Source organism: Panicum virgatum, chromosome 8K (genome assembly GCF_016808335.1).
Source record: "Panicum virgatum strain AP13 chromosome 8K, P.virgatum_v5, whole genome shotgun sequence".
Lineage (NCBI taxonomy): Eukaryota > Viridiplantae > Streptophyta > Magnoliopsida > Poales > Poaceae > Panicum > Panicum virgatum.
The window spans coordinates 40,408,038-40,477,980 of NC_053143.1; the positions used below are offsets into that span (position 1 = coordinate 40,408,038).

A 69,943-nucleotide genomic window follows, 5' to 3' on the forward strand; every position below is an offset into this window, starting at 1 on the left:
AGAAATATTGAGCAAAACAAATCAATGTTCTAAATTCCATAGTCAAAGCATTGCAAGAAAAGTTTTCAGTATGTAGTGGCCATGGTATGCTAAGCTCTATTTACTGTAAAACATTAAGCAAACTCATAATTAAACCAAAGTAATTTATTCTTTCAAATAATTTCTTCATGACGTGCATGCTCTAAGCCTGGGAGTAAGGACTCAAAATGGAACAGGGCTATAATACGCAAAAAATGGGATCATATCAACCTAAGTTTGTACTGAAGCAGTGGTACAGACTATTCATCAGTAGACGCAGCAGGCTGCTATCTCCTGTCTGCTAAAACAGTATAGCACACTATTTTGAAATGAGAACAATTAATGAACTTTTAGGCAGCTCAAACCGCTTTCAATCTATTCAAATCCAAACCAGACAACACAATTTACAGAACCATGATACCTTAGTTACAGAAACATCAGGGGCATCAGATTTCCCAGCTCAAACCGCTTTCAATCTATTCAAATCCAAACCAGAGAAGACAATTTACAGAACCATGATACCTTAGCTACAGAAACATCAGAGGCAACAGATTTCCCTGCTTCAGCCATGCCTGCTTCAATGTGTAAATACTTAGCCGATGTTTTTGAAGTTAAATAATACACTAGGAGATAGTAACCACAGAAATTGCGACCTTATTGGAAAGCAAGGTTATAATTACCAGTGTTCTGCTGTCTCGTGTTGAAGTGACCAGGAGTTAATCTAGACAGGTTCTGAACTTCATAACGAATTGAGTCCAGCTGGGTCATCGCATCTTTAAGCTCCTTATGAACCTGAATAGAAGAGAGATATTAATGACGCATAATGACAAATACTATCACATGGGCTTTACACGTATATTGAACATCACGAAGAATAAGCATGTAAAACATCCATAAATCATCTCAGCTGTTGAAATTTTGGTCACAATTACAAAGGAGTGAGCGTTTAACTAACAATATAGGTAACAGCAAGAGCATTATTTATCAAAATAAATAGCACAGAAACATGCAATTGGTTAGCCTCAGGTGTATTAACAGCTAGTTGTGAGTTTCCTTTACCATCCAGAAATATTGAAATTTCTGTACAAATAAAATTATGCGAAAATGAGGAGAGACAATTCAAGGTTCTGAATTTGGCAATGGAGTTTGATCAGCTGTGCACCTAAATTTGGTCATACATCCTAACTGGCCCAATTATGCAACTCTAACTAGTGAAACTAAAGTTACAGACAGGAGCGCCCATTCCTTGTATTGTTCTACACAGGTTTGTCACCTGTCTTGTGGCACTGGGTGACAACAGGCCAATGAGCAAAATGCCTAATTCTATTAGGGTATGGCAAAGGTAACAAGCGATGCATCAACCAAGTTGTTTCAAGAAACCAGAATGCTATGCTCATGAAGGGAGCCCATACTGGATAACCTTCTATTCTTCTATACACCCAGAACCTCAATTCATCATTGAAAAAAGAAATGGAATCAACTGTTAAACAACCTGGATATGAAAGGGCTTTCAACAATGTGGCTGATTGAGCGATCCATCCTTTCTCTGTTAAACAAGCTGGATATGAAAGAGCTTTCAACAATGTGGCTGATTGAGTGTTCCATCCTTTCTTGGACAAAACACAAGTATTTCACCTACTGTATCTTCCATTGCCACTTGCCAGTCACTCGGAAAACTTAAAGAAATGGATATAAAAGCATCACTTTCCAATTTGCCGCTTAAAATTCAGTAGCTTCCCAGAGTGGCAAAGGAACACTTATCCACGAAGGTCAGTTAACCTCGGTGAAATTCACCATCTCCTCAATACGAACTCACAGCCTACTCTTCAATGGGGGTGGGGGGCATGGGGAGTGCAGCCAAAAATTACCTGGGTGGCTGCAGACTGCCCCAGGATCTCGTCCAGCTGCCGGCGCGCCACGATGAGCCGCCCGACCGCCCTCCCGGTCATCCTCCCGGCCGTCCTAGCAATCTTCACCATGTCGCTGGGCTCTGAACAAGAGCGAAGGAATCGGATCAGACAGGAACATCATCAGTTCCCGAAACTTGCCAATCCGCCCCCAAAATGAACCATTTCCTCATCGGTGCCCCCTTCAGCGCCAGTCGCCGCCGGCGACTGGCCGGAGGGAGATCAGGATGCGGTGGCGGGAAGGCGGATCGCTTACTCATCATGACGGAGCAGGCCCCGAGGATGACCAGCAGCTGGCCGGTCGAGAACCCCAGCATCTTCGCGAGAACAGAAGCGGCCTCCGCGCGGGGTTGGAGGGAAGGAGGGGAGGAAGGGAGCGGCGGCGGCTGTGGCGGGAGTTGGCCGGAGGGAGATCCCGATGCGGCTGCGGCGGCGGCGGCCGTGCGAGGCGCGGCGTGCAAGACGGGGAGGCGACGTGGAGACGCGTGGAAATGGGCCGGGCCTTGACGAACCAGTGGGGTTCGGCCCAGTGGCGTTGAGAGGGCTTTTTTCGGATGGCCTGATGGAAAAGCTTCATTTTTTTTGGAAAAAATCCAATTTACCCCTCTGAACTTATGGCCGAGTCCGAGTTTCCTCCTTGGACTCGAAAACCGTCCGAACTGGGTCCTCCGAGTCCTGATACTGGGTAACTTACCTCTCTGGCCGGGTTTGAAGGTTGTTTCGTCCCATCTGGCGCCACGTCGACGCCACGCGGCCTTTATTACGTGGCACGGGCCCACATGTCATGTGCCACCGCACCAACACCCCCACCGCCGTCCGCTGCCTATCCGATTCTCCATTCCCCTTTCTTTCCCAAACCCTAGGAACCCTAGCGAGCCGCATCGTCCCCCAGCGACATCCCGTCGGGTGGTGCGTCTCTCGACGGCGGCGTGCGCGGATCCTCGACGGGTGGATCTGCAGGGACGTGGGTGGTGGGTAAAGGCGTCGCCATCAATGGGGAAAGTAACCGGCGGCAATTGAAACGATGAGTCCTCGATGCATGTTCCCAGCGACGGATTAGGAATAAGAAATGCTCCTATTTTGGATCTACGTAGTGGATCCACTAATGTAGGCACCTTTTCGCTAGATCCGAGGATATTTATTGTAGATGTTTAATGGGAGGCTTCGGTGGAGGTGTATTTTAATTTTGAGTTGGCAATATTAAAATCTTGAGTCGGTCTTGATTAGTGGTGTGTGATATTGAGCATGTCGTTGTTGTTAATTGCATGTAGGTAGTGACTATTCGGTTGGAGTCATGGATCTTCTAGATATGCTGGCAGTGAGGTTCTATTTTGGAGGTCATTTTGTCAACCATGGGAATAAGAGGGAGTATATTGGAGGCAGAGAAGCAATGTCCTATATTGATAGGGACAAGATATCTTTACCAGAGGTAGTAGGGCACATGCGCGACCACTTGAATGTCTCTGAAGGAGTTCTGCTGCATTGGTTGTTTCCTGGAATGGAACTGCATAATGGCCTGTGTGTTTTGGTTGATGACAGGGCTTGTCAATTTATGTCAGACAGCATTGTTGAACTAGGGGTTGCTGATATTTTTGTTGAGGATGCTCTAGTGGAAAATGGTTCTGGTAATGATTCAGATAGGGAGAGGAATGTCAGTGATTTTGAAGATGAGCTTGTGGATATGCAAGAGAAAATGTCCAAAGATGACTGTGTTGAAGTAATGACAGAGGAAAACCCGAGCAGGAGAAGACAGCAAAGTAGGGAAGAAGTTGAGAAGCAAATTAAGCGGCTGCAAGAATTTTATAGGAGTCCCAGCAAGAAAGGAAAGGAAGTCATTGTTGCAATGCCATCCAACAAAAATGATGTGTCTGCTGAGTCAGAAGATAGTGATTATATGCCTGGTGATGATTGTTCCTCAGAAGAAGATGATGAAGCTGCTGATATCTTAAGAAAATTCAGAGCTTTCAAGAAGAAGTTGAGAAATGGTGAAATGGCTACACTTGATGATGTGCTTCTGAGCAGTCAAGCTTCAAAGGGGGCTCAAGAAGAGGTTGAAAGTGAAGGATATGGTACTCCATATTTAGAATCAAATGATGAAGACTCAGTTGATGAGCTAGGCAGTGATGGAGAGTTAAGGCAGAAGAAGGAGCACTATAGGAGGTTCAAGTCAAGTGATGATGTCCCAAAATTTGAGCTGGGGATGAAGTTCAGTGGTAAGAAAGAATTCAAAGAGGCTATCATAAGGTACTGTTTGGATGAAAGAAATGTTGTAAGAGTCAAAGCTAAATGTGACTGGGCTCATTATCCTTGGGTGTGTTTGTGTTTTAGGAACTCAAGGACAACAAGCTGGCAAGTTGCCACATTTAAATATGAGCACACACTATGGTCTTGTGTTTGTGTTTTATATGGCAAACACTATGGTCTTGTGTTTTATATGCCAAAGCGTATGGCACCATGTTATTATGTGCATTGGTTGTGCTTTTCAAAGACATGACATGAACATTTTTTCAACACTGGCTCAACAACATACACAACATCACACAATGACAACTTTGCTTCCAGCACAATCTAGTTGCATTCCACCATTTCAATTCCATCAAAACAGTTCAGAGAGGCCACATGGTACCATTACACGATCCACAAAAGAAGTTACCAAACAACACATACTAACAGGTTCCAGCATAGATCCAACACATACTAACAGATCCAGCACTTGTCAATACTACAACACAGACCTACCATCCAGATGATTGCCATGCCTAACATGAACTTACTAAAACCACTACTTCCTGGTGCATCAGTACCTAAAGACTTCTAAAACTACTGGATCCTAACCTAGGCGCAAGAAAACTGCTGCAGCAGCCGCTGGAACAGCCAATCCAATCAGCAAGACCATTTTCATCAAAGACTTCTGCATCGAAGCCTTGTTCGTAGCTTTCAGAGCTTCATTCTCCACCTTCAAGGCACTGATTTCCTCCTTCTGTTGCTCCATCTTCACCACGGCATCCGCAAGAGCAGCCTTCAGCTCCACCCTTTCACGCTTCAAACCCCAAACGGTGTCACGGAGGTCGACGAGCAAGCCATGTACGAACTCATCAACATGCCCTTCAAACCATCCCATGAAATTGCAACCTCCAGACTGCAGCTCCAACACAGACAGAGGTGCATTTAAGAGCAACTCGACAAAATCATCAAAATCCACTCCAAAACTCCAACTTACCCGCGCATTGTAGCACTTCAAATACCTCCTTCCCGGATTGTCATCGCTCCAGGAGATCCAGAGCGCAGCCTTCCTGTCGGTTCCTCTGGACTACGGTACCCCCTCTTGCTGTGTCAAGACTCGCGTAGTCATCCGTAACTATGCCCTAAGGAGCTGGGCAGCCGGACCCCTGGGGTCCGGCTGCATCTCGCCGGACCAACGGTCCCGGACCCGCTTTCCGCTCAGGGACGGGTCCGGTGACGCCACGTGTCCCGGAGAAGGGAGCGCTCAGCCAAAACAGCCGGGGGCCCCGGACCTCCCACGGGGTCCCGGACCCCTCAGCGGGGAGGAACAAACACCCCGCCTGGGGGGGGGTCCGGAGCCGCCACGTGTCTACAGGCGCAGGCACGCGTACGGCAGCGAAGCTTCCTCGGGAAGACTCGCCCACCTACCGCATTCAATGCGGGAGATGTAAGTGCGCTCTGCCACAGCAGAGCCCGAGGTGACTTTTGCCAGGCTGTACTATTGATCGCACATTACCAAGGCGCACAGTGCAGCCATTGGCGCCGCCCACGCCACGCGCGTCAGTCTGCTACGCCAGTTGGACACGACGGCTCGGCTTGGCCCAACATAACGCTGTCGGTGTCCCGACCCGGGGGCCCGGATCCCAACTAGTAAATATTGCGTGTTTCCTCGTTCCAGATGATGATGCAAGAGGCAACATAGTAACACACGGTTTATCCTGGTTCCGGCCGCGGGGCCGTACGTCCAGCAAAGGGGGTGTGCGAGGGCACTGTATTATCTTGCACCCGGAGTGCTTGTAGCAGGGGATACAAGCGAGGCGAGAGAGGGAGGGAAGCTCCCAAGTCTCTGCTAGAAGTGGAGTCGGTTGAGATGAGTGCTCAGTAGTCCCTGAACGTCCTCTTGGAAGAGAGAAGCCAGAGAGCCAGAGACCAACGAGACCAGAGAGACTCGCCCTTCTCAAGGAAGCCCGCCTCCTCCCTTTATAGTTATAAGGAGAGGCGGTGTACATGAGTGGGGGCATGGAAGTCGTCGTTTTCCCCTGAATCGCGGGGGTACAGTGGTCGGACACTGTAGGAAGTACACTGTGGGAAGGCGGCGCGCGTCGCAGTCGTCCTGGATATCGTCCTTGGTCCTATGAAGATTGCGCCGGTCGCCGAGTCAGTCCCTGCAGTCGGCGTGGTCGTCGCTGATGCATGGTCTTCCATATAAGGCGCGGTGGCGCTCAGTGGGCCCTGCATGCACCAGCGGCAGTGGTGGCGCGCGACGGCCCCGGGCCCCCTGGTTGGAGTGCGGGCATGCACACTAGAGGGTCCGGGGGACACGTGGAAGACCCGGACCCTAAAGGGGGGAAGGTCCGGGACTCTGTCCATTTGTGCTGGGCGCCCCTCCCGGAAGGGCACGTGACGTCGCCGGACCTCTTCCCCAGTGGGAGGTGAGTCTGGATGGTCGGCGTCGGCAGAACAGTAACGGGAGCAGTGACGAGCCTGTCTTGTCCCGCGTCGCAGGTCCCAAAGCGCTGCTACAGCGTCCGGTGATGGCGGAATGGTGACCGAAGTCAGCGGATGGGACCTCGGTCACATCTACTGTGGGAGTGGCGGCCTGACGCCGCCTGTCCTTTGAGCCGTGGTGGAGTGGCTGGCTTTTAATGCCTTCGTACGGCAAGCGGTTGGGCGGCGGGGCTGTTTGTCCCTTGTGCCGAGTGGTGGCCTCGAGCAAGGCGGAGATAAGTCACCTGCTCGAGGGTAGATCTGCTACCCTCGAGCGAGGCGGAGATGAGTCACCTGCTCGAGGGTAGATCCGCTACCCTCGAGCGAGGCGAAGATTGCCCAGCGGGCCTGAGAGGGATCCTCGAGCGAGGTGGAGATCGTTTCGCGGGTTCGAGGGGATGTGAATGGGCCGCACGCTGGGCTTCTTTGAGTCCTTCCCTTTCCTCCGAATGGAAAGCAGGCCATGGGCCTTCGTGGGCTCAGCTGCCTTATCAGGTGTTTGCGTTTTTTTTAAAAGCGGTCTTAGTACCCTGATTAGGGTGTCCCTAATTGTGGTACCCGACAGTAGCCCCCGAGGCTTTGGTCGAGTCAGGGGATTCGCCCAAAGGGTGATTCGGCGATTTCCCCTTTGACGTGATTAGTTGATGCCGCGCACCCGCCAGACGCGCCTGAGCGCCAGCCCGGCGGATGTGACAACACGCTGGTCAGGGTAGTACGCCCGTGGGGGGAGTACTTCGAGGTGCGCACCTCTTTGTTTGTTTGTTTAAAGGACAAGACGTGTCCGCGCGCTGAGGGGGGCCAGGGCGACGGTGGCGCCTGCTGCTTGGCAGCTGGTGCTTTCATCGTGCTATCTCGTATGTAGGGCCTTGGCCCCGGCATTCCTGGTTGCTTCGCGGCGCGCCGTTCGAGGGCAGCCGGCCAGAGCCGATGCTACATCGCTTAGTGTCCAGGGGCTCAGCTCTGCTTTATTTCGTTCAGTCGTGTCTCGGCACAGTGAGCGAGGACATCCTTTGTTCGTGGGGTGCCGCATTGTCACGGGCGATACAAGCCTCCGCTCTTCGACAAGCTTGAAGCTTTGTGCCCGGTGCGGCTATAAATAGAGGTCGTGGGGTTCCCTTTTCTCTCCAAACTCCCAGCTCTTTCTTCCAGCATTGCCCAACTCTTGTAATGTTTCCTTCGCCTTTTTGTGACCGGCCCCCAGATGGGGTGGCCTGGCTTTTTTAGGCTTTTGGCGCTAGAAGAACGCTTGCGAGCGGTGGGGGAAGACCAGAGTGGGCGTGCGCTCCATCCCTCAGGTTAAGTGGGAGCAGCAGAAGAGCATTGAGCCCGTGGGGTCCTGCTCCTGCGATGCCCCCTAGCCTGAAGAGGGATGGAGACGCCTAACCGTGGCGCTGGCGCCAGGTTTGGCGGCTGTTTTTCGCATCGTCCCCCCTGGCGACAAGGTTGCTTTCAGGGAGACGGTGTGGAGGAGACGCTAGAAGAAGGCTTGCGAGGAAAGCATCTCGCTGGACCCGTGCGGTCTGCGGGCTGTTCCGCGCATCCCTAGCAGCCTGGCCGTTGTATCAGCCAGGGGCTCGGTGCCCTTCTTCGTCACTCGTTCCTCCCCAAGATATGGAAAATTGCCACGTAGGTGGCAACGTATTTGTATCTTTCGATGGCTTCGCGCCGGTAACCCTTTGTAATCTTTATTTGCATTCCAGTAATAAAGTCCCCTTTCTCCTCTTACGGGGAGGATTACCGAAGGTATAGGGGCGAACAAAGAGTTACGACCCTCGAATATGTGTGAAGTCTCCTCCGCGGGGGCGCGTCAGTGCACCCGCGGGTGTAGCCCCCGAGGCCTTGGAGGGGAGTTTGTGCTCGTCCAAGGGCTATAAACGTTGTCCCACCGGGTAGCTTTACTGGGGTGGCCGTCCAGCATCTTTTTCAGCTGGCATCGGCACTCTTTCAGTCGGCCTCGGCGTTCTCAGTGCCGGTACAGCGGCCCAGCGTTCAGCTTAACCATCAGGAGGGCGTACGTCTACAGCGGAGGGTTTGTTCAGACACGTGGAGCTTCACAATTGACGGTCGTCGATTTATTCAAGGGTGCGGTTTGAACCGTGGTGTGCGAGGAGCCCCCGAGCCCAGGCCCGTGTGAAGGCGTTTAGGGGAACCCTTGACTTCGATTACGACCCTCGTCGCCCTTCCGCGGGGAGGAGGGGTGAAGCGCACCATGCTACCCATGCCCGGGCCGCGAGCTATGGCTGCTTTAGTGAGCTATTAGCGGGTTGTTCATGCGGACGTCTGTGCCCCGTTCGATAGGGGTCGGCTCGTGGTCCATAGACACGTCACATAAAGCACTTGCGAAGGTTCGCTAGGCGGGGCTCGAACCCATTCGATAGGGTCCGAGGGCTCGATGCTCTCCCTCGATGGGATCCCCCTTCTAGGCACCCTCGGCTGGCCTTGAACACTGCGTAGGATGTCTCGAACTCCGTGTTTCTAGGGTGGCTAGTACGGCTCATCCCTGCAGTCCCTGACTCTGGTGATCTGGGGTTCCTGTCGAACCTCCGAAAGGCCAGGCTTCGAACCCCTGATCAGTAAGGCCTCGAAATGCGATTCCTTCGAGGGTAAAGAGACCCATAAAGGAATATTCCATTTTGATTCGAAAACGACACAGAGTCGCGAGTCACGTGCGCGGGTCTTCCGCTGGTAGTGGGCGACGTGGCCCGATTTGTGCGGTGCGGTGCGGGCGCGCCTTTTCAGGCGACAACCTCGGGTAGATGAAGCGGCTGGGCGGCGGCTGACGGATGGGATAGCACAACAGTCGCGCTGTGCCCGCCGGTTATCATGCCGCAGTTATTGCTGCATGCGCGCGTGGGAGTGTTGACGCTCCTTGGAGCCCTCAATTACGTACCGCAAGCGCACGGATCGTGTGTAGCTTTTCCCTTAGAGTATTCCATCCAAGGTTTATCAATCCACGGATCGGCAATGAACGACCTAGGGTTTTCCATCTAATCTAACAGATCTATCCTAACATGAAGCATGAATTGCATATAAAGAGTAAACCTATATAAGATGTGAGTGATGTGTATAGGTTGATCTCATCCATGAACAAAGACACAACCAGAGCATAACCAAAGGGGTGACTAAGCCTATTATCTTCTAGTTGCAACTCCGGCCAAAGCGATAACCTAATCTAACTCGTACCATGATAAAGAGTCATCCTACTCAACATTACACATTCATCCGGCCTTTTCCCTCCCGCATGCTGTCACCACACGAGGATAATACGACCGGCTTCTCATGCACCACAATGATGAATCCGCAAGACAAAGACTAATCACCACGATTAGATCTATTCCTACTAAGAACATATGCTAGCTATCATATGAACGAGAAAGCATGCATCGAAGTGGATCAAAGTAGAGACAAGATTAGATTAACATCACCATTCAATTTACATATGCCTTGATGGCATGGCTCGGGAACTCCGCCTTGGCACAACCACGCAGAGAGGCCATGGCGGCTAGGGGTGGCCTAAGCCATCTCCTAGGCAACGTCGAGGACTTGCGGCGGCCGTCGTCTCCCTCCGGTCTTTGCCCTAGGTTTTCGTCGAGTTCTGGGTGGATGGATGCCCCGAGATGAATAAGGTGGGAGCTATTTATAAGCCGAGGAAGCCACCGGTCGAAGGGGAGGCCGAACCGCCTCAGAAAAGGTCTGGGCCGGCCGGCCCCATGGGCCTAGGCCGGCCGGCCTACCCCTTTTCTGACTCGCCTCGGTCTCATCTTTGGTGTGTAGACTCCTCGCATCTTCTAGAGTTTCTGTCCTTCACGATTGCATCCCTTTGGACGTTGTTATCTTGGAGATATATTCGAGGAAAGGATAGGATAGGGAATCCTTCCTTAAATCTTCATTTGCTTTGCTTAATCCCGAAGTATCTTGATCTCATCTTTGTGGGCTCGGTCCTTTGGGCTCTCTTGGAGGATGGATGTGCGTGAATGGGCTTCGAATCAACATGGGCTTTGGTCCTCCCTTTGGGCTTTGGCCTTCGTCTTTCTCCGTGTTAGCGCTCGATCACGGGCCTCGTCATTTCATGCTCCAAAATAGGCCAAAAACTTGCAAAAACGAAGTTCCTCCAAAATATATGTGCAAGTGTGAAAATGACCAATAATTAGGCCGGGGTTAGGACGGTTAGTGATTTTGATATTAAATTCATGCCATTATCAAGGATAAACAAGGGATAAAAGGGGTACTTAAGGAGCGCCAATAGGGAGACTCCGCGGTCATGGGGCCCAGCTGTCAGCGATAGCAAAATCTACCGCATTCAATGTGGTAGATTTGGGCCGCGGCTGCGGCTGCGCCCGTCGCGGTGAAATAAAACGAAGAGGAATGGGTTGTTTGGGCTCACCTGGCCATTTGCCTTCATCCCACTTCGCCTTCTCCGCCTCCCATGCATCCTGAGCCCATAGCCAAGAGCGAAAGGAGGAAGAGGAAGGAGGGAGAGAAAGCGCACCTTAGCCATCCCAGAGCCTTGGCTCCCGCATTCCCCCTCGGATCGAAGACAAGTCGGATATCCAGGAGTCTTTGCCGTGGGGGAAGTCCTCCGCCACCGTGGCGGTCCTGGAGCAGTTGGTTGCCGAACGGCTGCTGCCGCGGATCACCGACTCGGGGGCGCCGGCGTGGATTTCCCCGCGTCCGGACGAGACCGAGCCAAAGCCCCCGCAAGGCTACGTCGTGAGCTTCGTGCGCCTCCACGAGCGAGGCTTCGGCGTCCCCGTCAGCAGGTTCATGAGGGCCTTGTGCGAGTACTACGGAGTGGAGCTGCACAACTTCAGCCCCAACTCCATCTCGCAGGCGGCGGTCTTCGTCGCCATCTGCGAGGGGTACCTCGGCATCGAAGCCCACTGGGACCTCTGGATCCATCTGTTCTGCGGCGAACTCTTCGTCGAGAACACGCGGGGCCAACCGAGGCAGTTCGCGTGCGCCGGCGGCCTGACGCTCCACGTCCGCCCGACCCAGAGGAACCTCTACATCATGAGCAAGTGACAACGAACAACGCCGGGTGGAGTCGAGGGTGGTTCTGCCTTCGGAACTACAGGGCCGCGATCCCGGCGTTCACCAACAAGGTGCTCCGGGAGCGACCGGTGAAGTGGGATTAGGGGGTGTCGCCCCCATCGCAACAAGCCAAGCTCGAGGGCCTCATCGACGCGCTAGTGCGTCTGGCGAAGAAGGGGCTGACGGCAGTGGCCGTCATCGTGAACTTCCACCGGCAAAGGGTTATTCCTCTCGTGGAAAGGGCCCTGCCGATTTTCGAGCTCACCCCCGGGAGCCAGGTGGAGGGCTCGAGGATGTCGAACAAGCTGCTCCCCTACACCACCACCGCCCGGAGGGAAAAGTACGTGGTGGCGGAGTTCCCCCAAAATCCCGAGGATCTTTGGAGGATCAAGATGCGCACCGAGCCGGGGTACATTTCTCTGGTAAGTTTTGGCTTCGAATCCGATGCGCGTCGTGTAGCCCTCTTTTCCTAATTCTATCTCGGGCGTGCGTTGTAGGGGTTGAGGAGCGGTATCTCGAAGCCCTCGGTCCCGGAACAACGTCTGATCAATCGCCTCCACACGGAGAAGATGAAAAGGCGGAAGGACGCGGCGGAGGCAAAGGTCGAGAGGAAGAGGGAGAGAAAGGCGTGGCACGACAAGGCGTGCAAGCTCGCTCGCGCGGAGGGGAAGCCGCAGCCCGCCACACCCGAGTCCTCGGAGGAGAACGAGAAGGAGGCCTCGGATGCCGAGGACCACGCTCTTAGGGGCGACGGGGAAGGTACGGGCGCGAGCCCCCCACCGTTCTACCTGTGGGATGAGGACGAGGGGGAGTCGGCGGTGGCGGAAGAGATAAGGGCCGCGGCCTTGGTGCGCCCATCCCTCGAGGGGCGGAGCGGGAGTCATCCCCGCCGGCGGTCGGTGAGGAGACGCCCGCGCCCCAGGTGCTGATCCGCGGCGACGAGGCTGCGGCGGGCGAGGAGTCGTCCGTGCTGGTAGCCTCGAGCCACCATGCTGACACGAGAGGGGCACCCTCGGGGCAGTCTTCGAGGGGCGGTATGGTGCCTCAGGCTCCAAGAAGCACCACAAGGAAGCGGAGCATGAGTGCTCGATCTGGGTAAGTAATTTGGATTTCGTTTTTGTTGCGTGTTTGGTGGGTTTCTCGATCCTGTTGTCCTCAACTCGTGTCTCTTGATTTCCAGCCCTGGGGCAGTTCCCAAAGATGCGGTGCAGCTTGCCCCGGCCAAGGCTCTCAAGACCGGGGCACGCAGCACGCCGCACACGGCGCCATGGCCCCTGCCTGCTGTGGATCTCGAGGTGGCGGCCGCGAGGCTACGAGAGGCCGTGGCTCGAGGGGCCCAGGCGGCGCAGCAAGCTCGGGCACAGGAGGAGGACGGCGCCAGCCAGAGTGGTGCTGAGGCGGTCACTCAGGCTGCCGATGCCGAGGAGGCCGGCCAGGGCAGTGCCGGTGGCGCCGCCCAGGCAGTTATTGAAGTTGAGGCCGGTCAGGGCGACGCCGCCAGCGCCGCCCAACCGGAGACAGAAGGAGAAACTGGCGGAGGCGCGCAAGAGCGCCCTGCCGGCCAAGCAGAGGAGGACACCCTCGTCCACGAGCCCCGAGGGCCGTGGGCGAGGGTGTCGCAGAGGAGGAGACGGTGCAGGAGGCGCCAGTTGTGGAAGGAGCCCCCATCTCGGAGCCCACCGAGGCCCGGGACGAGGGTACCGTGCCGGTAGTGCCCGTGCCAACGGCGCAAGGGAGCGTGGCGGCGGTGGTGGAGCTACCGGACAGCAGCGAGGAGTACGGGGACTCGATGGACATCGACCCCGCTGCTGCGGCAAGTGCCGCCGCGCACATCACTGAGTTCGCGTCGGCCGGCGCGGGCATGCTCGAGGCGGGGACGTCCGAGCGGGGCCATCTCGGGGCGATCGTCCCGTCCGGGGTCCCCTCGGAGTTCCTCCGCAAGGAGCAAGAGGGGGAGGAGGCCTGGAATAAGCAGATGGGCGTCGGTCGTGAGATCTTGCAAGCCCTCGACCGCGCCTTCCAGCTCCACCAGAATGCGGATTACCAGGTCAGCCAGGTAAATATTTCCCCCCAAAATTTGCTCGGATTCGGTTTAGTTTTAACATGTCTTGACCCATGCCCTCCCCTTTGCAGCAGCTGAGGGAAATCTCGCGCGAAAAGAGCGCCGCGATGACCCGGCTGTACTCCCAGATGAGCCAGCTCGGGCAGCACAACGCCGAACTGGTGCTCAAGAACATCGACGCCAATACGAAAATGGCGGATCTGGGAGCACGTCAGCAGGCGCTGGAGGATGAGCTGGTGCGGGTCACCGATGAGCGGAACGCCCAGAGGGCGGCAGCGGAGCAGAAGGCCCGGGAGGCCGAGGCACAGGCTGCCGAGCTGCAGCGCCTTCGGACGGCGCTCGAGGAAAGAGCTCGGGAGGCTGAAGCACAGAGTGCCGAGCTGCAGCGCCTCAGCACCACGCTCGAGCAGCAGAAGGCTGAGCTCCTCCACAAGGAGGTGGCCGTGGTTGCGCTCACCGGGACCCTCCGGGAACAGGGCGACGCCCTCGAAGAGAAGGAGGTGGTCCTCCAGAACATGGGGGCTACCCTTAAGGAGATGGAAGCCTCCTCGTCCTCGCTCGAAGAGGCCGCTCGAGCCCCGAGGGAGGAGGCGCAAAGGAACATCACGGGTGAGTACCTTCGAGTTTTTCGTCGATTTGTTTCTTTTCGTAGCTGACATTGATCTCCTTTGCCCAGAGCTAAGGCAGAAGGTGGCGGACGAGACCGCGGCAAAGGAAGCGGTCCACACCATGCTCATGGCGGCACAGATGGAGTTTGCTGAGCTGGAGCAGACCGCCGTGAGCGTGTGTCAAGAGCTCGAGGGGGAGGGTGCTGTCTCGGGCAGTTCGGTGATCAGCCGCCTGCGCGCGCTAGGTGGCCGGATTGCCGAGCACACCAAGAGCACCTTCCGTCTCGGCGTTCTGCGGGCTCTCGCCGTGGCCTTGACGCATTACCTCATGGACCTCCAGAGGGTGTCGTCGGGGTACGTCGTTCCTGATGATGCTGATGCGGACGCCGCGTCGGCCATCATGGATGAAGCCGACGCAGCCGCGGAGGAGTTCGCCACCGTCCTCGCCGAGAAGCTCGAGGCAGACATCCCTCCCATCGCTGAATTCGACGCCACGGAAGACCCGCAAGGGGGGGATGGTAGCCTGTAGGAAAACTGGGCCTCGAAGCCCATGTAAATAGATTAGTGATTATTGTAGTCGCACTTTGTAATCGTGCCTTATGAATATAAGAGGTTTATCTTCGTTGAATCGACTGTGTGGCCCATCGAGGCCTTGTGCGTTCGAGCCTACATTTCTTTACTTTATTTCCGTGTTCTTCGTATGCGACTTAGATAAACATCTGTGAGGAAGCTCGCGTTCATAAGCAATGTAGGCGTAGGGTGGTGAGGGGGTGCCGTATCCCGGAGGCGTAGGCGGCCCCACGACTCGGCCAGCCCCGTACCGTAGTTACTTACGCCTCGCGTCCATTTTTTTCCAAGGATACGAGAAGCTTAGGGTCAAAACAGAAATATTTCGAAAAAACAATGGCAACTTTTTGGGGACGTTCGGGGGATCCCCCCGTAGTAGTCCCCGAGGGAGGCTTGGCTTTGCCGAGGGTAAAGCCAAACGTACCTCAGTGTTTGTGCGCATCCGAGCCCTCGAGGGTCCGGAAGGTTCCCAAACATCAATAAGTAAAGCGTACTTCCTTATTATTTCGGGAAACTGAAAATGTGAGTACGAACAATACACAAATAGCTTGAAATGCTAAGGATAGAAGCGACGTAGCTGTTGTATGTTCCAAGCATTGGTGAGGACTTCGCCGTTCTCGTTTGCCAGCTTGTACGTGCCGGGTTTGAGCACCTCGGCGATTATGTACGGCCCTTCCCATGGAGGTGAGAGCTTGTGGCAGCCCCTTTTGTCCTGTCGAAGCCTCAGCACCAAGTCCCCTTCGTTGAGGTCTCGGCGCCAGACCCTCTGCGCTTGATACCTTCGTAAGGACTGCTGGTAGCGCGCAGAGTGGAGGAGCGCCACATCTCGAGCCTCGTCCACTTGGTCCAGTGAGTCTTCGCGAGCTCGCTGGTTTTGCTACTCTTGGTATGCCTTGAGCCTTGGCGACCCGTACTCCAAGTCAGTGGGGAGAACAGCCTCGGCGCCATAGATGAGGAAGAACGGGGAAAAACCCGTGGCTCTGCTTGGGATCGTCCTCAGGCTCCAAATGACCGAGGGTAGCTCCGTGAGCCATCTCCGGCCAAACTTGTTCAACTTGTTGAAGATTCTCGGCTTCAGTCCTTGGAGGATCATGCCGTTGGCACGTTCCACTTGCCCGTTCGTCTGTGGTGTGCCACAGCCGACCAGTCCACACGTATGTGGAAGCTGTCGCAGAACGCCAAGAACTTCTTGCTTGTGAACTAGGTGCCGTTGTCGGTGATGATCGAGTTCGGGACCCCGAACCTGAAGACGATGTCGGTGAAGAATAGAACTGCTTGCTCGGATTTGATCTTGCCGATGGGTCGAGCCTCGATCCACTTGAAGAATTTGTCGACCGCCACCAGCAAGTGGGTGAAGCCCCCGGGCGCCTTCTTCAGCGGACCGACGAGGTCTAGTCCCCACACGGCAAACGACCACGTGATGGGGATGGTCTGCAGAGCATGGACCGGGAGGTGTATCTTTCGAGCATAGAACTGGCAACCCTCGCAAGTCCGCACGACGTCGGTGGCGTCGGCGACCGCGGTGGGCCAGTAAAAACCTTGCCAAAACGCGTTACCCACGAGGGTGCGTGGCGTGGCGTGATGGCCTCAGATGCCGGCATGGATGTCGTGGATCAGCTCCTTGCCCTCGAGAACGGGGATGCATCACTGCATAACTCCCGAGGGACTGCGCTTGTATAGCGCGTCGTCGATTAGGACGAAGGACTTGGCCCGCCTAGCGAGGCGCCGCGCCTGAGCACGGTTCGAGGTAAGACCCCTCGAATCATCCAGTCAAGGTACTGGGCGTGCCAGTCTCGCGAAGCGGGGGCCTCGTTGACTTCCATTGCTTTGGCCTCGTCTGCGGAGGTTGTCCCGAAGTCAGTGTCCATGGCCTCGGCCTCGTCCGCCGGTGGGTTCTCGCCGGGGGACCCGGTGGACGAGGGGCCCGGCTCTGCCTGATCCTTGAATTCAGCGGAGGGCTTGGTGATGTCGCAAGCGAAGATGTTCGGGGGGACGGTGGTCCGCCCCAACGCAATCTTGGCTAACTCGTTGGCATCCTCGTTGTACTTGCGCGGGACATGATTGAGCTCAAGGCCATCGAATTTGTCTTCGAGGCGGCGCACTGCATTGCAGTATGCCTCCATTTTTGGGTCATGACAGCTAGACTCCTTCATGACTTGATCGACGATGAGTTGAGAGTCCCCGCGTACGTCGAGGCGCTTGATGACGAGTTCGATGGCGATGCGGAGGCCACCAAGGAGGGCCTCATACTCCGCCATGTTGTTCGAAGCAGGGAAATGCAAGCGTATCACGTACCGCATGTGTTCTCCGAGGGGTGAGATGAAGAGGAGGCCGGCACCGGCGCCGGTTTTCATCACCGACCCGTTGAAGTACATAGTCCAGCATTCGCCCTGGATTTGCGATGGGGGTAGCTGAGTGTCCGTCCACTCAGCCACGAAGTCAGCCAAGACTTGGGACTTGATCGCCTTGCGGGGGGGCGTAGGTGAGTGTCTCTCCCATCAGCTCCACAGACCATTTGGCAATTCTACCCTCGGCTTCCCGGTTGCGGGCTATCTCTCCCAAAGGGAAAGACGAGACCACAGTGACGGGGTGGGCCTCGAAGTAGTGGCGCAGCTTGCGCCGAGCCAGAACTACTGCGTAGAGCAGCTTTTGAATCTGCGGATAGCGTGTCTTAGTTTCAGACAACACCTCGCTGATGTAGTACACCGGCCGTTGGACGGGCAGAGCATGGCCCTCCTCTTGTCTTTCGACCACGATCACCGCGCTGACCACTTGGGTCGTTGTAGCTACGTACAGATAGAGGGGCTCGCCGTCCGTGGGTGGTGTAAGAATGGGAGCGCGAGTGAGCGATGCCTTCAGCCTTTCGAGGGCTTCTTGGGCTTCGGGGGTCCACGTGAAGCGCTCGGTTTTCCTCAGGAGTCGATACAGGGGCAGGCCTTTCTCGCCGAGACGCGAGATGAACCGACTATGGGACACTAGGCATCCCATGACCCTCTGTACCCCCTTTAGGTCTCGGATCGGTCCCATGTGAGTGATGGCCGAGACTTTTTCAGGGTTGGGTTCGATGCCCCGCTGGGAGACAATGAAGCCCAATAGCATGCCTCGAGGCACCCCAAACACGCACTTCTTAGGGTTGAGTTTCACCCCTTTGGCCCGTAGGCAATCGAACACGATTCTGAGATCGGCAACCAGGTCGTCCGCCTTCCTAGATTTTACAACGATATCATCGACATATGCCTCTACGCTCCGCCCGAGATGGTCTCCGAAAACGTGGAGCATACACTGTTGATAGGTAGCTCCGGCGTTTCTGAGGCCAAAGGGCATCGTAACGTAGCAGTACATGCCGAAAGGTGTGATAAAAGAAGTCGCGAGCTGGTCGGACTCTTTCATCTTGATTTGGTGGTAACCGGAGTAAGCATCAAGAAAGGATAAAAGCTCACACCCCGCAGTAGAATCTACAATCTGATCGATTCGTGGCAAAGGAAAGGGAACCTTCGGACATGTCTTATTTAAACTAGTGTAATCTACACACATCCTCCAGTTTCCACTCTTTTTCTTCACTAATACTGGATTAGCTAGCCACTCGGGATGGAATACCTCTTTGATGAATTCGGCCGCCAGAAGTTTCTGCAGCTCCTCGCCGATCGCCCGGCGCTTGAGCTCGTCGAAGCGTCGCAGGCGTTGCTTCACCGGCTTGGAGTTGGGTCGGACATCAAGGGAGTGCTCGGCGACTTCCCTCGGTATGCCAGGCATGTCCGAGGGACTCCACGCAAAGATATCAGCGTTGGCGCGGAGAAAATCGACGAGCACCACTTCCTATTTGCCGTCGAGGGCGGCGCTGATCTGCAACGCCTTATCGTCGGGGTGGCTTGGGTCGAGGGGCACCTTCTTGATACCCTCGGCGGGTTCGAAGCTCCCGGCGTGTCGGTGCGTGGAGTCCAAGGCCTCGCTTGCCATTTTATTGAGGGTGGCTGCGAGGGCCTCGTCCTCCGCTTGAGCTTACGCGCGCTCGACGCATTCGACGTCGCACTCGTAGGCACGCTCGAACGAAGAGCCGATGGTGATGACGCCCTTTGGACCTGGCATCTTGAGCTTGAGGTAGGTGTAGTTGGGGATGGCCATGAACTTGGCGTAGCAAGGATGACCAAGGATGGTATGGTAGGACCCTCGAAACCCCACCACCTCAAAAGTGAGTACCTCCTTGTGGAAGTTGGCTGCCGTGCCAAAGCAGACAGGTAGATCGATCTGGCCGAGGGGTTGGACTCGCTTTCCCGGCGCGATGCCGTGGAATGGCGACTTGCTGGGGCGAAGCTTGTCCAGCCCGATCCCCATGAGCTCCAGGGTGTGGGCGTACATGATGTTGAGGCTGCTGCCTCCGTCCATGAGCACCTTGGAGAAGCGGGTGTTGCCGATGATGGGGTCGACAACGAGCGGATACCGTCCCGGATGTGGGACGTAGTCGGGGTGGTCCTCGTGGCCAAAGGTGATGGTATCCTTCGACCAGTCGAGGTAGGATGGCGTGGCTTTGGTGACGGAAAAGACTTCGCGGCGCTCACACTTGCGCTGCCGAGAAGTCATATTCGTCGTTGCTCCTCCAAAGATGAAGAAGGCGTTCTCCACTGGGGGGAACTCGTCATCTCCACCTTTGTCGCCAGCGTCCTTCTTCTTGTCTTCATCGCAGTGCGCGACGCGGTTGTAGTATTTCTTGAGCATCTCGCATTGCTCGAGGGTATGATTGACCGGGCCCTTGTGGTAAGGGCACGGCTTCTTAAGCATGTTGTCGAACTGGCCACCACCGCCTCGAGGGGGGCCTTGAGGTCCTCTGCGGTCTGGGGCGGCTGCGAAGGCCTCTTCGGAGTCCTCCGCCTGCCCCGACCCGCGTTGATTCGGTGGGGCCGGCTTCTTTCCCTTCCTCCCCCGCTTCTGTTTCTTGGTGGGGGCGTTGGGCTTGACGTTGCTGCCCTCCGCGGGTGCATCGTCCTTGCGCTTGCTCGATTTGTCGTCGAAGATGGCACCAACAGCCTCCTCGCTGGTGGCGTAGTTGGTGGCAGCGTCAAACAACTCATTGGTGTTGACGGGTCGGCTTCTCGCAAGCTCATGCACCAGGTTCCAGCACGTCGTACCCTCGAGGAAAGCGTTGATGACCTCGACGTGGGTGACGCTGGGGAGCTCGGTGCACTGCTTGGAGAAGCATCGCACGTAGTCTCGCAGGGACTCGCGGGGCTTCTGGCGACACCCTTTGAGGTCCCAGGAGTTCCCAGGGCGCACGTACGTGCCCTGGAAGTTGCCCACAAAGATATGGACCAAGTCGGCCCAGTTGTGGATCTGATCCGCAGGCAGGTGCTCGAGCCACGTTCGTGTGGCGTCAGCAAGATGAAGAGGAAGGTTGCGGATGATGACCGCGTCCTCTGTTGCGCCGCCTAGCTGGCACGCTAGGCGGTAGTCATTGAGCCAGACTGCAGGATCAGTCTCGCCCGAGTATTTGACGAGGGTGTTGGGTTGTCGAAAGCGCGGGGGAAAAGCAGCAGTCTGAATCTCCCGGCTGAATACCCGGGTGCTCGGAGGCTCCGGTGACTCACCCCTGTCGTGCTCGGGGTCGAAGCGTCCACCCCATCGAGGGATGTACCACCTGCCATCGATGACATTGCGGGCGTCGCCGTCGCCAGCGTGCCCGCGAGTGTCACGGATTCGCTCCCTCACGGGAATTCTCCCGATGCGCTCGTGCACCGAGGGTGCCTTCGCACCGGGCGCTACGGCTGCCTTGCCCTTCCCTGGTGGGGGTGTGTGCACAGAAACCTCGCAGTCCTGGTGCACAGTCCCATCAGGCTGCTCCGGGGCTTTCGAGCGCATACGAGACGCAGAACTCTCGGCCTGCTGCACGGCAGCTTGCTCGATGAGCTCCTGTGCCTCGCGGCGCAAGTTGCGGCCCGAAGGTGTCGATGGCTCGGGCATGGCTTGAAGTAGATAGGCCGCAGCGACTAGTTTTTCGCCAGCCGTCTTCAGTTCCGGAGACTTGTCGACGTTGTCATCGGCCAGGATGTGCTCCCGGGCAACACATCCCGCCGCCTGGGCGTGTGCACCACGCGCGGTATGCTGCTGCTTGAGTGCGGCGCGCAGTTCCTGGGTTTGTTGACGCTGCTCGTCGAGCTTGGTTTGAAGCTCATTGAGTTGCGCCAGCTGAGCTTGTCGCGCCGCCGAGCTTGACGAGGAAGGGGCTGCAGGCGGGACCACTAGTTGGTTTGCCTGCGCGTCGGCCCCGCCGTTCCCGTCGTTGCTCGGGGCGTTGTCGTTTTGCTCATCCGCAAGGTCCGCCATGAAGCACTCCCGGGAGGGATCGAAATCCCCCTCGCTGGAGTTTTCGGAGCAGGTGAGGCAGTAAGCCGTCGCCAGCTGGAACGAGCGAAGAGTGTCGGGGTTTCTAACCCCGGAGTAGTCCTCAGCCTCCTCGGCCGTGAAGTTGTTCATGAAGAAGTTGACGTCGTCGGCGATCGAGGTCGCCGCCTCGGGGTAGGATTCGCCAGGAGACAACGCGATGAGGCTGCGGATCGACAGAAGATGATGACCCGGCAGATCCTCATGCTCGATGAAGTTAGCGCTGGTTGACGAGGCGCGGGCGGCAGCATTGCGCATCCCGAAGGGGAAGGGCGACGCCGAAGTCGAACCCCCCCTGGGAGGCACTAGTGCCGCAGCAGGTGACGATGCCGGTGTAGATGACGCCGAGGCACGTGATGACGAGGCGGTGGCCCCGTTGCCGTGATGCTGAGTAGCGACATGCCAGCCTCGACCCACGTGGGGGAGTTGTGGCGTGCCGCGTGACGCCGCTCCGCCCGTGCCTGTTGCGAACATTGGCCCGAGCGCCTGTTGCGCCGGGCTGGTGAAGTCGGGGTGACGGGGTTGCGTCCGGGCGAGAGGTGCTGCATGAGGTAACCGTTGCCGGTTGCTCTAAACTCGAGACTCCCGAACCGGATCCTATGTCCCGCCGGGAGCGGATCCGAAACACCCATAGGGTATGTGTTGGATCTGCTCGCCATCCCTGGAGATCAAATGAGGAAAAGAGAGAAAATGTCACGCAGCGCCACCCTACCTGGCGCGCCAACTGTCGGTGTCCCGACCCGGGGGCCCGGATCCCAACTAGTAAATGCTGCGTGTTTCCTTGTCCCAGATGATGATGCAAGAGGCAACACAGTAACGCACGATTTATCCTGGTTCCGGCCGCGGGGCCGTACGTCCAGCAAAGGGGGTGTGCGAGGGCACTGTATTATCTTGCACCCGGAGTGCTTGTAGCAGGGGATACAAGCGAGGCGAGAGAGGGAGGGAAGCTCCCAAGTCTCTGCTAGAAGTGGAGTCGGTTGAGATGAGTGCTCAGTAGTCCCTGAACGTCCTCTTGGAAGAGAGAAGCCAGAGAGCCAGAGACCAACGAGACCAGAGAGACTCGCCCTTCTCAATGAAGCCCGCCTCCTCCCTTTATAGTTATAAGGAGGGGCGGCGTACATGAGTGGGGGCATGGAAGTCATCGTTTTCCCCTGAATCGCGGGGGTACAGTGGTCGGACACTGTAGGAAATACACTGTGGGAAGGCGGCGCGCGTCACAGTCGTCCTGGATATCGTCCTTGGTCCTGTGAAGATTGCGCCGGTCGCCGAGTCAGTCCCTGCAGTCGGCGTGGTCGTCGCTGATGCATGGTCTTCCATATAAGGCGCGGTGGCGCTCAGTGAGCCCTGCATGCACTAGCGGCAGTGGTGGCGCGCTACGGCCCCGGGCCCCCTGGTCGGAGTGCGGGCATGCACATTAGAGGGTCCGGGGGACACGTGGAAGACCCAGACCCCTAAAGGGGGGAAGGTCCGGGACTCTGTCCATTTGTGCTGGGCGCCCCTCCCGGAAGGGCACGTGACGTCGCCGGACCCCTTCTCCAGTAGGAGGTGAGTCCGGATGGTCGGCGTCGGCAGAACAGTAATGGGAGCAGTGCCGAGCCTGTCCTGTCCCGCGTCGCAGGTCCCAAAGCGCTGCTACAGCGTCCGGTGATGGCGGAATGGTGACCGAAGTCAGCGGATGGGACCCCGGTCACATCTACTGTGGGAGTGGCGGCCTGACGCCGCCTGTCCTTTGAGCCATGGTGGAGTGGCTGGCTTTTAATGCCTTCATACGGCGAGCGGTTGGGCGGCGGGGCTGTTTGTCCCTTGTGCCGAGGAGTGGCCTCGAGCGAGGCGGAGATAAGTCACCTGCTCGAGGGTAGATCTGCTACCCTCGAGCGAGGAGGAGATGAGTCACCTGCTCGAGGGTAGATCCGCTACCCTCGAGCGAGGCAGAGATTGCCCAGCGGGCCTGAGAGGGACCCTCGAGCGAGGCGGAGATCATTTCGCGGGTTCGAGGGGGATGTGAATGGGCCGCACACTAGGCTTCTTTGAGTCCTTTCCTTTCCTCCGAATGGGAAGCAGGCCGTGGGCCTTTGTGGGCTCAGCTGCCTTATCAGGTGTTTGCGTTTTTTTAAAAGCGGTCTTAGTACCCCGATTAGAGTGTCCCTAATTGTGGTACCCGACAAACGCCTACGCGGTAGACCCAATAGTCTACGCCGCAACCTATACTGCCTCAACGGGCACCTCGCCGATGGGACAGGTGAAAACCCCCCTCGGTCAGAGAGTCTACAGGGCGATGAAGCATATCCGGCAAGAGATTCTCCATCACTATAGCACCATTAATGTCTTTTTCATGGTATACTATACATCCTTATTGGGCCCACCTGTCGGGGCCAACGCCTTGTGTAGCTCCCCTGTCTAGAAAAGGAGACCCCAGAAAGGATGTACGTCAAAGGAAGATGGAGTAGAGATAGGAACTCATCAACAGACACCGCAATACACCCCAGTGGAAATTATACGCTCCGGCCGCAGCACTCTAAACCTTGAGTGTATTGTGTTCTTGCTTCAGAGAGATCTGACAAAATCCATCCACTTCCCCGAGTAACACCCGGGATTAGGCACTCACTACTCCACCCGGATTGTCCCTCTCCTAGAGCCAGACACCTTCCTGCCGCACTGGCAGAGGACAGCATTCAGCTCGTAAGCGATACGGGCCCTCTGCGATACGGGAATAGGCGAATAGCGGCGCACGCCGTCAACCGCTCGACGAGCCGTGACCGGGACTGGAGCTCACCGAAAGCGACATCCCACAAGGATTCGAGCCTCGCTAGGGTTTTGGAGGAATGGGGAATGGCGGACGATGCGGCTCGCTAGGGTTCCTAGGGTTTGGGAAAGAAAGGGGAATGGGGAATCGGATAGGCAGCGGACGGCGGCGGGGGGTGTTGGTGCGGTGGCACCTGACATGTGGGCCCATGCCACATCATAAAGGCCACGTGGTGTCGACGTGGCGCCAGATGGGACGAAACAACCTTCAAACCCGGCCAGGGAGGTAAGTTACATGGTATCAGGACTCGGAGAACCCAGTTCGGACGGTTTTCGAGTCCAGGGAGGAAACATGGACTCGGCCATAAGTTCAGGGGGGGTAAATAGGACTTTTTCCTTTTTTTACTATAAAAGAGTCCATGCTGTGCAATTCAGTATCTGATGAAGCTCCATTTTCGGATGGCCTGATAAAGCTTTTTCAGCATCTGAAAAGAACAAACAAAATAGAGAAAGAAAATGAAGCTTTTCAGAAGGCATGTCATAAGGATAGGAAGATGAAAATGGAAATTCTCGGCAAGTGAAAGTGAAACGAGCACAATGAAAATCTGGAGTTCAGCATAGGCCCTGTTTGGGACCGCGGGGGAGAAACGTGCGACTGCGATAAGCCAACGCGGCTCGCGGCCCGCTTTTGCGATTCCACGTCGTGCAGTTCAAATCTCGCTTAAACTGCGGGCGGGCAGGCGAGAAATGCGCGCAGCGGCGTTTGGTGGATTTATTCTGTGTTTTTCGTGGATAAGCCTCACGAACGCGCTCCCAAACAGGGCCATAAGCAGCTGGCGAAATGGTGAGGGACTATTTTTTTCAAAAATGAATTGTGAGCGGCTCAAATTTTTTTTGGCTTTTAGCCTTTCTCCACACGGAGTCCCAAATACAATCCTTCTGAAGCACACACAGTTGCTGGTGCACTCCACACAACTCATATACACCATTACCAAGCTTTCCCAGCTGAGAGAGCTCATGAGTCATGAGCAACCGACCATGTTGAACTTATACTCCCTCCGTCACAAATCATTAGTCGTTTTGACTTTTCAGTATATAAATTTCGCTATACACCTAAACGTAACACATATCTAGATGCAAAATAAAAACTATGTACCTAAAAAAGCTAAACACAACTAATAATTTAGAACCGAGTGAGTAGTTAATTAATTATACCCTCTACACGATTTTACAATAATCTCCCAAATCTTTCTGATGGTATGATACTTGAATTCTTAAGGTCTGATGGTCATATAGCACAAAAAAAAGACCCTAGATCTCGAAAGGCCTGTCGAGTTGTGACGAGATCACTTTGCATTCTTTGGGATGCACACGGCCGGCCCTCCCTATATATCCTGACCGTTAACTTTGGACGGTTCACCTTACGCCGGACCTGACACGCCGGAGTGCGGGAGCCTGATCAATCCAAAAAGGGCGAGACGCCGTGCATGACCATCTGATTGCGGAGTTTCTTTCCGATCGGATGGTCCGTACATCACGTGCACGGTGCACGCGGTCCTTGTCTGCTTGATAAAGTTGTGGCATCGATTTTCTAGTCGCACAATGACTGATACGCACACTAGACTTTGAAGCATGAGAGTCTACGTGCCATTCCACTGTCTTACCCAGCAACTTCGAAGGACGAAGGGATCCTTACCGTTCTATTCCATCTCTGGTGAGGTCAAGCCTCTGCGTTTGGGTTAGGTCATTCTCGGTGCAAGATTTTAATGCGTGGTTTCCAAAAGTATCATGTCATCTATTGATCATTGAAATCATGAAAGAAACTAGATCTCTCAATGCAAAGTTTCCCTTTCACGATTTCGTATGTTAGTATATCATTTAAATGTTTCATCTAATTAAGTGTCCAATAGAAGTCGATGGATGTGTGAAGATGAAACTTAAATCCTCTCAAATGAGTTTTATTCTAGTTTCATAATTCTGGGTAACTGTGTGATCCAAGTTTCATCACCGTAAAACTCTACTATTCTCTTTCCTTATAAATTGCAAGCTACATTATCATTTTTGCCTATATGGCACATTATCTAATGAGAGTAAAACTCATATGACGCTTGAATTGAGAATGGTCTTAGGATGAGAGTCGCCAGGTTAGTGAAGGATGACCGGTAGGGAGGGTTGGTGTGGGAAAAACTCACTTAGACCGGGTTACCATGGCGGGGAGCGGCGACGGATCTTGCAGTAGAAGCTGCCAGAGATAGGAGGAGGCATGGCAAGAGCGTTGCAGCCTACTTTGGCGCCATGGCTCGAGGTAGAAGAACGATGGAGGATTGGAGGAAGAAAAAAGAGGACGGTGTACGAGAGGTTGGTGAAGATCGAATGACAAAAATAAATAAATAAATCAGATGTGAAATAAGAGGTACGGTGAAATATAATAGTCTAGTATACTATGGACAACCCCTTCTGCGCTACATCTTGAAATTTAGCAGTCAACTCGACGAAACCTACGTTGGACAGTCAAATTGAACTGCCTATATATGTGAGTACGTTCATAAAAAAAACATTGGAACAAAGGTCATAATAATAATTAATAACCAAAAGATTCGAGAAAGGGTTGTTGGTTGCTACAAGATCACTGTGTGCAGTCTTAAATGCAGTGCTGCACGCCGGAGCCTTTGATGATGGAGAAAGAGACGCCATGCGCCGGGACGACCGTCTGATCTCACAAGCTTTCCTCCATCGGACGGTCCTCACGCGACGCGAATGGTCCTTGCATTCTCTGCTAGCTTGCAACATCTTCTTCTCGTCGGTCGTCGCAGGCTGACTGATGAAGTGATGATACACCAGACTCGAAACCATGACTCGACTGTGCTAATTAAAGACTACTAGACCATGGAGCAGCCCAGTCTTCACGGCGGCAGGTCCAGACCCCGGCTATAAAGTGAGCTCATCTCATGTCCTGCAGAACACAACACAAAACACCGTATCCATCGGCGGTCCCTGCTTTCTTCCTCCCTGGCTGCAGCGCATCATCCATGGCCATGGAGCGTGCGTCGTTGGCCGCCGGCGCCATGGCCTCCCTGGCGGCGAAGCTCAACTCCATCATCATGCCAAGGTACGAGCTGATGGCCGGCGCGAGGGCCGACGCCCTCTTCCTCCGCGCCGAGCTCGGGAGCATGCACGCCTTCCTGGAGCGGCTCTCCGCGGCGCCCGGCCCGGACGCGCAGGCCAGGGCCTGGGCCAGGGAGGTCAGGGAGCTCGCCCACGACGTCGAGGACGCCGTGGACGAGTTCACGCACCGTGTCGACGCTGCCCCTCCTCCTAACGACAACCATGGGCATGGGCGGCCGGGTACCCTCCAAGGGTTCGTGAGCCGCGTCGCACGGCTCGCGAGCGCGGCGTGGACGCGCCTCCGTCTCGCCAACGAGCTCAAGGGCCTCAAAGCCCGCGCCGCCGAGGTGAGCGAGCGGCGGTCGAGGTACAAGTACGGCGAGGACATCGATGCCCCGTCCGGAGACCGTGCGGCCGCCGCCGATCCCCGGATCAATGCCCTCTACGCCGACGCGCCGGACTTGGTCGGCGTCGGCGGCCCCGTGGGTGACATCGCGGGGTGGGTGATGGGTGGAGCCGCCACGGCCACCACCCTCAAGGTGCTCTCGATCGTCGGGCCTGGCGGCCTCGGCAAGACGACGCTCGCCATGGAGGTGTTCCGGAGGGTTGGGGGGCAGTTCGGTTGCCGCGCCTTCGCGCCGGTGTCGCAGAAGCTGGACATGAAGAAGCTCTTGAAGGACTTGCTCTCGCAGGTCGCGCATGGCGGGGCTGACGGTGTGGACACATGGGAGGAAGGCCAACTCATCCGCAAGCTGAGGGAATGCTTGATTAATAGAAGGTAATTAAGCATGTCAGGTCTTTTTTTATTAATCAATGTCAGGTCTACCTACGTTCTTCTTCTCAGTTTAAGCTCTGATGGAGTAGATACGGACATACGGTGTCAGAGAATATAAGACCTGGCTGTGTACAGTTTGAAAAAAAATAGATGTCGCTCATTTCAAGTCTAAGTCAAAGTCTCATGACTTTGATGTGGCATGACTTTTGAGAATTTGAGAGCATCAAGAAGACTATGTAGCTTAGCACCTAAAGGAGCTGGACTAATGCAAATCTGGGTGCTTCTGAACTAAAAATTTGAACATATCAACATGACCTTTTGTAATAATTCATCAATCGAAAAAATTGAGAACAAAGATAAAATGCTAAGATTTATCTATTATTCTAGAGAAGATCAGAGAACCCTTGTATAGCCGATATTCCTTGTAAACTTGGATTATGAGAAAACCTAGTAAGGCACCATATATATCTCGTTCTTTTTTTAATATTCCAACAACTGTCTTACTAATTAAGTTGATTTTTTATAGCATTATCACTTCTTGTTTTATTATATCATACATATTTGGAACCTCAGGTAATCTTATTATTATTGTTTTTCCAAATATAAATTATATTTGACATATATATTACATATTTTTAATACTAAAATACAATGAAGGATAGCTCCGGGCCTCCAGCAATAGTTCTTCGCTATTACAACTTTTCTGTGACTCTTCCTCAAAGTCACAAAAATAAGTATTTAAAACATTGGTAATAATGGCAAGTACAGTTGTACCTTTAATCATATATATTAGGATTGTAGAACAACTACAATTGCATTAATCCCCAGGATATTTGAAAGATTCAATCTCAATTTCTAAGTCACAATAAATATATTGAACAAAGAAATAACCTGAATTGGTTTAGTTATCGTCTATTCGTCTGCTGGTAATTCACTGCTCTAAAGAAGATAGCTCATCATCTGTTATCTAAATCTTGCTCAATATTTCAAATAGGTACCTCATTATAATAGACGATGTTTGGAGCAAATTAGCATGGGAAAAAGTGAGATGTGCTATACCTCAGAATAACCACGGCAGCAGGCTCCTAATAACAACACGAATTGAGTCGGTAGCAAAGTCATGTTGCTCTGACCCTGATGATCGTATATACAGAATTGAACCACTCAATGAATCTGATTCAAGGGTACTGTTTTTCAAGAGAATATTTGGCGACAAGGAAGGTTGCCCTCCACAATTAAAGGAAGTTTCTAATCAGATCCTGAAGAAATGTTGTGGCTCACCATTAGCAATAATCAGCATCGCTAGTTTGTTAGCCAGCAAGCCTGTCATGTTGAAGGAACAATGGGAGAAATTGCTGATCTCTATAGGTTCTGCTTTAGAAAAGAATCCTGATCTAGAAGGCATGAAGCAAATACTTTCCCTCAGCTACTATGACCTTCCCTACCACCTGAAAATATGTTTGCTGTACCTCAGTCTATATCCTGAGGACTTCAAGATTGAAAGGGATAGCCTGATTCAGCAATGGATCGCAGAAGGATTTGTTGGTGTAGAAAGATGTCTAAGTTTGGAGGATGTTGCAGAAGGCTACTTCAATGAACTCATCAATAGAAGCATGGTCCAACCAATGGATATAAAAAGTGATGGTAGGGCCCATGCTTGCAGGGTTCATGATGTTATGCTTGAGCTTATAGTATCAAAGGCAATTGAAGAGAATTTTGTCACTTTGATTGGTGGTCATCCAGTTCCAACGTCATTTGTACAAGGCAATGTTCGCCGATTATCTATCCAGTGTGATTCAGAAATTCCCAAAATACAAGGGGGGATGAACTTGTATCATGTTAGAACACTAACCTCATTTGCTCAGGCCAGCCTTGTACCTCCTTTATCTGAGTTTAGAGTCCTGCGAGTATTAAATCTTGAGGGATGCCAAGGATTCAGTGAAAATTCTCTGAAAGAGATCAGCAATTTGTTTCAGTTGAAATATCTCAGCCTTCAGGGAACATGGATTTCAAACCTCCTACCGCAAATAGGAGACCTGCAAACTTTGGAAACATTAGACATAAGAGATACAAATATAGAAGAGTTACCTGGAACAATAACTGGGCTTGACCAACTGAAGTATATACTCAGTGGTGGCTACGCGTGGGGAAAAGTAAAGGTCCCAGAAGGTATTGGGAGAATGACATCCCTAAGAGCTATATCAGGTCTTGACATTTGTCGCAGTTCAGCAAGTGCAGTACAGGAACTTGGTAATCTGAAAAGTTTGATGGAACTTGCAATCAATTGGACAGATTTTACTTCTGGAAATGTGAAGCACCAAGAGGCTATGATGACAACTCTAGGAAAACTGGGCACAAACAACCTTCAATCCTTTGCAATCTGCAGTCGAAACTTAAATTCCCTTGAGTTCCTGGATTCTTGGTCACCACCACCCAGTCGCCTTCAGAAGTTCCGACTGTCAGCATATTACTTCCTTCCAAGAGTACCAAGGTGGATGGCACCACTCTACAACCTCATTGATTTAAACATTAACATTGCAGAACTAACAGATGAAGAGATACTGATACTCAGAGAGTTGCCTTCTCTACTTTATCTCGACTTATGGTTGAAGTCGCCCCAGAAAGATGATACAATTGTCATTCATGGAGTAGGATTTCCATACTTGAAAGAGCTCCTCTTCAGTTGTGAAGGAACATGCTTGATGTTTGAACCAGCAGCTATGCCAAAGCTGGAGAGGTTATCCACAACAGTCAATGTAATCAGAGCAAAAGCATACAGTCTGCAATTTGGCATCGAGCACCTGAAATCTCTCAAGCAAATCAACATCCAAGTTTTATGTTATGGCGCAAGTGCATCTGATATCAAGCATGTTGAACAAGCAATTTCTACTACTGTGAGGTATCATCCTAACCATCCTAGGATGAACATCGAAAAACGTGGTGTGGACTTGAACCTAGAGGAGAGAAACAAGAGAGAACATTCTGAAAACAAGAATATGGAAAAACATGCTAGTAAAGAGGATATCAATCATACAAACAAGAAGAGAAGGAAACTACAGATTGAAGAACATCATTCGTCAAGTGCATGATGATTTCTCAGCAACTGTAAATTTGAATGAAAAAAGACACGACTGAGGCAGGCTGATATATTTACACTAGGCCTTCGTTTTAATTTATTAAATGTGTGGCTAGTTATAGTATGCAATTAGCATAATTCTGATGGACAACAACTGGAAGAATAACAAAGAACAAGTCATTAGAATGACATCGGTTACCAAACAGATAAGCACATATCTGTCTTCTGTACAGAAATGAACAGAACAAGTGCAGATTACAAATGGCATGAACACAATCATGCCACCCAAATATTGGAACCTACAGGCGATTGCCGACAGCTATGTACAAAGACATTGACCGCATCTTTCACAATTGACTTCTGATAGCCAAATCATTAATCACTACCAATTCTCTTTAACAATCTTTGCTTTCTCGAATATGAACTTCCCTTCCTTGTATCTCTGCGATTCCTCATAAGCTCTCTCATATTTCCAACCCAGTACTTCGCAGCAATCACGGCAGTAGATATCAGCAACCGTGTGAAGCCCTGTCATGAGTTGCCTATCCTCCTTAGGCCCCACAGCTATGTTCATGGCATGAGAAAACAGAAATGCACGACCATTCCTTCCCTATAACAGTCAGAAGAGCAAGGGAGAGATAGTATCATCCTCCAAAGACAGACCAAAAATCCAGGCTATATCAAACTACAACTTGTTCTGCATCTAAATGGATCGCAGCTGTTTTCTCTACAATCAACTAGACTCATGTCAACACCCATTCAAGGTATGTCAAGCTTTGCTAAGAAATCACCATAACTTAAACTTGCACAAAAAACTTGGATTAACTGAAATCCTATAACACAAATCTCTGCACTTATTTACTCTGCAGGGAGACGAATTGGGGGTGTCCCCAGGAATGCAGCAACCAAAGAATTAAAGAAACTGTGTTCAAACTGTGGATGCTCCCAGGATTAATGCAGCAAATAGACAGGCTTTTAGGTTGCTGCTGAGCTTCTTCAGTTCTGTTGCAGCCAAACAAATAGTGTTCTCATCAAAAGATAAATTAAGGGAACTCTTCACTCATTGACCGATGACAACTACTACTATATAGGATGCCACAAACAATCAGCCCGGCGCTACTGTTACTGAAGAACTAGACCCCCGTGTTAGGAAGAAATCTGAAATCCCCAAGAGCACCCCCTCTTCATTCACCTGAAAGGCCTTGGAGATGATGTCGTCGTGGAGGCAGACGTGGTTCCGGCAATGACAGCAGCTGTAAACCCGCGGCCCCACCAGCTCCGCCATCGGCGCGCCCCTCCCCTTCCCTGTAACCAATCTACAAATTCAGGAATCAAGAAACCGACCAATCAAGAGGAACAAAAGAGTGCCATTTCTTTCTTCTTCTTCTTTTTTTGAGATTAAAACGTGCCATTTCGCCCCCCAGAAACCATGAAAACAAGAGGGATTCGGCCTTCCGGGGCGTACCTGCAATAGAATCGATGAGCGGGATGAAGCAGGAGAGAGGCAGAGAAAGGTACGGATCAACCAATCTAGTTGGGAAGGCGGGTAGGAAGGAAGAACAGCACGCAAACCACGGTGAGAGGGGCCACGAAGAAGGGGGGGAGAAAGAGACGGCGAGCAAAAGCAAAACCAGCACGAAATCAGGCGGCGCCGACGACTGGAATATCCCAGCAGAAACGGCGGGATTTAACCGGATGGATGGAGCGGAGGTAAATTTGACTCTCGTGCCAAGAATCTACGGTGAAAAAAATGTCGAGGCTGGCGCAACCTGGACGAGGACACCCTTGCCAGGAGCAGAGGAGGAGCAGTGATAACTGCAGAGCGTGGTGGGGATGGATGGAATCCGAGTCGGAAAGGGAAGCGGTTGATGGAGAAGTTTGGATAATAATACAATTGGTGCGAATAGATTAGGGGGCTTAGGGGGTGTTTTGGAATAGGGACTTAAAAAAAGTCGACTTTTTAGTATTTAGAAGTATTAAATAAATGTTAATTATAAAACTAACTGCAGAATCCTGGGGCTAAACTGCGAGACGAATCTAATGAGATATCTTAATTCATGATTAGCGAATGGTTACTGTAGCATCACTGTAGCAAATTATGAATTAATTAGGCTCATTAGATTCGTCTTGCGAAAAAACACTCAGCTGTCAAAAAACATTTATAAACATATTTTATTTAATACTATAAAATAGTAAGATTCCTTTTGATGTGATATGGACTTCTAAAAAAAGTTGGGATCCAAACAGGACCTTAGTCATTACGCCCGTGCTCATTTGGTCAGTTGCTGGATTAGACCAGTCCCAACCCGCGGTACTACGGATGATGTCCATAGTGCCATATCAGCAAGACACCCCACCAAGAAACTGCATCACCCAACGCAAGTTTCTTTAACGGGCCCCACCGCTTCTCGTTTTCTTCTATTTTCTCAATCTTGCTCTCTCTCTCTCATCGTCCACCCAACTAGCATGGCAACGGCGGGGCGAAGGCTCACAACGGCGAGCTGGTGGGTGCGGCGAACTCTGCGTAGCGGCCGGCAAGCTGCAGGCCAAGTGCGGGCGCCGGGCGGAGCATGGTCGCGGCAGGGGATGGGAGAGACAGAGGCCCGCTGCTGTGCCCGGCCACGGGGCCGCGCCGCCGCGTGCGTGCGAGCTCCGCGCCGCACCATGGCCGCGGTGCTTGCGTGGATCTGCGGCGCGGCGAGGCAGCACGTCCGGCGGCGGCGCGCAGGGCCCTCCGGCCTCCCTACCCCCTCCCTCGCCAGCGCAGCTCCCTCCCCGCCGGCGGCCCTCCACGGTGGCCGACCACCCCGCGCCCTCTCTCTCCTCGGTGGCCGCGCTGGGAGCTCCGAGCTCGGCGGCGGCGGATATGGCGGCTCGACGGCGGGCCTCCCTCCCCGGCCATGGCGACGGCGAGCTCCCTCCGTGGCCATGGCGGGTCCACGCCGGCGCCCCCCTCCCTCCTCTCCCTCGCGGCCATGGCGGGCCGCCGGATCCGCCCGGGGCTATGTTGGCGGCGGTCGAGACAGAGGCCCGCTGCCCCTCCTGGAGCTCGAGCTCGGCCGCGCCGCCGGTGGTCGGCGAGCACGGGCGAGGCGTGTACCAGGTGGCTCCCACACCATGAAACGACAAAGTCGCCCTATCGCGCATACGCTCGTGTCCTCGGAGAACGCGTAGACACCGTTTCCCTTGTAAGAAACCGTTTCCTCCTCAAGTCTTCTCACTCCTCAATAAATCGGTTGCCATATCAGCAATTTCTTCCGTGGCAGGCAATTTAATGCCATGGAAACGATTCTCGTCAGCGCGTTGGGACTGGCCTTAGGGAGTAGGGATGAAAACGGTCGGGAAAACCCCTCAACCGTTCCCGCAACTGTATTTTTTGGTCGGGAACGGAAACGGGAACGGAAAAATCGGACGGGAAAACGAAATCGGTATTACGGGATATCGGGAACGGAATCAATCGGTCAGGAGCATGCCGATTACAATCGGGAATCGATAACTCAAAACGGGAAAATACATACAACAACTTCAAACATTTAACTCGATAAAATAATTACAACTATGCATAAATAACATGGAAACAAGACTCGTATAACTAAGAAACACAGGTAAAGTGAATCACGAATTCACAATTCACGTTGGAACACATGCAAACAACAATTCATGTTTCCAACACAGGTAACACAGCCGACTACGACAAATACGGGAATTCCCGCGGGAATTTTCCCGGCTGAAAACGGGAACCGTGAAAACGGTCGGGAAAACACCCCAACCGTTCACGTTCCCGTTCCCGCCCGTTTTCCCGTTTTGTTTTCCCATTTTCCCATTTTTTCGCGGAAACGGTTTACGGTCGGTTTAAACGGTAAACGGAGCCGATCGGGACGGGATTTTCCCGTCCCATTTTCAACCCTATTAGGGAGCATCCAGAAGATACTCCGTAGAGGGAATGGAGCAATACAGCAGACTAGGTTGTCTTGACATTAAAAAAGGACATTTAAGCAGGGCTACTCCAATCCTTAGCATAAAAAGACACATAATTAGAGCATCTCCAGCAGTTTGGCAAATCGAGTTGTCATCTTTGATTTTTGGCAAAAACGTTAAAAATACTCCTCCAACAATTTGGCAAAAGACTTGACAATTTTTGGCAACTTAGGAAAAACCAGCCTCCAGCGCGTAAATATACGCGCGCGGCGCGTGGTTGGCATCGTAGTTTCTAGTCAGGTGGGAGAGTGAAAAAAGAAATAAATAACAGAGAAGGGTTTCTGATTTAAGTTTTCAAGAGGTGGAAGGGTATAAATATAATTTTGTTTCTCTCTCAGGGTTCCTGATGTAAGTTAGATCTGGATTTGGCAAGTGAATTATGCCAAACTGTCGAAGATAAGCTCTTTTTTTACTTGGCATATCTTTTTAGAAGTTGGCAAAACACAAGATATGCCAAGTAAAATATGGCAAACTCTTGAAAATGTTCTAAGGTATCGTGGTGTCGCCATCCGTTGTTTGCTTTCAGGTTATTTCGATTTATTCTATTTCACATAGTACTATTGAATCAGTTGAAATCAGATCAGCCGAATAAAGGATGTACAAACATTTCAGTCGTTCAGCGTCACGGACTCACCATCACATAGTTGGGGAGATGAATTTTTATTTGTAAGATATTGGATTTTGTAATTTATGGGTATGTCAGATTTTTAAAGGTAATACTATGGCTCGGATGTGCGATGTCTTTTCATCGTCGGACGCTTGATACATATTGTAAGAGATAGCATCGATAATATCATCATTATTATTTTTATATTCCACAGTAGATGTTGCATTAAATATGGTGTTAATGTTGCGGTGGAAATTTTTCATCCTCAAAATATCAGAGTCATTGCAATAGTTTTTTCTGACATGTCAATTGCTATTTATCAATGTTACAAACGGACTTTTAGCTAAATTGGTTAGAAGGTTCTAGTAGCACTCTTCGGATTCTGGATTCTAACTGAATTGGTTAGATGACTCAGCTCTCTAGTTCCTGGATTGGAATCTCCGTGGGAGCGTATTTTAAGTTCTGGTTAAAAAATCCCTCTCTAGTGCAGCACGGGTTTGGAGAATTTCTTGACCGGAAAGCTGGTTACTTCCTCTCAGTGAAATACAAATACAATGGGGCATCATACCCCTTATTGAGTTTTTTTATTTATCAATGTTGCGATAGACCATTCAATTAAAAAATTCTGATCGGTCCAGGAGCTAGAAGTGCTACTTTTAAAAGACTTATATAGATAATGTCAAATTTTAGTATCTTTGTTCTCCTTCCGTCTATAAAATAAGTTAATCTCGAAATAAGTTATTTATTCTATTTAGTATAGGTCCATGTGCAATTAATTAGTACCGAATATAACTAAAAAATAGAGATAGCAAAGTTATTTTACCTCATTATTAATCTATCACTTAATTTTATAAAGATTTGTTTTTGGGATCGATGGAGTAGACCATCAATTCCCTTGAGAAAGTACCAATTTTTGAAAAACATATTTTTGAGCTAATGTTTAACCTAGGAGGCCAGGACATGAGGATGCTACCTTTACTAGAACATATCTTCGTATTTCCCCTTCTATTTGTTTTACTCATTTGTTTATCAACGTAAGGCATACTTTGGTGCATAGGTCTTAGAGTACATCATGGCTACTATTTTCTTCTACTATATATTGAAAAGTGCAATAGATTAATATTTTTTTACAAAACTCTTTGAATAGAGAGTATATTGACTTAAATTTTAGAGTAAATATGCACATTTTAGTAACATTTTTGGGAAGTACAATATAAATTTAATTAACATTTTGATTAGACGTTACAAATTTTGATTAGTTCAGATAAAAATACGTCCTAAGCTGAGAACGGACGGGTGGAATTGCTCCCGGCCTGATGCCATGTGAGGGTCTGTTCTGTTTGGGACCGCGTTAGCGTCGCTTATGAGCCGAATACGTGGAATAATCCCGCTGAATGGCCTGCGACAAACGTGCGTATGCCAGCCACCGGCAACGCAAAACGCCGAGAAATGAACTACGTGTGCGAGAATCGCAGAAGCGGCGTCGGAGCTGCGTTGGGCTTATACGCATCGCGATTTTTACACCCGCGGTCCCAAACAAACCTTTAAAACACCATGTTTAAGCCTCACTAACTCTACGGCTAGATTCAGCCACAGACAGAAGAAAAGATAAAGAAAATAGCTATTCGTCAACCCTACAGCAGCAGGTCTATCTTTCATCCCGACCGTCAAGGACAAGAGTGACATCAATTTTTGCTTTTAACACAACATCTATTATCTATAGGTCGTTTTAGGATCAGAAACAAAGTTTTTTTTTTAAAAAAAGAACTCATAGCCCTAGTCCCATTCTGTGGTAGGCAAGCTACAATTTTGTTCCGGGCTGTGTTTAGTTCCGCGAAAAGTTCTCAAAATTTTTCACTGACGTACATCACATCGAATCTTACGATACATGCATAGAGTATTAAATATAGTTAAAAAATATAACTAATTGCATAGTTTGGTTGTAAATGACGAGACGAATCTTTTGAGACTGATTACTCCATGGTTGGACAATAGTTGCCAAATAAAGCCGAAACGTGCTACATCAACTTTTTCGCGAACTAAACACACCCCGGGGCGTTTAGTTCCCAAAAATTTTCACCTCGAAATTTGTGTCTTTCCCTTTGGACACATACATGGAGCACTAAATGTAGTTAAACAATAAAATTAATTACACAGTTTGGATGTACACGACGAGACGAATTTTTTGAGGCTAATTTGTGCATAATTAGCCATAAGGTCTACAGTAATCCACATGTGCTAATGATATTGTCAAAGACCTCAAAAAATTTGTCTAGTGGTCGAAAAGTCCTCTCGACGTCTAATCAAAATCTAGTCAAATTGTTGATGTGACACATCTTTTTTATTTGGGAACTAAACGGCCGGCGGCATTCAATTGCCTCCTTCCTCCATTCTCCATTTCCTCTCCCCTGCTCTCCCGAAGCCGCAAGCCAGCCTGGTTCCCCCCAACAGGCCAACACCCACAGCCATCATCTCCTGTCCCCAATCCGGCAATCACCCACTATGAATCTGCTCCCCCAAGAAGCCACCGCTCCCAATCCCTCGTAACCACCCCGCACATCTCCGCCAGCAATGGAAACAAGCCGAGATGGGTTCTTTGGTGCGGCGGAAAGGGCATCGCCGCCGCCGCCGCCGCCTTCTTGCTCGTTTCTTGGATCCGCCGCCGCCGCCGCCGGCTCCGGCGGAGCGCGGATGCTGAGCTTCTCCTCCAGTGGCGCAGCAGGTGAGATGTTGCAAAGAAAAGAGAGATCTTTTTTCCCTTTTCCTTTTTATTTTTTTCCCTGGCGAGATTACTGTTGCATCTGTGGGGCACTGGGCCTGCGCCGTGCTCTCTCTGACCTGAGCCCAGCTTTGATTGATTGCTTGCTCATGGGTCGCGGCCATTGCCATGGCGCCCGCCTGCAAAAGCCCTTGCCTTTGGGGTCTTGTCGCGAGCAAAAGGGAGCGCATGTCCATTATTCCCCTCCCTTTTGCTTTTGCAACCCGAGGCAGGATGTGTCCTGTCCCCAAAGATCCAATCTTTATCCTCCTTGCACATACCTCGCTGCCAAAAAAAGCTAAAGAGGCCACTGATTGGGGCTGCCTCCTTAAATCTTGCATGTGTGGGAACTAGGAAGCCATTGGTCACGGGTACCGGTTCCTGCAGTCGCTACTGTACCTGTGTCCTGTGTCCTCACTGTTTCAGTGTTTGTTCTTGTTACTTGTTACTGATGATGTTCTTGTGAATGAAGGGTTGGGCCTGAGCTCAGGGGCTAGCAAGATGCAGGGGGTGTTGTCGAGGGTGAGGGGGCCATTCACTCCGACGCAGTGGATGGAGCTGGAGCACCAGGCCTTGATCTACAAGCACTTTGCTGTGAATGCTCCGGTGCCATCCAGCTTGCTCCTTCCCATCAAAAGAAGTATCAATCCATGGAGTGGTCTTGGCTCCAGCTCATGTAAATATCCTTCTCCCTCACCTGTACTTTGTCAGTAGCTTAAGGTAGGAGTTGTAAAATGGTCGCTTAAAATTCATGGAAGAAGCAAGTAAAATGGTCATCTGATTGTGTTTTCTCTGTAGTTCAGTCCTCTGTTTTGTCATAGATATGAAAGGTTGTTCCGCCTTATGATTCTGCTATGGTTTAATTATTTTTCCCATTGTCTTTCTTGTGACAAGATGATGTTTTCATCGTTTCTTCTGGCGCAACAAGCTTGCAATACAAGAATAGTTTACTGGTAGCTTAAAATGCATGGAAGTAAAATGGTCATCAATTTTTTTTCCTGTTAGTCCAGTTCTCTGTTATGTCATTTTGATATGAAGATTTGCCTTGCATTGGGATTCTGTCCAGGTTTTAGCTGAACGTTTCGTTGTCTTTCTTGGGATAGGATGGTTGTCATTCTTCAGGCACAAAGAAAAAGGTTGTACATCTAGGCATATAATGATCTCAATGATTACAGTAGTTCTGAAACATGTCATTTCTGTGCTGCTTGTCTGATGCTCATTAGGTAATATTTTCATGTGACTAGTGTGATGCCCTGATGCTACATGATTTTAGATATATAAAAAATAAGTTGGCATTGGGATTCCATTATGCTGCCCAGAAGTTTTATGCGACTACAGCATTCTATATGCAAAATTAGTGACTTGGGTGATATGAAATTCTGAATTTGCTTCAATTTTTGGGTGGTTATGTCATTCTCATATTGGAGCTACATTTTACAGTAGGGTGGACAGTATTTCCTCCTGGTTCTGGTGATGTTGAACCAGGAAGATGCCGTCGTCCATTATGCTGCCCAGAAGTTTTATGCGACTACAGCATTCTATATGCAAAATTAGTGACTTGGGTGATATGAAATTCTGAATTTGCTTCAATTTTTGGGTGGTTATGTCATTCTCATATTGGAGCTACATTTTACAGTAGGGTGGACAGTATTTCCTCCTGGTTCTGGTGATGTTGAACCAGGAAGATGCCGTCGTACTGATGGCAAGAAGTGGCGTTGCTCGAGAGATGCTATTGGTGACCAAAAGTACTGCGAGCGACACATAAAACGCAATTGCCACCGTTCAAGAAAGCATGTGGAAAGCCGAAAGGCGACACCCACCATTGCAGAACCATCCCTGGCTGTTTCTGGTGGACCATCATTGCCAAGTTATGCTGTGCCTTGGCAGCAGCAGGTGAAAAGCTCAGCTGCTAATGTGACTGATCCTTTCTCAAGAGAATCTAACAGGTGAAATTACCTAATCCAACATGATTTATTGACTTGTCTCATATCTTCTTCTTGTAGAATTTGCAAACAAGTGCTTGTGAAAATAAATGACACTTATGGTTGATACATGTTGAAAATATTTGGACTTAACAAAAATTAGATCAGTTTGACCTCAGTTTTTTTTTATTGCAGCAATAATTTCTTCATTTAGTTGCTAAGCTCATCCTTCCTTTGATGAACTTCATTTTTTGTTCCCATGCTCAGTCGAGCAATTATTCTAGGTTGTAAAGTATTTTGAGGATAGCTGCTAAATTCTAGTATTTAGGGCAACAGTACAACTTCAATGAAATTTGCATTCGAGAGTGAAAGAATAGTTGAACAATGTTTGCTTCCATGAACTAAAGATATAGATTCCGCTTTGCAGGAAGTTGCTGGAGAAACAGAATGTACACAGCCAGTTATCAGTATCAACTCCCATGGATTCTTTCAATTTTTCAACCTCAGGTTCTTCCCAGAACCGTGACATAGTAGCATTATCACCAGTGGAGTTTCAGCATGATCATGATCAGGCATACCTTGTGCACGGAGTTGGCAGTTCAGCAGAAAATGATAATGAGTTGCAGGAAAGTCTTTTACTAGTCTCCAAGGAAACTCTTGATGATGGGCCTCTAGGTGAGGTTTTTAAAAGCAAAAGTTGCCAATCAGCATATGCGGACATCTTAACTGACCAATGGACTGCAACCCGTGATATGCATTCCCCAACTGGAATCCTACAACTGTCTAATAGCAACACAATGCCACTAGAGAACCACATAAATAGCAATGACTATCTTATGGCAACAATGGTGAATGCTCAGACTGTCCCAACATTCCTTTAATTGTTCATCAGGCCTGTCTTGTCGGAACCATAAATAACTGAAACTGTGTTCATGGCATCAGTCTGCTGATACTAGGTTTCTAGTCTTGTCATCTACTACTCCTGTTTTAGTTGTTACATGTTCAAGCTATGCCGCCTTTTCCTTTTCAGTTTAGGTGAATTAGTCTTCTTTTGCCCTGTAAAGAATTTGAATTCCAATCTGAGATTGGGATTCATGTTGGTTGCCTAACATGGAGGCATTATGCAATCCTGGTTTCCAATGGAGCAAGATTCCTTTCATCGCACAGGAAACACATTTTTATTGAATTGTTTAAGCGCCACCCTTTGCTCGTGCTTTTCAAGTGCTGCTACTTGTGCTTGGAAGAAATTTATCTTTAGCATGTTTATTAACTGTCAATGTGAACAGAATCTGTCATTCTCGTATAATCCGTCATGTATTCAAGAACAGTGCACCTGCGCACACTGGCGTTACAACAGGAGTTGCAAGAATAGCAAGTGATGACTGAGCAGAAGGATTTGAGCCTGTCAAGGCCATCTTCAAGAGAAGATGGTGCGATTAAATCCTTATCATATCACTTCTTGAACACTTCAAGCTTACCACATCACTTTTGCTTGCTGTGGCGCAAGCAGAAGGATTTGAGCCTGTCAAGGCCATCTTCAAGAGAAGATGGTGCGATTGCGAAGGTGATCCGGAGCCAATTCTTGTATCCCACAGCACATCCTGGAGTTAGTTGTAACTATAAGTTTTGTAATATAACATGCTTGCAATCACAGAAAAAATAAAATGAAAAATATTGCACTATGCAGATGCATTAATGGCCATTCATTTACATGTTCAGTTTCGCATCATGTCTGTGAGAATTGTACCTGGCAAAACCACCACCAATTCTTCCTTGGCAAGCCGGCAGCAGAAATCCATATCATCTTTGATGTCTTTCAGGCAGGACAGATCCAGTTTCACCTGTAACAGGCAAATGAAACTTCACACCCCCATTAGCAGATGCCATTATGCCTTGCCACATTTAACAGAATGTGTAGTACTCACAGACCATTACAAACATGGAACCCTCAGGCCTGCTGGGGCAAGTGATGCAGCTGACTCCCTTCAACTTCTCCCAGCATATATCGGCGGTTTGTCTTAGAACCTCGACAGTTTTATCGAAAAATTCTTGCTTAGTGTTTTTGATGAGTTGCGGAATTGCCCCCTGACAAGCATAATTTATGTCAGATTGGATTTAAACTGTTGCACTTTTCCTATACTCGAGTCCTTTGGTGATTCATTCATTATCCCTGAAGGAAAAGAGAAAGTGGCACGGCAGTTTCAGACACCTGGACAAAAGTTGGAGGATCAGAGGAGATGTCAAGGTAACTCTTGATGCTGTCCACTACCTGAAAGGAGAAAAAAACGATTAAGCATTATTTAAGTACAATTTCCATGGTTCAGGGCTCATACAATTCCAAAAATCTGAAGCATGTCTTTGCTATTTCATCTGAAATGTGCTCTGTTTCAGCTACTGATTGTGATATCATAGATATATCCAAGCATTAAAGTGCAGTGCAATGAACCTTGGTTTTGTGAAATACACCATTAGGATCATTGCATACTATCCAGCCAAGTCTCCATCCAGGCACCACCCATCTCTTTGATATGGATCCCAGAGTGAGCACCGGCGCCACCGAGCCGAACACGCCCATTGGCACAAACTTCTTCTTCCCAAACGTCAAGTGCGCATACACTTCATCCGCAATCACAAAGATACCCAGCTTCCTCGCCATCTCCGCAATCTAGAAACAAAAACCATTGAACACAAAAGCCAAACATCACATTCTCCCCCCCCCCCCCCCCAAATGTCTCCATTTCAATAGACATATGACGGTTCATGCATGATCCATGAACCAAGCACTTGCCTTGCCCAAATGCTCATAGGTGTAGACGTTGCCACAGGGGTTCCCCGGGTTGACGATGACCATGGCGACCGTGTTCCCGTCACCGAGTGCCTTGCAGGCCATCGAGGTCGACCTCCCAGCCTCTCTCCGGTACGAGGTCGAAGTACCGGGCCTCCATCCCGTTGAAGACGGCGCGCGCCTCGTAGAACAGGTAGCCCGGCCTTGGGAGCAGGATGTTGGCGCCATGGCGAGCCAGGGCAGAGCAGACGACCTCGATCGCTTGGGCGCAACCGCTTGTCAGGTAGACGTCGTTGGCTGATAGCTCGTATGGCAGGTCGCGCGACAAATACTGTGATATAGACCTGGTTTTCAACTCGAAATAAACTGTTAAAATGTGAATTTCACAAAAGCACCAATATGTTAGCCTAGTAGTCACACACTTACAACATTGTATATGCCCATTTCAAAAACTTGCTATCATAAAACTACAAAACTTTATGAAACTTGTGACTATTTCACTTTCATGACCAATCGGGCCCACATGTCAATACCAGTTCATCAAATTTTGACATGTGCACATCTGCTCCAAATTGACTCATGAAAGAGGAATAATGATCACAAAGTAGTTGTAGTTTTGTCATAAGGTAGCCCAAGATAGTGGTGATGTTTCTGAAATAGGCAGAGTGAGGAAAAAAGATCGGAGTCTGACCTCCGTGCTGGCTCCAGGCCGACGCAGGCGGCGTAGGAGTTGTACTCCCCGGACCGGAGCGCGCCGGCGACGGCGCCCACGGCCTCCGGCGCCGTCCGGAAGCACGGGAACGCCGACGGGTCGCCGTGGCCCAGCGGGACCACGGGGCGCGCGCCGCCGGCGCCGCTGCCCTCCACCATCCCGGCCTTCACTTTGCCCAGCACGCCGCGCACGGAGAGCGCCGTCAGGCCGAGGAGGGCGTCGTTCGGAGCGAAGTTCCACGCGGCCACGGCGGCGGCGCCGTTCTCCATTGGGGACCGGCGGTTCTGTGCCTTTCGCGGCGTGCGAGGAGTGAGCCGAATAGATGCGATTACGTGCGATTGTGCGATTGTGTGATGAGCGAAGTTCTGGTGGTGTTTTTTATACAATTAATAATTTCTTTTTCAAAAAAGAAATGATTATTGGTGCAAACTTGTTTCCTTGAAAACGACATCATATTGGCGTATATACTGTCCCTTTGGCTGAAAAAAAATCAATTTGGAAAAAGTATGACCGGCTAGGATGCACTCTATTTCAAAAGAGTATATTTTTTTCAAAAAAAAAACTCACCAAGTGGCACATGAATAGCTATTTTCCCATTGCTTTTCTATATAGTTCTTATTAATTTCAGAGTTGTCATAGGCCAGTCTCAGTAGGAGTGGAGTGTCATGAGCATTAAATTTGCTGATATGACATAATTATTATGAAGAGAGAGGAGGAGTGCCCATGGGATATGAATGAGTGTCATCACCATGACACTACTCCAGCTTGATTACCTAGTTTACAGTCTTGACAACTGCACCAATAACACTCCCACTAAGAATAGTCTTAAAGCCTTTGAAGCCACCTTCTCACATGAATCTCGGGGCGGAGCGAAGATCAGATAAAGGGTATTGATAGTTACTAACTTCCCACTTTCCTAGGATAAGGCCGTTGTTGGCGATGTAGAACATACGCAGTATGATACATAAACACACGGTGTGTGGATCTTCTCACCACTAGTTTGTTGTGCGTCGAAAGGGTGGTGGGCTGTTGAGGCTCTTGTTATAGTGGGGCTTTATTGTTTTTCCAAATTCTGATATATGTTACATACTTTATGTAATTTGTTTATTCGGTTATTATATTGTTAGTTTATTATGGAACTACAACCATTCTTCATATATTGTTATGTGCAAACCGCCTATTGTATATCGAGGGTGGCATGACTCTAAATTAAAACGGTGTACCTGCCAATTAGGGTTGGTAATGGCAGTCATTTTGCTCGTTACTTGCCAGCTCTAGTAATACTAACACAGTAGTTCAGCGTGAGCATATTGTTAATGCTGGACAATTTGGTGCTGCTCTCTGAGACAGACAAACACGGATGAAGACGTGGGCCACGCGCGAGATACGAAAGAACGAATCTCACGATCACATGATGGAGTATCCTATTGCCCGTCTTAGTTAATGTGAGCGTTCATGGTTAGTGAGAGGCGCCAAATTTCTTGGCTTGGCGGCTAAGCTAACTCTGAACTTTGGCACCAAGCATACGTCTCTCTTTGGCTTCTCTCCGGCCATTTAGTAGTATATACTCTCTCCATTTTTAAAACTAATCAGCATGTCTGTATGTAGCATCATATATTTGAAAACAGACGAGGGTTTGGAGCAAGAAGCCACTCTCTTCGGTCTTTTACTCTTTTGCCTCCATTATATTTGCTCGATTTAAATGATGGGAAAAGATCAGTGAATCCTCTCGGTTGCATGTAAATTTACCTTCCCCATATTGGCAGAATGCTTTTGGACCTCTACAAAAACAAAATGCTGATTGTGGATATATATAGCCCGCGCTTTTTTTAGATTAAGAAAAATTCTGGCCTTGATCATTCACAGTCGAATGCTATAGCCAAACAAGCAAGAACACAGCACGTAGGCTGTTTTTAGCATAGGAACCCCGTCAAACGAACTTAACTGGTCTACACCAGAGAACAGCAAAAAGAAGAGACATTAGAAAATAGCCCTCGCTATTTAAATCATCGGTTGAAATAATTTACTTTTCAGAAAAGCAATAGTGGTACGCACCAAAGGTTGAGAAAAAGACTTGGACATACAAATCCTCGGTGACCTACCTAAACACTTGACTTGAAGGAGCATGGACGTGAACCACTGATCGTTCCAAACGTCCAAGGGGACCGTTTCTAAACCTCTCTCTTGCCTCCCTGACAGAGCAAATACATGTAGCCGCGCTAGCGTGCATCGTCAGCACTGACGATCGCTTGCCAACTCCACACCGGGCGTCATCCCTTTTAGCTGGTCTAAAGCGTGTAGAGTAGGCCTAAGGGTTCTATATCTCATACGCCTCTTAACTACTCTAAAATATCATTGTGTACGTCCATGGCGTCACTTGAAAACATAGCTAGGCCTTCACTCCGAACTGGTGCATGTCATGTGGGGAGTAACTCTGCTGCTATCAATCTTTCGTCACCGAATGTGCTCAGTCTCCAAGTCTCGTACACAACTGCTAGCTTCCAACCGATGGTAACCACATAAGGAAACTAGTAGTTATGTGAAGTATGAATATATTTTCATTATTTGCATTTTATAATATAGTTATAGGGCCACCATTCATGTTCTGCACCAAAAACTTTGGTATGGCCCTGTGAACCATAAAATTTCGTCATAGTTATGCACGGTTCAATGATGAAATTGTGGAACTAAAACTTCATAGATGTGACCATAATTTTTAAGCAAAAGTTTGTACACAAAATAATACGTAAAATATTTTGAAGCAAAAATTAGTACAGAACGTAAAATATTTTGAATCAATATAATATTTGTACAAACAAATTGTGGAACAAAACTTTCATAATACAACAATTTGTGCAACAGAAATTGTTGAGGTGCAGCATATAATGGTGAACATAATCAAGATGCAGGCGGGCCCGTCTGCTGACGCCTGCAGAGCCTCCCGCATCACTTGCAAACACTAAGGTTTATGCGGCATAAATGAAACAGGTTGGCAGGCGCCGGCAGAGACATGCATCTGGAAGGGCTACGCCATTCAATGGGCTTAATTAGATGGAGCTCCATCTATCATCACTGTATTAATCCATTGTCAAATAACAAGCTGATTCGCACGCAGCAAACAAGATGGGTTTAGATTCGATAGCTCACATCAGTGAATAGGCGTATAGCAAAGCTCGCCCTTACAACAATTCATCCAACGTTGAAAGTGATCGGGTGCTCTAACCTAAAAGGAGGAGGGGGTGAATTAGGCACTTTAAAATCTTAACCTATGGCTCCGACTAGTTTGCACAAAACTTAATCTAAAACATACAGTGGCGGACCTAGGATTGAAACTTAGGGTATGCCATGTCAAAATTTTAACATACAATTTGGTATTCGGTATTAGTAAATCTAAAAAAATTCAGTGCACAACAAAACAATTCCATGAGCAATTCGGTATGCAATAGCAATTAAATTCAATACTTGCATATATTATAATATAAATAGTAAAAGCACATTAAGTCTTAGAAATGCATAAAATAACTTTACACACCTACAATAGTTCAAAGAAATTACCTTATTTTTCTTATCAAAGAAATTAACCAAAGCCTGCAGGTGCTAGCCGGGATGATTTGCTACTTGCGAAAAGGTAAAAAGGCAGTGTTAGATACGTAAAAGGATAAGGCTAGAGCTAGTTGTCGGCGTCTAATTACTTCAGGGGGTTATCGGTGAAAAGCACAAGGCACAGAATCTACATAAACCATTATCGAGTCCTGCAAGGATCTTTTTGCAAAAAGCTTCAAGATCTGAGGCATGGCCGCTGATGGCACTGGCCTGTCTGCTCACCGGCACTATGGTGATCAGGGACCAACGAAAAGAGGAGTAGAGGGAGGAGTGTGAGGGGATTCCACGGAGGGGGCTCATCGGCGGAGGACCATGCAGTCGGCCGGAATTTTGCGGCAACGGGCCGCCAGCGCTGCTGTACGGCAAAACCAGCGAGGGAACAACGATGGCACAGGCGGCGGGGAAGAAGCAGCTTGTCAGGGTGGATGCCGTGGTGCCGTAGGCTTGGAGCGGTGCGCCCTTACCACGGCAAGTCGCGAGGCAGCGTTCCCGTGAGGAGTCGAGGAGCCGAGGGCGTTAGCTATGCCTTCCGCCGTTCCGCGCAGACCGATTCCAAGGTGCGCCAGGTGGTCCGGATCTTAGGGTATGCCATGGCATACCCGGACCACCCCGTAGGTCCGCCTCTAAAAACATACTATCTAAATGCGCAACTACGGTTCACCTTAGTGTGAAACCGTCGTCCCAAAAAAGATTTGCAACCTATAGCCAATCCTAACAAGATACTACACTAAGAAAGTAAAGACACACAAATTACAATATGAAATGCGGAAGCTTAAAAGAAGGGATGAGAGGAAGCGAACTATCGACACGAGGATTTATCCCGTGGTTCAGATTGCCACAAAGGCGCCCCTATGTCCACGTTGTTGAAACACCCACGAAGAGTATCGCTTCCGGCAATCAAGTCTCTTCCGTGAACACAATCACGGTCACCTTGATCCCGATCTTCACTAAGGGAGATTGCCCACAAAGGAGGGGTCTCCGTCCTCCGCACAAAGTTGTCGACGCCGCTTCACACCAAGCCGGTGGGTCGTTGATGTGCCGGCGAGCCACCAATGCTCTAAGGAGGCCGGCACACCGAGATACAAGTTTGGTTCACTCTAGAACCACAGCACAAAGATCCAAACCTTACTTGATCACTCACTCAAGAGCTAATTTAGCACTAACACTCACAAAGCTTGTGCTAAGGACTAAGAATTTTATCTTTATGCTCTTGGATGGTTTGGAGGTATTTTCAGGTGTGTGAGGGATGTCCAGCAACTCTAGTAAACTTAAAATGGCCGGGTTGAGGCATATATATAGGCCACCAAGTCTTGTAGCCGTTGCTCCCAACGGTCAGCAGAAAACAACATACCATCGGATGAACCGATGCCTTTGCATGGGGTAGCGTCGGTTCATCCGGTCACTCTCATACCTGAAGTAGCCGTTGAGCTTCTGACGCACTGTCTGCAGCACCATTGGTTTAACTGATGACTGGATGTCGGTTAAACCGGTCACTCACAACACTCAACGAGCCGTTGGACCTCTTTCTCCTACTGACGTCATTACACCGGTGCTATGCTCCGATGCACCACCGGTTCAACCGGTGCTGAAGGCGTGGCTCCTGCGCGCTTGACATCGTCTCTGGAACATAGTACATTGAATGCACCGATGCCTCTCTTGACACCGTCGGTTCATCCGGTGCTTCACTTCTTTCTTCACTTGATCTCCAGAGGCGCACAGTCTTGTGCCAAAGTCAGGGCGTCGGATCTTCCGACAACCATCGGATGCACCGATGCTAAGGCATCGGTTCTTCCGTTGCTACTGATTTCTGTATAGCTTGTCCAATTCAGCGTTTCTTTGAGTTCTTTCTTCGTGTTTTGCTTTGTATGGCCTTTTTACTCCATCCCTGGGATCTAGAAATGTTCACTTAACAAAACCATTAGTCCCATTGATTGCGTTGCTATACGATCACCAAAATCACTCGAAATGACATAAATAGTGCCATGTTCGTTACAATCTCCCCATTTTTAGTGATTGATGACAACACAATCAAAGCAAGTATAAAATTTGCAAAAACTGACAAATTAAACCACTTATACTTGCTTGGATGCTTACCACCATCCAATATTGGTTTGGACTCCCCCTAAAGCTATGATTCCCCCTATTCTCCTCCCCTATTTACTACTCTTCTCTCACATGTTGACTGGATCCACTCGACATTTCTCCCCCTTTGGAATATACTTCTCCTCCTTGGCAACGTGCCTTGCTTTGATCCACATCTCTCCCCATTTGGAATCAAATCACCTAAAAAGATTTCTTGCAAAGCAATATAGCTCAAGAGAAGATTAGTAGCCTAGGGTGTTAGTTCCATGACTTATGATCCAATTGTATGATATAAATAAAGATACCAATTGAAAAATTTACTACGGTGTATCACAAAATCACGAAACTAGTATGACATGAGATAAGCTTTCCATAAGTATGTGCATAAAATGATAATGTGAAAATCAAATACACAACTAGAAGTTTTAACTAGGCCATATCATGCATGGAGGTAGCTCTAAAATAATAAGGAATTGACAATGATATCAATTGAATGAGTTTAGAAACTTGTATACCTCTGGGGGTTACTTTGTTTACCTTGCATGTACCAATTGAAAGTGACTTGCAACTAATTGAAAGTCTTTAAACAAAGAGCACTTGGTACACCAAGATTAAGCAAATGTATGAGCACATAGCCTTTGAACTTAGATATGAGCATGGCTCAATATGAATGAAAGTACAATTTATCTAATCACTCTTATAGAGTTATTTGTTCACATTGATCGTGATTAACATTCTCTTAGAGTGTTAACTCCACGGGAGACTACAAAAGATAAACTTGCAAACATGTTAGTCTCAAAATCACAAGCCATAGAATGAACTCCCCCTAAATGTGTGCATTTATTGTTTGAATCACCAAGCAAATGTATGCACATTGATTTTGACACAATTAGGAAGTTTACTCTATAGTTTGTGTTCATGGTACACATATGAAGTACATACCTCATGAAGTCCATGTACCATGAAAGGTGACCTTGTGTAGCTTTCTAAACACTTAACAAACCATGTAGGTTGCTCATGGGTTAGAATCATGATACAAACAACCCATCATATATAACACCAGGAGATGCAAGACATGCAAAAAACCTAGCAAGAGCAATGGAGCTACATGGTGCTTGAATTGAAATCTACCTACTATTACCTTATGGGGGACTTGGGCAACAAATGTCCAAATTGTGAGCTTAGCTTGTTTTGGCTTGAATCTTCACTTCAACTTGTAAACTAAGCCTCCAAATCTCCCGAAGCCATTCTTGGGCTTCAAGTCTCCTTTGGAACCCACACCATTTGAGGCCCCTTCATATTGGTGATGATGTCCTTGGGCACCCAAATGGAGTGGTTCCAACTCTTTTCCTTCTTCCCAACCTTGTGAGCAACCACCTTACCATTTGTCTTCTTTTTTATTACATAAGAGGTGCTATTGCTTTTGTTCCTCCGGTTGGGCTTGGTGTAGATGAGAGAACTCTTGATTGTGAGTTTCTTTTTGTTCTTCTCATCCGGAAGCTTCTTCCTTGGTTGAGGACACTTGTTGGACTTGTGGCCTTCTTTGTGGCACTTTGGGCAAGTCACGGTGGACCTCTTCTCAAGCTTTTTCACCATGTCTTCACGGTTGTCTTGAGAAGGTTAGACATTACTCTCTATGCCTTTGCCCTTCAGTCTATACAAGTCTTTCATGAGCCTTTCCACTTCTTGCTTGAGCTCACCATTCTTCTTGGCAATGAGATCATCACATGATTCTACAACAATATTCTCATTGCATTTCTCATTACAAGGGTTAGAGTAAGATTCATCAATTAAATCAATGCAAGAAGTTGAAGCATATATCCTAGAGATTGGAATTGCACAAGGGATAGTTTGCTTCAATTCCAAAAAGTCATTAGTATCATTAATGCTCTCAATTTTTAATTTGAGCTCTTCATGCTCCTTGCTAAGCAATTTGAATTTGCACATCAAATCTTCAAAATTTGTAGCAAGAGAAGCATTTAGATCATTGAGAGCATTAAGGTTTTTAATTTCTTTTGATTGTTTCTTAATGACTTTTTAGTGCTCATGAACAAGGTCAAGAAGTTCATCAATTGAAGGAGAGTCGGAGTCATCATTACTTACATCGCTATCCATACCTTTGGCCATAAAGCAAGTGTTGGATGATGATCCCATGCGGGTGGTGAATTGTTTGTTTGATTCATCACTTGAACTCATGCTTGATTCTTCACCACCGCTTACCCATTCACCAAATATGGCAAATGATTCATGCTTGGACTTCTTCTCCTTCTTTTTCTTGTTCTTCTTGAACTTCTTCTCAACCTTAATGAGTTGATGGTGAGGCCCATTTTTGAGGAAGGCCATATACCTCATTGAATTGATTTCCTTCAAGCATTTATTCATCTTCTTTACTTGCTTGTAGAGGTTGGGGTGCATTGGCTCTTTATCATCACTTGAGGAGTTTCTTGCATCCTCTTCTTTCTCATCACTTGAGCTATCTTTGATGGCCATCTTCAACTTTTGAGTTGATTGCATGCAAGTGCACTATGTGTTGGTGAAGAAGATGGCGCCTTTGTCTTGATGTCATTGCGTAGCTCATGGGCAATCACCTTGTTGAGGACTTGATTTGGTGTCATCGTGTCGAGCTCTTTCTCATATAAAATTGTGGTCACCAAATCATAGTCCGGCCTTCGGAGTGAGTGAAGAATCTTGCGAATGAGTTTCAAGTCTTCAATTTGCTTCACACCTAAAGAATTAATCTCATTCACAAAAATGTTCAAGCGTGAGTACATTGATTCGGCATTCTCATCATCAAGTTGCTTAAAACTATTAAACTTATCAACGAGAACATGATATCTTTCGTTGGCAATATCCTCCGTGCCCTCATGGTTTTCAATGATAGTCTTCTATAGCTATTTAGCATTTTCACAAGAATAAACACGATTGAACACATTGTCACTAAGAGAAGACAAGATTATGCATTTAGCGGTGATATCATGTTGTTTCTCTTGTTGACCATTTTTTTTACACCTTCACTCACCACTCTCCAAACATTTAACCCGGTTGCTTGGAGATGGGCTTGCATTAAAATCTTCCATCGTTGGATGCCCGTGCCGTCGAACCGTGGAGCGGGTTTAAAAGGATCCATACTTTCCCCCTAAGAGCTATCTCACTAGGCGGTGAAGCCCACCGATCTAATGAGCCGGTAAAGACAAATTTGCCAATGGAATTGGTTTTCTTTGTGAGAGAAGTGAGTCCCGGCTCTGATACCAATTGAAAGTGATCGTGTGCTCTAGCCTAAGAAGGGGAGGGATGAATTAGGCAATTTAAAACCTTAACCTATGGCTCTGTCTAGTTTCCACAAAACTTAATTTAAAGCATACTATCTAGATGTGCAACTACGGTTCACCTTAGTGTGAAACCCTCATCCCAAAAAAGTTTTGCAACCTATAGCTAATCCTAGCAAGATACTACACTAAGAAAGTAAAGGCACACAAATTGTAATACGAAATGCGGAAGCTTAAAAGGAGGGATGAGAGGAAGCGAACTTTTGACACGAGGATTTATCCCGTGGTTCGGATTGACACAAAGGCGCCCCTACGTCCACGTTGTTGAAGCACTCACGAAGAGTATCGCTTCCGGTAATCAAGTCTCTTCCGTGAACACAATCACGGTCATATTGATCCCGATCTTCACTAGGGGAGATTGCCCACGAAGGAGGGGTCTCCATCCCCCGCACAAAGTTGTCGACGCCACTCCACACCAAGCCGGAGGGTCGTTGATGTGCCAGCGAGCCATCAATGCTCCAAGACGGCCGGCGCACCGAGATACAAGTTTGGTTCACTCTAGAACCACAGCACAAGGATATAAACCTTGCTTGATCACTCACTCAAGAGCTAACTTAGCACTGACACTCACAAAGCTTGTGCTAAGGACTAAGTATTTGATCTTTATGCTCTTGGATGGCTTGGAGGTGTTTTTGGGTGTGTGAGGGATGTCCAGCAACTCTAGTAAACTCAAAATGGCCGGGTTGAGGCATATATATAGGCCACCAAGTCTTGTAGCCGTTACTCCAACGGTCAGCAGAAAACAGCATACCATCGGATGAACCGATGCCTTTGCATGGGGTGGCGTCGGTTCATCCGGTCACTCTCAGACTTGAAGTAGCCGTTGAGTTTCTGACGCACTATCTGCAACACCATTGGTTTAACCGATGACTGAGTGTCGGTTAAACCGGTCACTCACAACACTCAACTAGCCGTTGGAGCTCTTTCTCTCCTGCTGACGTCATTACACCGGTGCTATGCTCCGATGCACCACCGGTTCAACCGGTGCTGAAGGCGTGGCTCCTACGCGCTTGACATCGTCTCTAGAATATAGTACATTGAATGCACCGATGCCTCTCTTGACACCGTCGGTTCATCCGGTGCTTCACTTCTTTCTTCACTTGATCTCTAGAGGCGCACAGACTTGTGCCAAAGCCAGGACGTCGGATCTTCCGACAACCATCGGATGCACCGATGTTAAGGCATCGGTTCTTCCGGTGCTACTGATTTCTGTAGAGCTCGTCCAATTCAGCGTTTCTTTGAGTTCTTTCTTCGTGTTTTGCTTTGTATGGCATTTTTACTCCATCCCTGGGATTTAAAAATGTTCATTTAACAAAACCATTGGTCCCATTGATTACGTTGTCATACGATCACCAAAATCACTCGAAATGGCATAAATGATGCCATGTTCGTTACAAATGTGGCCTAGAAACTAGTCCAAATTGGATGGATCTCCACTCCACACAGCGGCCGGGAGAGGGGGGTGAAGAGAATCGCGAGAGATGGGTACCTGGCGTGCTTCGTTGCAGCCGTCAGGGAGAGAGGCCGGTGTTGGCGGAGGAGTGCGAGAAGGATCCGCCATGCCAGAGGAGGCCACGGGCTGCCAGCGAGGTCGGCTGCTGCGGGCTACGCAGAGGACTGCCAGCGAGCTGCGTGATGTGGCGAGGTCGGCCGCTGCGGGCTACGCAGAGGACTGCCAACGAGCCGCGTGATGTGGCTAGGAGGGGCGGGTCTAAGGTCGCTAACTCGGTTGGTCGAGTACGTTCGGTGGCACCCTCGCGGCCTGGGTTCGATTCCCGTGTGGAGCGAATTTCCGGTCCGTGGGGTAAAAAAATACACTCGCTGTGCTCGCCGCAAGACTTGACTCTCTCGGATATAGATCAGGGTTCGGAGGTTTTTACGCGACCGGGAAAAGCCGTAGTCGCTTCTTCTTAATGAAAAATGGTGGAGTCCCTTCAAACCCGCCCCCCCCTTTTTTTTTTGTGGCTAGGAGGGGCGGCGCCGTTGTGGGGAGGGCTGGAGCATAGGGGAGATGGCTTCTTGGATGCGCTGACGGCTGACGGGACGAGGAGGTAGGTCGCGTCGGCGGCGAGGACGAGGCGGAGGACACCGAGGCGACGGCGGAGCTCCCGCAGTCACCCGACGGAGAAGGCGAAGCTCGATCCCCTTGGAGAGCGCTCTCGTTGGCTGCAGCTCCCCTTGGAGGCGTTCTCGTGGGCCGTGCAGGTATCGTGGGTGGTTGCGGGCTTCCTGCATTAGCCCAGCAGGTTTTGCATGTTGATCCTACTTGAGCCCGCTTCCAAAATGTGGTCGCCTGCATAGGTCTGCAGTCTTCTTAAACATTTTCGCAGGACGAGTTTAGCAGGCTGGCAGGCCTAGCAGGCTTTACATATATAATAATGGAGAAAGAAATCCTTAGAGAGAGGGAGAGGGAGAGAGAGAGAATGGCCCTACGATTATTTTACGCCATACATTGGGCTAGTTTAATTTGGAAAATATCAAAGGGGCAGATGTTGCTGCTACAATGATTTTGCACCCTAGTATTATTTAGAGGAGAAGATCATGAACTTTCTAATTAAAACCACGCACCACATCACACCATACCCATAACTATGGAAGCATCAATCTATTTTGATTTTGCATATCATCTAGTAGATCTATAAATACCGAACACATCGGGGTTCTCTTGGTATATACATACATCTAGCCATGTCGTTCAAGAGGAAGAACCTGTTGGTCGCCGGCTTCACCTAGGCCCTGCTCGCCGCATCATTCGTTGAGCTCCCAGGAGCCACGGCGTCATGGTATTGTGAGTTCCAGGAGAACATACATTCAGCTCTTGAACGCTAATAGCTAGCTAATTAGTTCTTCCGGATACTAATAATTAACCTGCTTCATTTTCTTGTTGAGTTGCAGCAGGTGGAAGAGGACTCTGCGACGCGAGCAGGGGGATCGAGTGCACGTCCGACGCGATGTGCACGGCCATCTGCAAGATAAGGCCTTAAGGGCCGAAGGCGATTGCTACGTCGGTGCCTACTGCTCCAGGGATCGTCGTCCCGTGCCCGGATGCGTGTGCAAACAGCTGTGCGGCGATGACGGGCCGTCGACGCCGCCGCCGCTCGCCGGGGGAGGACGAGCGTCCGCCGCACGAGAGGCCGGCGACGACGACAACGACTCCGGGATTGCAAGGGATGGGGATGACCAACGGATCGATTTTGGTGCGGGCCTGATTGGATGATTACTACAAGAGGCATCCATAGATGGATGAATAAGAATGATTGTGGCTACTCGTAATTGATTTCAGTATCATTAAATAATGCTAATCGCGCGCATTAAAGGACATGGCAGCCTATGAAAGTGTTGGGATCAAGACTGCGAATCCCAAGTAGAAGGAAGGTAATAAGGCTAGTTTCAGTGGAAGTTTTTATGGACGCAATTATCTAGACTGAGAACTAGATAACTATGCCAGATGGTGTTTTGTAACATCCCGTAAAAATTACGGAATGTTATAAACTCCAAAAATACAAGTTTTCAAAAACTTTTTATGTAAGTGTGATAATAGCTAGAATAATCTAAAAATAACTTCTATCTCCCTCCAAAAATTCCTAGAAATTAAAAGATATTAAATATAAGGACACTAATGCTAGGTGAAATATTTGGAGTTTGGAGTTTATTGGATCTTTTTGGCTCTACCATGTTTAATTTTATTTGGATGAATTTTGTTTGAATTTGAGTGGTGTTTAATTTGAATTAGCCATTCAAATTAAACACAAAATCCAACCAGCCCCCTAACTCCCTTTGGGCCCAAACCATCCAACCCCGCCAGCCCAACGCCTGAACCCACACCAGCCTGGCCCAGCTTCCCACGCCAACCCGCTCGGCCCAGCTCGCGAGAGAACCAGCCCAACCCAGCACCGTGGCCACCTTTCCCTCTTACCTGAGTCACCGCTAGCCTGGACCCACCTGCCAGGGGTCCTTCCCCTTTCCTCCTCCCAGCGCCGCCGCCCCTCACATGCCGCTCTGCTCCGCTTTTCGCCGCACCTCGCGGACGCCGTCCCCGCTGCGTGACCCCGCTCCGCGACAACGGGGCGAAACCACCCGCCGACGTCACAGCCACGCCCCGCGCTCCCTTTTTCCCTGCCTTGACTACCAGCGCCGCGCTCTTGCCTTGGCCGCCCCGCAAACCCCAGTGCCGAGCCGTCGGATGCAAGCCACGCACCCCTAGCGTGGACGCCGAGGATCCCCACCGTCCAGGAGCCTTGGATCCCCCTAGCCCTAGCGCCATACCCCTATAAAACCCAGTGCCGTCGCCCTCAAAACCCTAGAGCCTGGGAGCTCTTTTCCCTGTGCGTCGCCGCCTCCACACCAAGAACAGAGGAGGGCCGAGAAGAGGGAAGGAGAGGGGAAGAAGTAGAAGACGAAGGAGGAGGGGAGAAGAAGGATGAGCCGCGGGGAATGGCTAGAAGAGGAGGACGACGCTGCTCCGGAGCCGAGATCGCCGAGGAGGATGCCACTGCTGCAGCCCCTGCACCACGCCGGCACCCTAATCCCCTGCATCGACATCCCCGCGCAGCACTGCACGGCCTCGACCCGCCTCGGCATCGACTCGCCACCGCCCCAAGCACGACGCCCTCGAGCCGCTCGGTAGTCCACCATCCTTCCTCGCTGTCCACCCTTCCTTGCTTGCCGTTGGTCCGCCTTGTGGCGCCGACAAGCCACCCCTAGAGCAGCCATAGGAACCCCGGACCTATCCTTTTGTGCAGGAGCTGTCGCCGCTTCACCGTGGACCCATAGACCGCCTCCGCCTTCCTAGCGCCGCCATGCCGCAGCCCCGGCTTCCCGGGCGCCCGCTCGCACGCACATGAACCTTAGCCGGCGAGCTCATGGGCAACGCCCTAGCACGCTCGAGCCTTGCCTCCACGACCACGCCGCCAAGTTGTGTCACAGCTTCTCGCGCACGCGCATACCACGTACACCCCGCCACATGCACAGAGCTTGTCTTGCTGCCGGCGCATTTTCCGGCCTTGATCTGTACTGCCTGAGCTGGTTTCGCCGCCGTAGAAGCCCCATCGTTGCCGCAGGCTCGGGATGCCGATGTCTCGCGAGCACTTCCTGACCGTATGCCTACCCCGACTGCTAGGACCTCGCTCGCGATGCCTTTGGCCTCGCCGCGGCCCCGCTCACCGAGCGCACCGCGCGCGCACTGTGCGACGTCGCGGCGTGATGCACCGCGGATGCACACACACCACCGCCTAGGCCACGCCGCCCCGATGCCACCTAGAACCACGTCTTGGCTCCGCCGTCGAGCCCAGACCGTGCTGCCTCTCCTCTGCCTTAGTTCTGCCTCGTCTTTGCCCTGCCTGCACCGCCGCGGTCTGGCCATGCCGGAGCGTCGCGCACGCGTAGTGGCCACGCCATGGTATGTTTTCACCAAGCACCCGTGCGTGTGAGCCCTGCCCGCATCGAACCCGACCGTTGACCTCCTTTTCTCCGCTCGCTGCCGTTCGTGCTCTACTCTGCCTTAGTCTTGTGAGGGCCACCTTTGTCTACCCCAATTGGCCTCACCCTGACCAAGCCGAAGGGGGAGGAAGCTTGTGCCGTCGTCACCGCCCGGAGTGCCGCTCCGCCGCCTGGAACCTCGTCTTCGCCTTGCTCTGCCCTGGACCCGCTCCGCCATCGCCGCCGCTGAAAGCATCCAGGCCCCTAATTCGAGTTTTGGTGATTAATGACAATGGTTTGTGGATTAATGATTTTATTTGAGATGATGAGTATATGTTGATCCACGGATGAAAGGGAATTGATTGTGAATGTATGGAGTTTTGGAGATGATGTGCAAAGCTCGGGCTCAAGGCAAAGGTATAAACTAGGGCTTTTGTATTTTACCGGTCATAAGGTGTTTAGTGGATGAAAAGTGACCGGATTTGTTGGATAGATAGATGTACTATTAAGAGAGTTGTGTACTCATGCTTGACAGGTCTTTAGTGCCATTTTGCTCAAAATGTCTAGATGCATGCATGAGAGCTAACGACGTTTTGAAATAGTTTGAAAAAGATCTAAAGTTTGTGAGCTGACTGCCTAAAGGCGGACAGTCCGCACCTGGTGTGCGGACGGTTCGCACCTGGTGTGCGGACGGTTCGCACCTGTACCAGAGAGCATGTTTGGCTCTGGTGGGAATTAAAATTGACTGGCGGACAGTCCGGCCCAAGTGAGCGGACGGTCCGCCACACTAATCAAAAGTGTACCAGAGATTTGTGTCGTCTCTGGTGGAAAAAAAAGTTCAACGGCGGACGGTCCTCCCATTGGGCGCGGACGGTCCACCAGTCTTTGAGAGTTTTGTACCAGAGACTTTGTTTGTCTCTGGTGGTATGGAACTTTTAACTGCGGATGGTCCGCCCCTGTGGCGCGGACGGTCCGCCAAGGCTCAAACGGTCGTCTCTGACACACATTAAATGCATTTCTAGCCGTTGCATTTGAATGGCGGACGGTCCGGTTTTTGTGAAGCGGACAGTCCGCGATTGCGCAGTTTGGAACATAACAGTTGGATTTCGAGGGAGGGGCTATATATACCCCCATGGCCGGCCGTGGGGGGCCCTCTTGGCTCATTTGAAAGCTTTCTTGACCTTCTAGAGCAAGTCCTCTCCTCTCTCTCACTCACATTGCTTAGTGGTTGCATTCTTTAGAGGGTGAGAGCATCCTAGTGCATTGCATCAAGTGTTTGAGCTTTGGAGCACTAGGGAGTCTTCAAGCAAGCGTCATCAACTTGTTACTCTTGGAGGTTGCCGCCTTCTAGATGGCTTGGAGAAGTGAAATCGACGAGCTCACCAAGAAGATTGTGGTGGAGCCTCTATTTGGTTGTGAGAGGTCCTTGTGCTCACCTCGCCGGAGTGGTGAAGAGCAACTCTAGTGGAATCGAAGTTTGGAGAGGTTTGAAGTTCAAGCCGATTCAAGATCAAGAGGTGTTCTTGATAGAGGAGCGGTTGAAATTTTGAATCCGCCTCAACGTGGATTAGGGGTGACCGGCAAATCATCGACACCACGGAAAAAAAATTCTTGTCTCTTGTGTGGTGATCTTTTTGCTCTCTTACTTATTGCAATTTACTTTGAGCAATTTACTTTACTAGAGCTTGAATTCATACTTGTCATCCTAGGTTGCAAACCCTCACTAGACATAGGATTTGGTAGAAGTAGGAATTTCCTTGTAGTTCTAATTAAATTTGTCTAGTGTTTGTGTTTGAAGTTAAAACCGCCTATTCACCCCCCTCTAGTCGGTGTCCTAGATCCTACAAATGGTATCAGAGCTAAGTACTCTATAATTGCAAGGATTTGACCATCCCGAAGTTAGGAAAATGACTAGTGACAATGGGTTTCGTGTTGGGAAGCCACCTTTCTTTGATGGAAACAATTATGATTATTGGAAGGTTAGGATGACAGCTCATCTCAAGGCAATGAGCAGAAAAATTTGGAGAGTTGTCAATGATGGATATGTTATTCTTGATCCCAAAATGTTGACACCTCTTGATGAAGAAAATGAGCTACTCAATGATCAAGCCATCAATGTTCTTTTTAGTGCTCTTGATGTGAGTGAATTCAACCGAGTGAAGAATCTTGACACTGCTAATGAAATTTGGAAAAAGCTCATGAAAATTCATGAAGGCACATCAACCATTAAGGAAGCAAAATTATATGTGCTCAAAGGAAAATTTAGTGAGTTTGTCATGAAGAAATCACAAGATGAAGTACATGATGTCACAAGTGATGAGAAGAAGAAGAGTGTGGCATTCAAAGCTCAAAGCTCAAATGAAGAGTGTGAAAATAATGGAAATGATGATGAGTCGGATGAGGAGTTTGCTCTATTTGTGAGAAGATTCAAAAGATTCATGAACAAGAAAAAGGTATGGCAAGAAAGGGCAATCTTCAAAGAAGAATCCTTTTGGAGATATAAAGTGCTTTGAGTGTGGAGAACTTGGCCATATTGTCATCAATTGTCCAAATAAGAAGAAGAATAAGAAGGACAAGAATGAAAATGACAACAACAACAACAACAAGAAATTTCTCAAGAAGAAGAAAAATGGTCAAGCCTACTATATGGAGTGGGATTCCGATGCAAGCTCCGATGAAGATGATGATGATGATGACAAGCCTTCCAAGGGAGTTGCCGGAATTGCCATCAAGGGAGCTCCATCACTCTTCACTATACCACATTGTCTTATGGCAAAAGATGGTGCAAAGGTACAACAAGATGGTGAACTTGATGAACTTTCATATGATGATCTTGTTGAAATGCTCAATGATGCCGATAAATTCATGACTAAGGAAAATACTAAGTTGAAGGACTTGAAGTTGAAGTTTACTTCTCTTCAAGATTCCTATGAGGAGTTAATGACTTCTCATGAGAATCTCAAAGAAACTCATGAGAAGCTTGAGGAAGCGCACAATATCTTGCTTAATCATGAAAGAAAAGCAACATTGAGCATTGGTATTAGTTGTGATTTAATTGATGATAAATCTTGTGGCTCTAGCTCTACTAGTTCTTCTTGCACCATAATTGATAACTCATCTTGCAATGAATCTCTCATTACGGAAAATGATTTGTTAAAGAAAGAGATTACTTGCTTGACTAATGATTTGAGAAAGTGCTATGATAGTAGAGCCAAGTTTAAGCATTGTCGGGCTAGCCAAAAGTTCACCTTGAATAGGCAAGGGTTTGGATACATTGCCAAGAAAGGGAAGAAAGCTTTTGTGCAAACCAAAATTATTTTGTGAAGAGTAGTGGCAAACCATATTGTGAAAAATGCAAGAAGGTTGGTCATGATGAGAAGAATTGCACCAACAAGAAAGTCATATCCTTTGATTCTAGTTACATTCTTATGAGAAATTCAAATGACAATGTTAGTGCAAAATTTGTTGGGTTACCTATAAATGGTGCTAAAAAGAATGCCATTTGGGTGCCAAAAGCCTTGGTCACTAACGTTCAAGGACCCAATAAAGTTTGGTTACCTAAAAGAGCTAATATCATTTTGTAGGTGAACTACAAGTCTGGAGGGAGGCATTGGGTGCTTGATAGTGGATGCACCCAACACATGACCGGTGAATCAAAAATGTTTGCTTCTCTTGACGGAGATATTAGTGGCTACAACGACATTATTTTTGGTGATAATAGTCGAGGTGAAGTGAAGGGAATGGGTAATATCAATGTCTCTCAAGATCATTATCTTTCAAATGTGTTGCTAGTTGACTCTCTCAAGTTCAATTTATTGTCAATTACACAACTTTGTGATCATGGATACAAATGCATTTTCACTAGTGATAGTGTGGAAGTTACTAGTTTGGATGGAAATGATCACATCTTTACGGGTTTTAGACATGAGGATGTATATCTTGTGGATTTTGCTACTAAAGGGGCAAATTTGTCTACTTGCTTGTTCTCTCAATCATCTTTGGGTTGGTTATGGCATAGAAGACTTGGTCATGTTGGCATGAAACAACTCAACCGACTCATGAAGCATGATTTAGTAGTTGGCTTGAAGAATGTGAAATTTGAAAAGAACAAGTTATGTAGTGCATGTCAAACCGGAAAGCAAGTTGCAAATGCTCATCCCACTAAAAATGTCATGTCAACCGAGAGACCATTGTAATTATTGCATATAGATTTATTTCGTCCTACAATATATAGAAGCATTGGTGGGAATTGCTATTGCCTTGTGGTAGTAGATGATTATTCAAGATATACATGGGTTTTTTTTCCTTCATGACAAGACTGATACATATGACATATTCAAGAAATTCATAACAAGGGCCGAGAATGAATTTGAACTCAAGGTGAAAAAAGTGAGAAGTGACAATGGGAGTGAGTTTAGAAACACAAGAGTTGAGGAGTGGTGTGATGAAAAAAGAATCAAGCATGAGTTCTCAACGAAGTACACTCCGGAGCAAAATGGTCTTGTTGAAAGGAAAAATAGGACCTTGATTGATATGGCAAGATCAATGCTCTCCGAGTATAATGTTTCGGATAATTTTTGGGCCGAAGCAATTAACACAGCTTGTCATACCTCAAATAGTCTATATTGTCATAGATTTCATGACAAGACCCCATATGAATTGCTCATTGGAAGGAAGCCCAATATCTCATATTTTAGAGTGTTTGGTTGCAAATACTATATTCTCAAGAAGAGAACTCGGTTATCAAAATTCCAAAGTAAATGTGATGAAGGTTTTCTTCTTTGGTACTCATCTTGTAGCAAGGCTTACCGAGTCTATAACAAAACCGATGGCATTGTTGAAGAAGCATATGATGTGGAGTTTGATGAAACTAATAGGTCTCATGATGTACAAGACAATCTTGATGATGTGAGAAGTGATGGCTTGAGAAATGCAATAAAAATATGTCAATTGGTGATGTTAGACCAAGAGAAGAAGATGAGGATGAAGATGGTCCTTCTATTTCTATTAGAATAAATCCTTCAACCTCTATCTCAAATAATGAAGCACAACCAATTGTACAAGATTCAAGTAATGATGATTCTTAAGTACAAGATCAAGTTGATTCAACTACTTCATCTTCTACAACAACTCAAGAGCCCATTACTCCTCAAAGAATTCATCATGCTCACGCAAAGGATCACCCCGTGGATCAAATCATGGGTGATATTAGTAAGGGTGTCCAAACTCGATCTCGCATTGCTTCATTTTGTGAACACTATTCTTTTGTATCTTTTCTTGAACCTAACCATGTAGATGAAACATTGAGAGATCCGAATTGGGTGAATGCTATGCATGAAGAATTGAATAATTTCACCCGGAATCAAGTTTGGGATCTAGTTGAGAGGCCCAAGAATTATAATGTCATTGGCACTAAATGGGTCTTTAGAAATAAGCAAAATAAAGATGGAATGGTTGTGAGAAACAAGGCAAGATTGGTGGCTCAAGGCTTTACTCAAGTCGAAGGTTTGGATTTCGGTGAAACTTTTGCTCCCGTTGCTATATTAGAAGCTATTAGAATTTTATTAGCTTATGCCTGCTCTCACAACATAAAACTTTTTCAAATGGATGTGAAAAGTGCTTTCTTGAATGGCAAGATTAGTGAACTTATTTTTGTTGAGCAACCTCCCGGTTTTGAAGATCCCAAGAAGCCAAATCATGTATACAAGCTCTCTATGGTCTTAAGCAAACTCCACGAGCTTGGTATGAAAGATTGAGGGACTTTCTTATTTCTAATTGTTTCAAAATTGGTAAGGTTGACACTACTTTGTTCACTAAAACAATTGGTAAGGATTTGTTTATTTGTCAAATTTATATTGATGATATTATCTTTGGTTCAACTAACCCAAGTTTTTGTGAGGAATTTGGTGAAATAATGTCTAGGGAATTTGAGATGTCCATGATTGGTGAATTGAGTTTTTTTCTTAGACTTCAAATCAAGCAACTCAAGGAAGGCATCTTTGTGTGTCAATCAAAATATGTGAAGGATATCTTGAAGAGATTTGGTATGAAAGATGCAAAGTCAATCAAGACTCCTATGGCCACCAATGGGCATCTTGACCTAGATGAGGGAGGTAACCCGGTTGACCAAAAGCTTTACCGCTCTATGATTGGTAGTTTGCTTTATTTAACCGCATCTAGGCCCGACATCATGTTTAGTGTTTGAATGTGTGCACGATTTCAAGCCGCACCTAGAGAATGTCATTTGACCGCCGTCAAAAGGATCTTGAGATACTTGAAATATACTCCTAATATTGGCTTGTGGTATCCCAAGGGTTCTCCTTTTGACTTGGTTGGATTTTCGGATTCGGATTATGCCAGGTGCAAGTTTGGTAGGAAAAGCACTTCCGGTGGTTGTCAATTTCTTGTAAGGTCTCTTGTTTCTTGGACTTTAAAGAAGTAAAATTCCGTGGCTCTTTCAACCGCCGAAGCGGAATATATTTCGGCCAGAAGTTGTTGTGCACAATTATTATGGATGAAGCAAACTCTCCTTGATTTTGGTGTGAAGTTTGATGAGATTCTCTTATTGTTTGATAATTAAAGTGCCGTGAAAATTGCAACTAATCCGGTGCAACATCCAAGAACCAAGCATATTGATATTCGTCATTATTTTCTTAGAGATCATGTGAACAAGGGTGATATCAAGATTGATGGAATTGGCACGGATGATCAAGTAGCCGATATATTTACCGAGTCTTTGGATGAATCTCGGTTTTGCAAGTTGAGAAATAAGCTCAATATCATTGACTTCTCAAATGTGGCTTGAAAATTAGTACATATGGCATGTGTTTCTTAAATGCATCTCTTGTTGCATTTTTCTGAATTTTTTAGGACATTTTGAGCCATTTATGAGTTTTCTTGATTTTACTCAATTTATTTTTGATCTCTTGTTGTAACTCGCTCATATGAGTCTTTGGAAGGTTTTCATGCAAGTTTGAGTGTTTTAGATTTTTATATGAGCAATGATCCCAAATTGAAGTTGAAATGGTGAAAATTGGCAAAATTCTGGACAGTCTGAATTTTGGTAGCGCGGACGGTCCTCGGGTAAGAGGCAGACGGTCCGCCGTTCATGCAAAATGTTCACCAGAGACTCTGCAGAAATGTTTCAGCCGCAAAAATTATGTAGAGGATGGTCTGCCAAAGGACCGCGGACGGTCCGCGGGTCATCGGAGCATCCGGTAAGCTTCAGATATACCAGTGGTGTGTCCACTGAGCAAGGCGAGGATGGTCCGCCAAGGGTCCGCGGACGGTCTGCCGGTGTTGAGCAAAATTGATCAGAGGCAGTTTTAGAGGGGAGTTCAGTTAGAAATTATAGATGCGACGGTCCTCCTGGAGGTCGCGGACGGTTTGCGCCTGCGCAGAACGTGGGGTCGGCCTGACTTGACTTATATTTGGATGTCGCTTTCTCTCCCCCACCAAACCGACCACACAACCCTCCATAGCCATCTCTTTCTCTCTCAAGCACGTGGAAGGAGCTCTCAAGGAGGAGGACTTTTGGCGTGATTTCCCGACGGTCCGAGCACATCCCCGGACACTCCGCGACAATCTTCATCGTGTCCTCTCGGTATTTTGTCGATTTCCTAACTCTTGTTCTTGGATTTCAACATTGGAAAGAGTTAGGGTTAGGTGCTCCGATCTATTTTTTGGCCATGGATTCATGAAAATGGCTGGGGGATCTTGTTCCTAGTGATGAGGAGATACTTTGGTTGAAGTTTGGTTGGTGGATTTGATCTAAAACTCGAATTGTGATTGAATCAATATTTGGGCGATTTCAAGTTACTGCGCAGAACAGATGGATCGCGAACAGTCCGCCCCCTGACAATGGACGGTCCGCGGTAGAGTTTCATTGACCAGTGGACGGTCCGCGTTCAGAAGTGAGGACGGTCCGCTAGTGTCAGATTTTTCAGTTGGTTGCTGAATTGATATATACCATAATGGATTGGTTCTATTACTTTAGTAATTGTTCTTATGGTTAATTCTTGATCTCAGGCCACCCCGGAAGGTCCTCAAGGCCACTACTTCCAAAATCAAGAAGGCTGTGACTTCCAAAAGACAAAGAGATGGTGATGATTCAGATGATGAGGACTATACTCCAAACCCAAGTGATATGGATGCAACATCCTCAGTTGGTGGTGTTGGAGATGACTCGTCAGAGGACATTGAGGGTGAGGAGGATGATATCACAACCCTCATGGGCTGAGTCTTCCTAGTAGACAGTGGACGGCTGAGTCCTATTCTAATACAAGGTCAATCAATCAATTTCATCAGCAAAGTGACACAAATATCATCTACTTCAATACTCAGGTACAACAAGATGCCTATTTTGGTCATATGGTTAAGAAAATAGTCTTTAAGCATCAAACCATAGACCTAGCCTATATGAGATCACAACCTGTTATGACTGAGCTAGTTGATAGATTTGAGCAAATGGGATTAGTCAATTTTCTGCAGCATAGGTGTGATTAGAATGAGACCGTTATTCGACAATTCTATGCAACTCTAGAAATTAGCATGGAAGAAGAAAAGATTTGTTGGAAAACTGGAATGAGGATATATTATGCTACCTTTGCTCAATTTGCTGCTGCAAACCAATTAGACTATGATTTTATCACAAATGAGCAAAGTATGAACATCATATTAGAAAATCCTCTAGATGAAAATGATTATCCTATTTATTATGAGCCTGCTAATGTGGGGATTGCTAGAGAGATTGGACGCACCCAAAGTCTTAGGCATCATCTTGCAGTGATCAATAAAATTGCAAGAGTCACTTTTATGCCTAAAAGTGGAAACAAGGATAAGGTTAGAGGTCTCTACTAGAATGTGATCTCACATGTCATGAATGGAAACAGAATCAATGTGATTGCTCTTATCATGGATCAGCTAGCAGATCTGAGACTCAACCTTGAGATGAACCTGTATTTTGCATCTTACATCATGTCCATCATTAAGGCCAATACTAGCTTCAGAGGGATTTGTGAGTGTAAACACACTCCATTCAGGCCGTTCAGAAATGACACTATTTTTCTTATGAGGCCATTGACTCCTTTCCCTGGTGATGCTATGGATGAGGAGGAACATGAGTAGGATGATGATGAGGGTGATGTTGGTGGTCCCATGTGAGGAGCTGCAGCACAGCATGCCATGCCACCTCCACCACATCCTGTGCAGCCACAGTGGGCTCCTCTAGCTGGGTACTTTGATCGATACTTTGCATCCATGCAGCAGGGGATGTCTATTCAGATTGAGGGATTGGCTACTCAAATGCAGAACTAGATGAATTTGGGTTTTCAGCATATGCAGGAGCACATCAGTCAGACCATGTATGAGCCTATGATGACACAACTGAGAGGTGTTCAGGAGAGTCTACACTCAGACATAGCAGTTTTGGACTCTGGTTTTGAGGACATGCCTTCTTCTTAGCAGGTTTAGCAGCTTGAGCAGAGGTTTGACACCTTCAGTGCTGCCTTCACTGGGTTCTCGGATCACTTCTACTCGGTGTTCCCTGCTCTAGTGCTGCCTCCAGAGTTCTACCCGCACCAGCCTTTCTACCCACCACCACCACCTCCGCCGCCGATGGATTGATCTTCTTGGCAATTGATGCCAAAGGGGGAGAAGAGGCTTGGAGTGATGCTTGGATCTAGGGGGAGCTCATGGATTTCACTTGGAGATTCTATTTGATTTGGCTTCCATTTGATTTGGCCTCAGTTTGCTACTCATGTTTATTTGTGTTGAACTCTATTGCATTACATGTTTATGCTTTATGTCTTGTATGGACTCGGTTTGTGATTTGTGGTTTGGATTTGAACATTTGGTCTGTAATGTGTGATGAACCATGTTGGCTTGTAATACTCTTATGATTTATGTTCTTCTTAGTGGCTTATTGAGGTTGTGCTAATCTTATCAAGTTCTATCATATATATATTTTGTATATTGTATGCCTCGATTTCCACTTATAGGGGAAACTCCATAAAAAATTTCAAAATTCATATATATATGTGCTCTTGGTATTCATTCAAATTTATAAGCACTTATAAAGGGGGAGTTCTCTCTACTCATCGAACTTAGGTGAATTTATTCATATCATATTCTGAAATGTTCAAGAAAAATGAGTAAGCTCTTTCAAAGTTCAATTCCAAGTCCACCTTATGCCTTGTGTATAAAGTTGACTTGTACACTTTTTATCACTCCAAAATTACTGTTGTCATCAATTACCAAAAAAGGGGGGATTGAAAGCATCTAGGCCCCTAATTCGAGTTTTGGTAATTAATGACAATGGTTTGTGAATTAACGATTTCATTTGAGATGATGAGTATAGGTTGATCCACATATGAAAGGGATTTGGTTGTGAACGTATGGAGTTTTGGAGACGATGTGCAAAACTCGGGCTCAAGGCAAAGGTATAAACTAGGGTTTTTGCATTTTACCGGTCACAAGGTGTTTAGTGGATGAAAAGTGACCGGATTTGTTAGATAGATAGCCGTACTATCAAGAGAGGTTGTGTACTCGTGCTTGACGGATCTTTAGTGCCATTTTTCTCAAAATGTCTAGATGCATGCATGAGGGCAAACGACGTTTTGAAATAGTTTGAAAAAGATCTAAAGTTTGTGAGCTGACTGCATAAAGGCGGACAGTCTGCACCTAGACAGTCCGCACCTAGTGTGCGGACGGTCCGCACCTGTACCAGAGAGCATGTCTGGCTCTGGTGGGAATTAAAATTGATTGGCGGACAGTCCAACCCAAGTGAGAGGACGGTCCGCTATACTAATCAAAAGTGTACCAGAGATTTGTATCGTCTCTGGTGGAAAAGAAAGTTCAACGGTGGACGGTCCTCCCCTGGGGCGCGGACGGTCCGCCGGTCTTTAAGAGTTTTGTACCAGAGATGTTGTTTGTCTCTGGTGGTGTGGAACTTTTAACTGCGGACGGTCCGGTTTTTGTGAAGCGGACAGTCCACGATTGCACAGTTTTGAACATAATGGTTGGATTTCGAGGGAGGGGCTATATATACCCCATGGCCGGCCGGCGGGGGCCCTCTTGGCTCATTTGAAAGCTTTCTTGACCTTCTAGAGCAAGTCCTCTCCTCTCTCTCACTCACATTGCTTAGTGGTTGCATTCTTGAGAGGGTGAGAGCATCCTAGTGCATTGCATCAAGTGTTTGAGCTTTGGAGTACTAGGGAGTCTTCAAGCAAGCGTCATCAACTTGTTACTCTTGGAGGTTGCCACCTTCTAGATGGCTTGGAGAAGTGAAATCGACGAGCTCACCAAGAAGATTGTGGTGAAGCCTCTATTTGGTTGTGAGAGGTCCTTGTGCTCACCTCGCCGGAGTGGTGAAGAGCAACTCTAGTGGAATCGAAGTTTGGAGAGGTTTGAAGTTCAAGCTGACTCAAGATCAAGAGGTGTTCTTGATAGAGGAGCGGTTGAAATTTTGAATCCACCTCAACGTGGATTAGGGGTGACCGGCAAGTTATCGACACCACGGAAAAAAATTCTTGTCTCTTGTGTGGTGATCTTTTTGCTCTCTTACTTATTGCAATTTACTTTGAGCAATTTACTTTACTAGAACTTGAATTCATACTTGTCATCCTAGGTTGCAAACCCTCACTAGACATAGGATTTGGTAGAAGTAGGAATTTCCTTGTGGTTCTAATTAAATTTGTCTAGTGTTTGTGTTTGAAGTTAAAACCGCCTATTCACCCCCCTCTAGTCGGTGTCCTAGATCCTACATCCGCCACCGCGTGGA

The 69,943-nt window shown here is 48.8% G+C and overlaps 4 protein-coding genes and 1 pseudogene across 9 annotated transcripts in view; 2 read left to right on the forward strand and 3 right to left on the reverse strand.

The window, feature by feature from the left end:
• LOC120644661 overlaps window positions 1–2,428 on the reverse strand; it is a 4,194-nt gene extending 1,766 nt beyond the window's left edge. The window contains exons 1-4 of one of the 2 annotated variants that reach the window (XM_039921343.1): window positions 2,182–2,428; window positions 1,887–2,008; window positions 699–810; window positions 541–590 (exon numbers count right to left, since the gene is read on the reverse strand). In XM_039921343.1, coding sequence (XP_039777277.1) covers window positions 541–590; window positions 699–810; window positions 1,887–2,008; window positions 2,182–2,242 — 345 coding nt within the window. In that variant the 5' untranslated portion in view covers window positions 2,243–2,428. The remainder of the gene's footprint in view (window positions 1–540; window positions 591–698; window positions 811–1,886; window positions 2,009–2,181) is intronic. The other variant, XM_039921344.1, reaches the window with a different exon arrangement.
• Window positions 2,429–27,046: 24,618 nt separating this feature from the next.
• On the forward strand, window positions 27,047–31,018 carry LOC120645725 (disease resistance protein Pik-2-like). The gene is made up of 2 exons (XM_039922480.1): window positions 27,047–27,900; window positions 28,892–31,018. The coding sequence occupies exons 1-2, from the start codon at window positions 27,047–27,049 to the stop codon at window positions 30,984–30,986; spliced, it is 2,949 nt and encodes a 982-aa protein (XP_039778414.1). The 3' UTR covers window positions 30,987–31,018.
• Window positions 31,019–31,134: 116 nt separating this feature from the next.
• On the reverse strand, window positions 31,135–32,826 carry LOC120644662 (protein yippee-like At4g27745). Of its 3 annotated transcripts, XM_039921347.1 has the most exons (4): window positions 32,605–32,826; window positions 32,439–32,503; window positions 32,166–32,278; window positions 31,137–31,583 (listed from the first exon to the last, which is right to left on the reverse strand). In XM_039921347.1, exons 3-4 carry the CDS (start codon window positions 32,256–32,258, stop codon window positions 31,356–31,358), a joined length of 321 nt encoding a protein of 106 aa, XP_039777281.1. In that variant the 5' UTR covers window positions 32,259–32,278; window positions 32,439–32,503; window positions 32,605–32,826; the 3' UTR covers window positions 31,137–31,355. The 3 variants fall into 3 exon arrangements, with proteins under 3 accessions (XP_039777280.1, XP_039777281.1, XP_039777279.1); XM_039921346.1 differs by having other exon boundaries at window positions 31,135–31,583; window positions 32,439–32,826; XM_039921345.1 differs by having other exon boundaries at window positions 32,166–32,289; window positions 32,439–32,826.
• Window positions 32,827–37,935: 5,109 nt separating this feature from the next.
• On the forward strand, window positions 37,936–41,438 carry LOC120644665 (growth-regulating factor 8-like). Of its 2 annotated transcripts, XM_039921348.1 has the most exons (4): window positions 37,936–38,280; window positions 38,789–38,992; window positions 39,953–40,262; window positions 40,666–41,438. In XM_039921348.1, the coding sequence occupies exons 1-4, from the start codon at window positions 38,130–38,132 to the stop codon at window positions 41,117–41,119; spliced, it is 1,119 nt and encodes a 372-aa protein (XP_039777282.1). In that variant the 5' UTR covers window positions 37,936–38,129; the 3' UTR covers window positions 41,120–41,438. The 2 variants fall into 2 exon arrangements, 1 of the variants encoding a protein (XP_039777282.1); XR_005663886.1 differs by lacking the exon at window positions 37,936–38,280 and having other exon boundaries at window positions 38,522–38,992; window positions 39,757–40,262; window positions 40,666–41,386.
• A 37-nt stretch (window positions 41,439–41,475) lies between these two features.
• On the reverse strand, window positions 41,476–44,069 carry LOC120644664 (annotated as a pseudogene). Its single transcript, XR_005663885.1, has 7 exons — window positions 43,715–44,069; window positions 43,027–43,367; window positions 42,685–42,903; window positions 42,448–42,507; window positions 42,168–42,323; window positions 41,986–42,079; window positions 41,476–41,839 (listed from the first exon to the last, which is right to left on the reverse strand). The product of XR_005663885.1 is annotated as a nicotianamine aminotransferase 1-like (transcript).
• Window positions 44,070–69,943: the final 25,874 nt, after the last annotated feature.

What these genes read in the sequence shown, in the direction of transcription:
- LOC120645725 (XM_039922480.1), top strand. Translation starts at nt 27,047, where the DNA reads ATGGCCATGGAGCGTGCGTCGTTGGCCGCCGGCGCCATGGCCTCCCTG. An exon ending in GAATGCTTGATTAATAGAAG is followed by an intron (nt 27,901 to 28,891) that starts GTAATTAAGCAT and finishes TATTTCAAATAG; the next exon opens with GTACCTCATTATAATAGACG.
- LOC120644662 (XM_039921346.1), bottom strand. Translation starts at nt 32,258, where the DNA reads ATGGCGGAGCTGGTGGGGCCGCGGGTTTACAGCTGCTGTCATTGCCGG. An exon ending in TCATCTCCAAGGCCTTTCAG is followed by an intron (nt 31,584 to 32,165) that starts GTGAATGAAGAG and finishes TGACTGTTATAG; the next exon opens with GGAAGGAATGGTCGTGCATT.
- LOC120644665 (XM_039921348.1), top strand. Translation starts at nt 38,130, where the DNA reads ATGGAAACAAGCCGAGATGGGTTCTTTGGTGCGGCGGAAAGGGCATCG. An exon ending in CTCCTCCAGTGGCGCAGCAG is followed by an intron (nt 38,281 to 38,788) that starts GTGAGATGTTGC and finishes TTGTGAATGAAG; the next exon opens with GGTTGGGCCTGAGCTCAGGG. An exon ending in TTCTCAAGAGAATCTAACAG is followed by an intron (nt 40,263 to 40,665) that starts GTGAAATTACCT and finishes TCCGCTTTGCAG; the next exon opens with GAAGTTGCTGGAGAAACAGA.